Genomic DNA, 61644 nt, shown 5'->3' on the forward strand with positions numbered 1-61644 from the left:
CTGTTGAGCTCCTGGGGTCGCTACCCCTCATTTTGTCACTCAATGTCACAGTGTTGAATGTTTACAGTGGTAATTTCACACACTTTATCAGGATTTAACATGTTTTTTCCCCCCAATTCTTTCCTGTGCTATACAAAAGCAATACTTTATTATGTTAATGGATTGACTAGAAGTAACATACTTGTGCTGAAGAGTTCATAATGAACATGTTGTGTTTTTGATGGTGTGCAAGTAAGTCGTTTTTTTGTCAGTTCAGCTAATGTTTTATTTATTATTATGATGTATTCATATTCAGTTGTGAAGCTCATGGAAATTTCATTTTAGGTACCCTTGATCCCCCCCCCCCCCTCTCATTAGTACTATAAATATGCATAACCAGACAATGATAATTTCAAGGCAACCCCAAAAACAAACAAAAAAATCTGTCTTGGGAGACCAACATATTTTTAGTGGTCTCCAGATATTCCCAAGGACAAATGACATGGCAGCAAAACCGTTTTTATTCTGCTGCTACTATGTTGAAGGAGCGGTTCACTTTGAATGTTTGTGTCCTAGTTTTACATTTTTACACCCATTTGTCATTTAAGAAGACCTGTCCAATACGATGTGAGGATTGTGACAATGATACAGTGCTAGGGTTATTCCGTTTCTGGTTCGGATTGTGCTATTCCGTTGTGACTTTGTTGTATTGTTACAACACTATTCAGTCGTGTTGGTACGTCTCTTCTCTTTGCATGCAGTTAATAAGTCTTGATGTCAGGGTTCTGTATGATCCCAGATGTTCAACCAGCAAGAGGGAGGCATAATAAGACATCTTTTATGAGTGGGTGGTGGTTGCTTTTTAAAACACTTGTATTATACTTAGCATTAACTGTTATTAAATGTCTGATTTAATATAGAGGTTCAGGGGTCTGTACTGTATATAATCATAAAATAAGCTATAATTGCTTTGAAAATCTCCTGCTGAGAATGCCAGTTCAGTAATAAATGGTGCTGTGGTGCTATCTAGTTAGCATGGTTAGCTATTTCATATCATAATCTTTGAATCGAGTTGAGAAAAGCCATGTGTAATGAACGGCTGATTGGTGTAAACTGCTGTATTCAGTAATAATGATACTAATAAAAATAATAAATGGCTGGCATTGCATTATATTTCTCATATTCTGTCTAGAAGCACTTTGCAGCAAACACCCATAATCACTGATTATGTTATGACACCATTGTATTATGAGCAGTCATGCAACAATTTCACAGCAGAGCAGTCATGGAATAATTATCTTTCCAAGAAGTGAATCAAGTGCCGTAGTAAGTCATTTCTACGGTTTGAAATCTAGATGAGGAGGACGTTCTTGTACTGGGAGGCAAAGATTTCAGAAGAGTCACAGTCATCAAGCAGGGAATAGCAAAGGCCCATAAATTGGTCAAGGCATGTGTGAATTTAGGAGGCTGTGTGGTCCCCGGTTCAAATCTGCGTTGCCTTGAGCAAGTCACTTAACCTCCTTGTGCTCCGTCTTTTGGGTGAGACGTTGTTGTAAGTGACTCTGCAACTGATGCATAGTTCACACACCCTAGTCTCTGTAAGTCACCTGGATAAAGGTGTCTGCTAAATAAACAAATAATAATTTTACATGATTGTCAGAATGATTAAATACGGTCCATACTGTTTTGTGACTAAAAGTTTTCAGGGAACATGGGCAAGTGGTCCCCTACAATCCAGGTCTTTGTTCTAGATTGTTTAGTTGAATCATTTGAACCTCCGTACAGATCTTGAAGTGGTTAATTGTTTAATTTTACCAGTTAAATGTTGAGTGTTCTCCAGGAACGTGGGCAGTCAGGCCTGGGCGTGGGGATTGTAGTGGAAAGAACAATAAAAGGCATCAGCAGCAGCAGACTGCCCTCTGAGAGGCAAGTGCATTGCAAGTGTGCCAAAACTACGCTTCTCTCGTAATAATCAAGATAATTATCTAACTAATTTCTTTCTGCTGCAGGCCGCCTCGCTTCGTGAGGCAACAAAGACGTTTTTAATATTCTCTGCATGAATATTCATTAGTTTCCTGGATGAGACTAATGTGGCAATCCGCTTCAGATAAACATCTTTAATGTAATTGGATAATTTGTGTTAATCATGCAAGCAATGGAAATCCCCCAAAAAATGAAAGCCCTCTAAACACAGGTTTGCGGTGAAATGTGAGTGACGCGTTGTCATTGAAAAGCATTTTACTGTCAATTGTCTGTGTGTAGGATGTTTCAATTCCTGATTACTGCAGTCAATACTCTGCAAGATCACTTTTTTGTGATATATATATATATATATATTTATTATTATTATTATTATTATTATTATTATTATTATTATTATTATTATTTATTTCTTAGCAGACGCCCTTATCCAGGGCGACTTACAATCGCAAGCAAATACAAATACATTCAAGTGTTACAATATAAGTCATACAATAAGAACAATATATATATGTGTGTGTGTGTTTTAAACATTAGTGTTTGTGAATATGGAAGAATTAAAGGATGGTTTTTATGTATATTAATTAGATCTTTGTGCTTCCATTGGTGTTATCCCACTGTCCAAACCTGTCAGTAATTGTGACTGATACCACCATTTGACATGGTAATTAAGAAGCCTTTTGAAATTAACTATTAATTGGAAAGTCATCCAGACTCTTCTAAAAGAGATGTCACAACATAGTGCTCATCACTTTGCTGATTCAGCTGATAGTGATATCCTAGGTAGTAATGTATTGCTTGTAGTAGAACTCCTCTGGGGCTCAGTACACTAAATACCACTGAGACACTGCCTTGTGCTTAAATCGTGACCTGCGATCAAAGAGTCTGATTATCATGACTATTACATTCTATATAGTGGCCACTTATTGAACCATGATCCTGCACTGTTCTGGTCTATACTGCTAGTGTTTGAGCTGCTGCGCAGTCTCTGGATTGCACTCATCAGTAGTTATTGACAGGTGACACAGTGTTTGATTTCTAGTTGCAGTCTTGGATGCTGTGGCTAAAATTTGCACCCACTGGACAGCTTATGACAAGCCCTTATATACTGCACAGTTTATCCAGTGCCACCTGCATGAAGCTAAATTCACTGATTATAAAGGGATAAATCAAACTGACGATAGAGCTGTCCCATCTGCAGTAACAGTAAGAGGCAGATACAGACTTCCCAAGGAGGTGTGTTGAGATGGGTATTCCACAACAAACAATGCTTCTGATCATGACCATTGAGAGTGAAACGTAGCGCAATAATGGCTGTAGATGTGCTGGCAGGACCCTGCTGCTTGTATCTGAAACTCGGAGAACCGTTCCCTTATGATTACACTATGTAACACAATTTTTGTTCCTGGGTAGTAAGTGTTATTTCCTAATTGCTTATGCCTCAAAAGTATAGAAAATGGCTATTATTCCCCACAAACTTTGCTTTTGTGACCAGGACAGTGATATTTTGAAATTTACCTATTTCCAATGAGAAAACGGGTGAATTTGTGTCTTTTCGTTCACATAAAGTCAGAAAAAAACAACATATGAATCCAAATTAACATGTATTTATACTAAAGTAATACAAAAATGACTACAAAAGATTTAGAAGTGAGTAGTTTTTCGAGATTTACGATTATACTGTAAATCACTTTCATGAATCAGCCCCCAAATGTAGTCTCCCATCATGTTCTCGTTATATTGTCCTTGGTAGCGGCGTTCAAAGTCCAGTATATCCTGGTGGAAGCGCTCGCCTTGCTCCTCTGAGTACGCTCCCATGTTCTCCTTGAATTTATCAAGATACGCATCAAGGATATGGACTTTGAGGGACATCCTACAGCCCATTGTGCCGTAGTTCTTCACCAGAGTCTCAACCAGCTCCACATAGTTTTCGGCCTTGTGATTGCCCAGGAAGCCCCGAACCACTGCGACAAAGCTGTTCCAAGCCGCTTTCTCCTTACTAGTGAGCTTCTTGGGGAATTCATTGCACTCCAGGATCTTCTTTATCTGTGGTCCGACGAAGACACCGGCTTTGACCTTTGCCTCAGACAGCTTAGGGAAGGTACTTGTTGAAGGTACTTGAAGGCTGCCGACTCCTTATCTAGAGCTCTGACAAATTGTTTCATAAGGCCCAATCTGATGTGCAGTGGTGGCATCAGCACCTTCCGGGGGTCCACCAGTGGCTCCCACTTGACGTTGTTCCTCCCCACAGAGAACTCGGTCCGCTGTGGCCAGTCCCGCCTGTGGTAGTGCGCCTTGGTGTCCCTGCTGTCCCAAAGGCAAAGCTAGCAGGGAAACTTGGTAAAACTGCCTTGGAGACCCATCAGGAATGCCACCATTTTGAAGTCTCCTATGACCTTGATGCCATCTCAGAAAAATGCAGATGTGTATCCACTTAGGCAGCTGGAACTAAACTGAACTGGTCGGCTTAAGGCCCCTGTATTTATACTACTATTTATATTACTGGAAAGTTCTAGAAAGTTCTAGAAGTTACTCCAAGTTTACTCAGCACTGAATCTATCTGGAATGTTCTGGAAAATAGGTAAATTTCAAAATATCTGTCCTGGTCACAAAAGCAAAGTTTGTGGGGAATAATAGACATTTTCTATACTTTTGAGGCATAAGCAATTAGGAAATAACACTTACTACCCAGGAACCAAAAAAAAAAAAAAATTGTTACACGGTGTTATAGTTTGTTATTTGTGTGCATGTCTGTTGTATTATCATTCCATAATGGCACGGTGTCCTCCGCTGTCTAGTGCAACCAGCTGAATGCAGCAGCACATTTTAGAAAAGCTGAATGCCGAATCATCTCAAATGCAATCAAAAGAGCACGTTGTTCTTATTTATGGCAGAACGCTGCAGGGTTGACGAGGCGTGTCAACAAAAGCCCCCCTATTTATTCACTCCACATTGGGCTGCGTTTGTAGATGAAAGTAACAGATTGCACTAAAGAGGTCGAGTGGAACTTAATTAGAAGGAACAAGATAATCTTCCTTTCGGCATCTAAGAAAAGCGGAATGACGTGCCCGCCATATGTGCTAGAACAAGGCTTTTTATGACGTGCGTTTGGGTTATTTTTAGGTATACAGGTGTACACAGTGTCAGGTGTGTGGGCGTGAGCTGAAGTAAATGTACTTCTACTGCACTGTCCTGTTACCATCATGCCTTCTGCATGATACGGTATGTACCAGAAAGAGTTAGATGTGACCCTGTGGAGATATTAAGTTTCACTGTTGTGGCTATGATAACAGTAATATCTTTAAACCACGGGACTGAAAAGATCTATCCTCGAATTTAAATGCTGTATTTCTCCAATCGTTTGTATTACAGACATCGACTGTCATCAAGTCGGGAGCCTTATTCAAAATAATAATTATGCAGTACTCTAGAAAGGCAAAACAGATCAGTGGTGCTCATCATGGCTCAGCAGGTGATGTAAAAAAATCCTGGCCGTATGAGATAAAACGGCACTTGTACACAACTCTCTCTCTCTCTCCTGATAATTAGATCAAATACTGGCGTCTGAAAACGCAGTGCAATTCGCAATAGGGGTTATTATAATTAATGAGACTGCGTGTTGGCCACAGTATGTTGTCGACCGCTACTGTATGAGTAGTTTTCCTCTAAAATTCTGATCAGAGATATGTTTGTCTTGCTTGATTTATGTAGTGTTTGCCGTTCTTAATGATTTGCAATATATGAATTACAGTATATAGACGTTTCTATGGTGAAATTAATCTTACCGAAAATGACTCTCTATGTATGTGTGGTTGTGTACACTTGATTGTAACTCGCATATTTTGTTTATATGTGAAGTGAAGTTTCTTAGCTGGTGAAAGCAGTGTTCCTGCAAGGCGGGAGCTGTTCACCGGCGCTGGTGCTGAAACCTCAGAAATACAGTATTTTCCACAACTCAAAGAAACTTCATTCGAAAGTTGTATCACATCTAACAACACGGTTTATATAGCAGATGTTGCATTTGCGGGTGTACTGTAAAAACAGGCTAAGTAATTTAAAAGTCCATTAACTCCATGTATAGTTGCATTCACGGTTATTTGGCACTTTTTAATCACTTTTGCAAATTATTGAAATGTGTACTAAATGCAACGAGTGCACAAACCAACGAAATCAAGGCTGCTTAACACTAAAGCAGTTTCTTCTAATAAGGAATATAAATTTTCCTTACAGGTAAATATGATAACTAAATATTTAACTTGATCAATAAAAAAGTAACTCTCGGAGGGCAGAACTCCGGAAAGCCACCGCATATAATCGGTTGGCTGATTTTGGTTGGAAGCGTATAGAACATTCAATAGGCCTTAGCCCCTGTCAAAGTCATTCAAATGGAAAAGGAAAACTGCCTCTGATGTTTGACGAGATTCCAGTTGCCAAGATGTATTCTTTGGCAGTGGTTCTTTTTTAATGCACTGCAATGAATGACAGCCAAACAAAGTACAGCAAATGAGAAATGTTGATGTTTTTTTGTTGTCTTTGCCGCAGATAGCATGTGATGTTCACGGGCAGGCAGACGGACAGACACAGCCTAATGGAGGTCTACATTATGCATCTTTGCATAAATACATTTTGTGAAAATTGACACAATAAGGATCGCGGTACTAGATCAAAATATAAATGTTATATATTGAGAGAGTGAGAAATAGTGAGATACAGATTCAAACACACGCAAGGTATTTGTTTGAGAACACGCTGGCTGAGGCACTAATGATAATATTATGTACTACAAATAGACTATCGGAATAAATCACCTATTGATTACTAGTCACATCTAGTTAGTAGTCCTGAGTGATGATACCTTTACAGGTGCCGTCGATTGCATCCAATGCATTTATATGCCTACTTATATGCAAACAATTTCGACTATCAAAATGGTTATCTATCTGGCTGCAGCTGCAGCTCCTGCTGCTCGGTTGTTTTTCATATACCCCTGTAGCTTTAAGAATTACTGCCTTGTAAAAGTTTAATGGATAAATCGCTTGATCAGATCCATCCGCCTAATTGATCTCCACCGTTGCAAGCCTGGGCACACCTCTTCTCTGTTTCAGATCGGATCTCCTTCCGCCACAGTTAGCAGGCCCGCAGTCTCGAGCAGACCCGCAGAAGGGAGAGGAGCCAGCGGAGTAGTCGACAGCAGCAGCAGCAGCAGCAGCTCCCAAACGCGCAGTGTGTGAACTGAACGGGGGCGATTTTATTTAAAAATAAAGCCTGGGACAATAGTTCCCTGGGACCTGAGCTGGATTTTGGATCCCCCTGATGCGAGTGAGTGGCAAAGAGTCCTGGAACAAAAATCAAAGCGATGGGAGCCTTTGGAGTGGTCATAGGGATTTTACACTGCATGGGACTTTACATCCAACTTAGCGCCTCGTCAAAGCAAGCTGGATACCCGGACCTGGAGAATCATATCTCCGGCAATGGTAAGTGCCGTTTAACTGTGCCACAAAACACACAGGACGAAGTCGTAGCAAGAAAAAAAAAAACTCTGTGCCAAAATATGAACTGGATATCGACTGTTAAATACAAGCAAAATAACGCAACGAGGGAAGGTAGATGTGATTTATGACAGATAATCTTTTTCATATAGCTAACTGTGGTATCTCTCTACTATTTAATACAGTAGTAACCATACAGAGAGCGCAAAGGTGAAATGGACACCGACAGTTCTCCAGAATAACCGACAAGAGATACTGTTGCAGGCTACTCCAAAAGAGAGGTTCAGTAACATGCACTCTACTAATAAATAAGGTTGAACATCGCTAATAATAATAATAATAATAATAATAATAATAATAATAATAATAATAATAATAATAATAATAATAATAGAGAATTGTGAATGACAGGATGTAAAAAGAGAATATGTTTGAATGTAAAGATAACCGAAACAAATTTCCTTTAAACATCTGTTCTGTATTTTTATTCTAATTGTATTACTGAATGTTACATATCGTAGCATCATAAGTGTACTAACACCTCAGTCATTTATTTTGTAGCTGGTACTTTAGTTTGGCCTCTGCACATATACTGCTTTTAGTGGGGTTTTATTTTGAATTGTTTTATTAAGAGTACAATGCTATCATTTTATTATATCTACCTGTTACGCTGTCCATATAAAATAGACCAATGACAACTACATTATTTTAATAGCGACCTGTAATGTACGAAGAGATTGCTTCTCCGTTCTGTCTTCCAGTATTTGACGTTAGTTTAGAATGACGCAAACGGAAAGATTTGGGTTCAATGCATAACTGTTTAATTAACGATATAATAGAATATTGTGATTTCAATGCAAAGATCAAATGTGTTTGCTGTCAGTGCAACACCTCAACCCCATACAGGTGCATAGTTAGCATAACCAATAAATAGATGCGAATTAGCTATGAAAATACACGGAAGCAGATAGGGCTGCATACCAGTTTGTCTTTTTAGTTGAAAAAACAAGCCCTGAAGTAAAGTCATTTCTTTTGGTGTGTGTATATCTTACCTATGCATAGATTCTCACTAACTGTAAAAAAAAAAGTTAATAATTTCTTTTAATTATTTGTTTAGGATCTTATTATCAAAGTGGCGAATGATGCATCAAGAGTTTAAAACATGCACAGTATGATAAAACAGCTGGGCATTTTTTTTAAATTTTATTATTTTATTTATTTATTTATTTTTAAACAGCTACCCTTATACTGAGCATTGTGACCGTACTGTAGGGTCGACAGTCTTAGTGCTTTGAGGCATAACTGGGTCTGTCTTTGAGTTAAACCAAAAAAAAAAAAAGAAATGATCACCTGATTTCAAAGGGAGATTATAAAATAATAAATTGTACAGTGTCTAAATAAAACTGTGAGTGTATTATTTTCTATATAAGATAGTTATATAGTTTGTAGCTTGACCCACTCCGAAGTTAGATTTGTGTGGGTTTATCTGTTTCTATCTGTCTGCTGCACAGTATAAATATATACAAGTGCACATCCATATACAGTCCCTGCCCTCTTATACAGCAGCCATAGTTTGTAAGCAGCGACAGTTACCTGCAATCAGTAATTTACCCCCCATCCAGGGAGACTGATCCTTAATCCCAGCTACCTGGTCACTTGGGAAGTACAGTGAAGCGGTACTGTAGTTTGTACTGTTACACAGTAAAGAGGAACCACTCAGAAGCAATAATAGGGACCAGCATCTTTGTCCTTAGTCAATTAAATAATCCATATCAATCCATATTACTGTTTCACTAGACATGTAAATGAATTAATAACACTGGAAATGTACATCTGTAGCATTGCTTAGTACAAGCACTAGCACATCTTGTAGTCTGAGTGTGCATTTCAGTAGCAGTAACAGAATTGCCTGCAAAGTACTTGTAGTAATGGACCGAGGTTACATGCCCACAAGAATTCTGGTTGTTTTTCTGAACGTCTGAAATGAACCAAATAAAAGGGTACATTAGGATTACACAATATGTTGAATCTCAGCTAATTTTCTATCTTCAGTAAACCGCTACAAACACATTGTCAAGCCACAGTTCAAACATCCTCAAACGTGTGATAGCTGGCTTCTGTGCACACTGTCGCACCTCCATGTAAAGCAGCTATCAGGATTTTGACATTACTTGCATAATCAACGTGTCTGTGCGCAGGGTTTTGAACCCCTCTTCCTTGTAGAGTATTAATGCTGTCAGTCATTCCAGCAGCAGAGCATGCAGGTGCTTCGTTGTATTCTTGGCCAGTGTCCTTCAGTCTGTAACCAGCATATCAGGTAGGGAAGTAGGTCAGCCGAGAAGACCTTTGCCGGGTGTCTCTTTTCTCTGTTCTGACACTGATCTAGCTGTGAGGCCTCTACAACACTCCCTATTAGGCTTGCAGATAAGAGCAATGCTGTGGTGACACATGGCTTTTAATGATGCTGCACTGTCCCTGCTAATGAGGCTGCTTAGATTTTGAGCAATCACTCTTTTTCTTTTTTCTTTCTTTTACCCTCTTGTGTTTTATATGCTGTGAATTGTAGGTGCTGTTTGGTACAAGCTGGCATCAGTACCACAAGAGCGCTGGCAGCATGCCTTCTCATCTAATCCTATTTATTCTTTATAACTCAATGGGCAGCTCCATTCCAGACTGCCGTCTCCTAAATTAAAATCCAGGGACAGTGATTCAAGATAGTAACACATGGAAAACCGCATTGCATAGATATATTGTTTTCATCTTTCATAGTCCAGTGATTCATCCAAAACTATAAAGTAGTAGAGTATGTAGTTAAACTAAAGGTTAAACTTTAAGTTTCTTTGGTAGCACCTGAGGACAGGGTGTATGTAACAGTGTAATAACATGGTAATAACTGGGTAACGACCAATAGTGCCTGATTGCACATGGTAACTGGTGGTGCAATATGTGTGTGGTTACATGGGAATGTTCTGTAAGGTGGTATTACCGTGTAATGACATCAGGTAACAAGATGTTTTTAACAGTAGTTACTGTGTAAGAGGTAGTTACCTAGTTATTACAATGTAATTAGACAGACCGTGCCGTGTAATCTAAAGTGCTACAGTTTCTAATTAACTCTACAATATTTCAGTGTATTTTAATGGTCCAGGTACAATGACACTGGCTACAGTCAGACACAGTGTAGACAGGGCTATGTCAGCCTCCCTACAATGTACTGTACACCGACGTACCTCAGCGCAGGCATCTCGAGAGGTGGATGTCTAGTTCATTAACCACTGTGCCATCCTTAGCACCTATTTAAACACTGCATTTCTCATTCCAATGGAAAGCATTGCTGTCCACTCTGTACCAGCTCTGTTGAAGCACGGCACACTGTGCTAGTTCAGTAGCAGTGGTGGGATGCAGCAGTGCCCCGACACAGATGGGTATTTTCTGGGTGAGCTGCTGGCACCGTTTTGATCTGATTTGCTAGGTATTCATGAGGAACAAAGGACACATCTTAAAGGATCATGTCAGCAGTGTGCTTGAGCTTTATTTTCATCAGATGACATATACTAGTTATTAATGAGGTTTCAAACCTCCCCGGGGAATGGCCCAGAGTGTGTGTATAGTGTTAGCAGGTTTGCCTTGGGGACTCTTGGGTGAGAATGACATATTTAACACTGGAGATTGTGCTTCACTGAACAGGAGAATTCAGTTTTACTCTAAAGTCAGCTACTGGCCTTGATACACAAAACAATTTTTTAGGGCACACAGGCTAAAAACTGCAAACCAATCCAAAACACCTGATCACTTGGGATAATCAGTCATATGACCTTAAACTATAATCTCTACAAACAGAGAGCAAGAAAATCTGTCATCTGTGATGAGAAACAGCATCTCAAATATTAATAATCATATCTCACGTGTTGTAGATGTCCCTTACCCTACCGACTGGGGATATCGATTTTCAGATCAAGATAAAACAGATTGATTTAAATAGTATTTTAATTCAAAGCACACTATCAGAACTTGCCAGCACTGCTATAAACCCTTTAGAGCTTTGTAGATCAGGAGCAGGCATTTAAAAATCAATTCTCTGCTTGACTAGAAACCATTGGAAATAGGCCAGAACTTGAGGAATATTAACCAAGGAGCCCAGATCAGAAGCACTTTGGGGAAGCATAGTCTGGTAGAAATTCTTGCTGTTTCTTGATAACCTCAAGTTTCCTTTAGTCAGTGGGGTAGACCTTCTCTTCGTTTGATGTGATTTATTCACCCACACGGTTGTTAGGATTTAATTGCAGATGGTCATTGTGCATGAACAAGTTATGTCTTAATTGACCTTTACCTATATATCATATAGTATCTGTGCCATTTTTCTTCCGCAACCTTCCAGCTCGTGCAGTCCTTGGCTTTCCTCACTGAGCACTCTGAGAACTGATTTTTGTGCTTGAGGGTATGGGATGGGATACCTCGTCATTTTATTGAGGCAGAATCATTTGGATCCTTTACTTGGCAAAGTTTTGAGATCAGTCGGCTACTTGGAACCGGACAAACTTAGATGAGCCGAATGGCCTTCCTCTCATTCGTGCATTTTTCTTTTGTTCTTCTGTTGAATGTATTACTATCTTTGCAGGCCTTTGCTTTTGCGCTTCAACAGTAAATATTCTGGTCATTCTCTCTGTTGTGGGTAACCGTTCACATGAAGAAAAAAGTGGATTTCCTTAAGATCAGGATAAAGTATTTTAGAGGAACTGATAATGTTCATATTGACTTGGCCATGGAGAAGAACTCATTAGGATCTCATCTAAGTGATCAACAGCATTAAATACAAACAGTATAATTGCCAGTTTCTATGCTGCTGGACTCACGGGGGTCAATCGACAGCATGGGTCAAGTCAATCAAAAATTGCTTGAGTGCTTTTAACAATTTGACCTCAGCCCATTTGTATCTGATTGCCTGTTATCAGGCATATTCATTATTGGATTATTAGTCTTGGTCTCTGGAGAGACAGGCAAGCTGCATTGGACCAGAGTAAGTATTCCATTGTTGGTGGAGGTCATTATGTAACCCTTTACTGTGTGTCTCTTTCATTTCCAGCTCTGTTCTGAGACACTGGTCTAGCTGTGAGGCCTCTACAACACTCCGTATTAGGCTTGCAGATAAGAGCAATACTGTGGTGACTCTTATCTTTTAATAATGCTGCACTGTCTATGCTAATGAAGCTTACTAGACTGCGCATATGCTTGGTTTAGCTTTAGTGTCCATGGGGATATTTCTGCAATAGTCTGAGCCCTTTTTTCTTCAGCAATATTTATGTAGGCATAAGCAAGACTAGTCTCCTGGTCTGAAATTTAGAGCAGAATTGTCTGTGCTCAAGTGATAAAAGCCTGCAGTGTTGAAACAGCAAAATAGGATAGTAGTTCCTCTGTGTTTTATTTGTTGACTCTTGAGTTCTAATTACTAAAATCCTCAAATTGAAAATGCTCAAGTCAAAATCCCACTACACTATAGTAGTCACCAATTCATTTTTATTATTTTCTCCCCCAATTTAGTAGTGTCCAATTATTTTGTTTCGCTCAGCTCACCGCTACCACCCCTGCGCTGACTCGGGAGGGGCGAAGATGAACACACGCTGTCCTCCGAAGCGTGTGCCACCAAGACACGTTTTTTGATCGGTATTGAAATTCTGGTTTTATAACAAGATATCATTTATATTACTGTGTGTAAATTCTAGAGATGTGAACATCCAAATGAGTAAGATTTGAAAAAGTTAGGAGTGAGATTTGGAAATACTTCATTAAAAAAAGCATTTTCATTTTCTTTCTGTTAGAAGTGAGACTGCTAAGATTGATGCCTACAATGAGTGAACCTTGCTTGAAATGACACGTGTGAAATTTCCCATTGCAGAATTTTCATAGGTTGTTGGTTCTATGGTCGCAGTGTGTGCAACACTGTGAGTTGAGCTGCCTGTATTTTGTATTAATTTGCTTGCTCTGAGGTCCCTATACTGAGCTCACTTTATTGGATACACTGGCTGCAGGACCCAGGCTTTCCAAATTGGATTAGTTCACTCAGAGGTTCCTCTTCATTGATTTACTGTCTCCCAGGTCCCTCTGCTGATTTCTCTATATTAACTGCTGGGCTTGAGATCATGCTGTGCAGCGGCTAAGTTAAGTTTGCAGGCTCTCTATCGCCACTATTGTCATATCAAATATCTGACCCTCTAAGTATTATTGAGTTTTACCTCATATATGTTTTAACTGAAGAAATAAGTAACCATAGGATTGCATGTTAGTTGTGGTTTTGCTTTTCTTATAGCATCTTTTAACAAATACCAAGCAACCAAAAACTGTGCTAACTGTGTGCAATTAGCATAATGCTGCATAAATGCCACTATAAGGATAGGCACACCATACAGTAAGTTGTACTTTATCTTTAATAAACATCTCTTTTTGATTTATAATATTCAAAAGATGCTGAAAACATTGCATTGGAACTAGTGACTACTGGGCTCTGTTTTATAGTTGTAAGATGTCCATACTGCTGTCCTGAGGTGTTTTTTTATTCTTAATTTTGCTGATACCGAAATCTCAGCATTCATTTGTCCAAAGACAAAACTGAACTGCCTCAGTATTCTTTGCTGTTCTTCTGGTCGGAGACTCTGTTGCCAGTTGAAATCTGACTGGCTTCCTAATCTCTGTCAAGCAAACATGTGCTGTGCAATCCTCTGTGCTTCAGTGGATAACACAATCGCTGTTGAACAGGCAGGACCTGGGTTACAATCCTGCTGGGATAAGAAGACCTCTGTTGTGTCCCCTTATCAGCAGTACTCTGGAATGGCATGAAGTGTGTCATGACTTCAAAGCTGTTCTTCAAACTTTGCCTGCAAGAGTGGCCAAGTGCATCTGTAAACTGGACACAATACCCAATTAATATCATTTATAATGGTTCTAAAATAAACTTAGGGGTTGAATTGATCAACCTATGTGCCACTGGGATAAGTCTCAACTTAGCTGTTAATTAAAGATAACCTGATATAACAATCCTTTTACAGCATTTTACAGCACTGAGGACTCACCCTGGATTGCATCATCTATCTTTTCATTACCCTTAAAAATAAGTGGTTGAAGCAATATAGGTGTTTATCATACCCTGGGAACAATTTAGAAAACAGTGGCTGCTGGATCCATACAATTCAAGAGGGTATGATTTAAATAGCCTAGTTAATATTCTCCCTGATTATGGCATTCCTTGCAACTATTAAAAAAAAAAAAGAAACTAAAACATTTGACAGGGCAAAATATTGTTGTTTGAGCCTTAAAACGAGTGTAGAAATATGAAAGCAGTGCGATATTACAGTGTGCACTGCGGTAGCTCAAAAACCTGTACTGTTGGTAAAATATTCAGACAACATTCTGTAAAACAGAGAAAAAGTTTTAATTGCTGCATATCAGATCAGCTGTCGACATTCGACTGTCTGAAAGTTAATGACTTGGAACAGGCAGGGAAGTCAGAATTAGTCAAAATGTTTATTCATAACTTTTTACATGTGTCAGTGAAACAGACTTAGACAGCTGTTAAACAGCCACAGCTGATAAAAAGCTCCATTTTGTTCCTGAGCTTTGAGACATGAACTAATACTAACCGTTCTTGGACTGATAAGATAAAGCAATGCTGTCAGGAAGGTGAGTGGTGTTGGGAAAATAACCAGTCCAAACAAGTAATAAATTCCAAATGGTCCAGCTTTATTTACTGCCAGTCACCCAATATGTCCACTTTAGACTCCTCGTCCCTGTAGTGCAGAAATAGTGGCGTTGTGGGTCATGGTTGTGTGCAGGGATAAGTGCTCCAGGGGTGTGTGCTGGCTGTGCGGCCTCAGCTCCTGTCAGTCCTCCTCTGCAACACACAACAATAAACATGAGAAAGGTGGTGTGATCAGTTTCAAAGCAAAGAAGAAACAAAAAAAAAAGATGGCTGGAGAGTAATGCCTCTAAATCCTCGGCACTCAATGTCTGCGTGTGCACAGCCAAGGCTGATCTTTCTCTCCGTGATGAGCACAATCTCTCTGGGATTGGGAAGACAATCTGGATGTTATTTTGAGTTTTGTGATCTCACCAGAAGTCCAATTTCAGCCTCTGTCATCTTCGATATTCGTCGGCCCACTCCCAAGCCTCTGTTTTAGCCCCACTGTTAAAATGTTGAGATGAGACAACAAACCCACTTTATAGCAGGCTATTTACATGATTTACTCATACAGCAAAAAAGTAAGGAAAACCAGGTAACTATGACAATGTGGAATGTGTCCTTCATGGGAAACCAACAAGGAAGCCTCACTAAGGAGGGTGGCCGTCCTATAAGTGAATTATTCACATGCTCTTTCAGCATCATATACCTTTTTAACATTTGTTTTCTGTTTCAATGCACAAGTCTGTTTTGGTGCATTAGATAAGGTTTGATATCCTTAAGCTTTTTCTTATAGCAACTCCTTAACTATATGATGATATTTTTCTAGCTTTATATTTAGTTCTCTTGTGAACAGGAGACATTCAGGATAAAATAACACTGTTATACCTTAAACCACAATGTTGCAGCCAGGGTCCTGCGGAGTAGCAATTGTACAAGGTCGGAGGCAATCTAGAGCAGATCTAAAAGCATGTAATACTTGTACAGCCTGGTACAGAATCTGCTGAGAATCCCTGGAACTCTTTAATAGTGTCCTTGACAATAACAGCTGCACATCATCGAATGGGGAATCCCAGACACAGCAATGGACAAACTGAAATGAGGCTTTTAATTCCTTCAGCACTAGTCCTATACATGGCAGGACAGTTTCAAAACTCAAAGAGCATACGAGTAGGTGTTGTTATGCGCACATGACTAATGAGAGACACAGTGATTGGAAAGCAGTTCCTTTGTAATGTGGTTCTTTCATAACCAAATGTGAGTGTTTGTTCTTTACCCCTTGCGCTCAATTCACAGCAAGTTTCTTCATAAAATCCAAAAGCCGGTGCGTTGACTTCACAACAATAAACTACATCTCCCTCACATTGGATGTCCGCACTCAGAAAAGAAGCAAGTTCAAATAATTATTAGTTCATGTTATTCTTATTTTCGAGGTTAAAAACACAAAAAACGAACATGTTTCGACCAAACAATGGCCAATGTTTTGTCTTGTAATTACAATATGATATTACAATACCATAAACCATTTAAGATTATAATCATGCTGTAGGACTGTTTCTGAGTACATAACAGCTACTGTAGCCCCCTTTTCCACTGTCATTCCACTGCAAAGCACTTTGAAATACCTCAGTGGAAAAAAGGGCTGTATAAATATGTCTACAAAGAAAGATCAAAACAAGCACAAGCTCTCCAGAGAAAGACAACAGTGGCTGGGATGCCCTTAGGCTTTTATTGAAACAACAATATTAAACTTCAAAGTGCAATCAAAAGACACAAACGGTAGGATATGATTGTACAAACCTGTCACAGTGTTCACGTCAGGTATTCCAGAGGGACAGGCCACATGGGTCATGGGAAGAATGGGCCTCTATTGGGCTCTATTCACAAAGAATGGGTTTTAATGTCTGTTTAATTGGGTTACCTAAATGGTATACTCTTTAAACATTTACCAGAATCAATTTCCCTACCTCCTTATTATTTAATAACATTATCATTGAACCCGCTTTTATTGCTGCGTATCGCTCTCTCAGCAGTCTAGGAGTTCCAAGGCTTAATCTGGTGGTAACATCTGTGTGTCTTATGATCTATCGAATCAGCCTCATTTGTGTTGTGTTTTTAAGCCTGCAGTTATTTTTATGACGTACGCTCAGCTGCAGATATTCATACTAATCCAATGACAGCTCCAGGGAGTACAAAGGCAGCAGATAAGTAAATCCCTTCATGCTGGGTATCACTTAACTTGAGAACGATTCAGAGGATCTCTTGATTTTCTTCTAGATTATGAGGATGACAGACATTAACAGGGTGATTTTAGTGCAGAATTAGTGCAGAACTCCAGGATCTGCAGAATTACAGGCACGGCTGACATTATAATTTCATTATTTTCTTTTTCTTTCATATCTGCCCTTTGGCTAGTTTCCCATTTTCTCCCTCTATCATCCCTGCCCTACCCCCTTTTTTTAAAATATCATACAGTATCTGCAGCCTGTGTACTACCCATTGTTCGAATAGCCATACCTTTTGTAACTTCTTTCGTAAGCTGGAATCAAAATGGGTTATCTTCAACAAATGTAGACTTTAATGCCAGTGCATACAGCGCAAACACTCATGTATTGCCTTACATTGCAATGGGTTTCACCAATAGAACAAAACAATAAGATGGGCAACTTGGATTCTAGCCTCCTCGTCTGTTCATTCCCGTTTGTGTGAAATAGTTCTGCCTTAGATCTTAGATCCTTATTTTAAACAGGCTTGTTGATGCACCACTTTAGGAAGGATGCAGCCCAGTAAGATAAATACAGCAGATGAACCAGGCTGTGCAAGCTAGACTCTTCCTGGTTAACAATCATGTCTTCGTTCTTCACAGCAGCTGGGTGATTAAATCAGGTGCGCCCCTGGTATCAGCCTGCCTCTCAGCAGCCTTTCACTCCCTTTCATCTGGGTTTCTTTCATTCTGCCTTTTCTTTATGAACTGTCTCTTATATGTCTTCAAAGTGCCAATCGGTTTTTATTTGCCTTGGCAAAACAGCCCGCCAGACTTCACTTAATCAAACGTTACAGTGGGAAAGGTGATCTCTTTCAGTTAGGTTTATACCAGCTTTAGACCCCTCCAGGGTGGGGGTTGAAACGCTTTGCCTTGCTTCCCGAAATATTAAACAGCAGCCACTGCTGGTGCTGAGCCGGCTTGGGCAAGGTTTAGTTTCTGTTGGCTTTGAATATCTGCAGGTTGGCTTTGAATATCCAGCAGATTTTTGCATAACTTTTTTAATAATATGTTTATGTAATAACGTAATAACTAATTCATTCATTAATTAACACACATGTAATTGGGACTAAAATTTGATCTCAATAAAAATCAATAAAACAGGTCACTTTGTGCACCAAGGCACTGCAATCTAACAGTAACAGTGTATGTTTTTAAAACTGCAGGGAGGGCCGTAGTTCAATAAATGGTGGCGGTCTATTTCAAGCATCTAAAGTATTGCACTTCTTAATACTTTGCTCAACCTTTTTCCTTCATACTTGTATTGTATTTAAATGTTGTTAATACAGAGTTTAAGGGTGGCGCTCATTTAGATCATTAAAGTAGTCCCAGATTTTCTGGGGTTGGATGAGTGCACTGATGCAAATGAGCAGGGCTTGTCAGTGCATGGGTTAGGGTTACTCTGCTCCCATTTCTCAGCTAATTTCTATTTAGCTGTTTTGATGGGCATGCACTGTCTTTCACTGCTGGAGGCTTATGAACTGTCTTGAGGCGTGCATTTTTTAATTTTTTTATTTTTTTATTGCTTGGTTGGTGCAGGCATGGTAGTGAGGTTTTTGCAAGATGAGCAGAGCAGCAGCGTAATCAAGATAACTACGGCATGTGATCGGTATGTTATGCCAGTTTGATTACCAGCAGTATTCTGGTATTTATTATTACAGGAATCCTAACATGATTCTCCATGTTATCCATACATCATTCTTAAAGGATTACTGCAGTATTCACATTTTATGCATGGCATTTCTCTAAGATTACTTCAGCATTCCTTGAAGATTAAATTCTAGTATTCCTACAGGGTGTTTACGAACTGAAAGTTACACAGCGGCCGTGTCAGGCAGAACAAGTTTCTGTCTCTAAGGTACAGACTACCCTGGGGCTAGACAGACTAAAATGTGTTCTTACAGTAAACGGAGGTCTATTCCTAGAGCACTTAAGAGAGCTGGCTAGGGGATACAAACAGAGATGCCAAACCTGTCTCCCATTGAGCTTCAGACTGCTTTTCCACAGTAAACAGATTTCCCCTGCATGGTTGAAATACCACAGCAGGCAGCAGGGAGAGAACCAGCAGAGGGGGCTCTGTGCATAAAAACTCCCATATAGATTCTGTTTGGAGATGATTGATTTATCTTTATTACATTTTCTATGAAGCGTAAGCATTTTTCTGCTTTGCAGGTCTTGCTAACCTAACTTTAGAAGCATTTGACCATTAATGAATAAATAAGTTGCTAAAAGCTACTAAATGATTTTAACAAAAACATGTTTGTCAGTTTCAATGACATACCTTATATCATTCTTTAGGGACCTGGCAGTCTATTTAAACAGACAGATCTTAATACCACCATCATCTGGTGCTTGTGTCAGCTTTACCAGGATTTCACTTCGTTTTATTGCACTTTGCTATAGCATACCCATCTTTAACATAGAGTTTGAAATAAATGTCTATGTTCTTCCATTTTACCAAAGCGCCCCTTTGTTTAAATGACAAGTGCTTTTCTCAGTTAAATTTACCTCAAAATGTAATTTATTTAATTATTTTTAGAGCTCATTATGAAATGGATCATCCATGTAAATTTGAAAAGGCTTGAAAGTTAGTTTTAATTTGCAAATCTGTAGACAGGCTCTTTTAAGGTTTGTAATATTCCTGTAATGTGGTTACCATTGTTGCAAGCCTAATAGCATTTTAATAGTCAAAAGGATAATTACAGCTTAAGGGCTCTTTTGCACTCCTGCAGCTTCAGCCCCCAGAGGCCTGAGCCTATGAAGAGAGTGCAGTCAAGGGCAGTCAGAGGGATTGTGCTTCTAGGAGGTGACAAAGAAAATGCTGGTCAACCTCCCAGTGAAGATTATTATTACTATATTACATGCCAAGCTTTTATTTTACCATATACCTCAGTGTTTAACAGTCAAATAATTTCAGTACTGACGTAACACTGTAGTTCATTTAAATGTAAAACAAAGGCGCCCTCAAAGACTTCACTATAATGGCTTCGGTTTTCAGAATCTGATGGAAAAAATCTGCTAGTAGACTTAAAAATTAACATTAAATGTGTATGATATTTCATCAGAGAGAAGTAGGTGGCAATAAAGAAATACGTGGAGTTCTATCAAACCTCCCAAATTCTATACAGTATAAAGCTGTAATTCTATCAAGGGAACCTGGAGCCATGATAAACCACAAGAGCGAAGCCTTTGCATCTTTACGTTGTCTAAAAGAATCTTTCCGTTAATGCTATACGATATTAAATGTATTTTCATTTGTACTTCCTATGACTATACATTTCAACTGTGTGCAATAACACATCGCCCTTTCAATCGTCACGTGAAAAGATTGACATTACCTTTTAGCCGTCATTTCATGTTATTGAATAAATGGCAATACATGGATATTAAAACTGTACATGTTTTATTTATGTCAATTACCAAGCAAGGTAGAATAAACTGTATTCAAATCAATGTAAAAGGCATTGCTCCCAGCTCTGTCTGTACAGTCACTGTTTTGCCAGCTCTAAATGAAAAGTGTCAAAACGAATAATGAATTCAAAACACACAAATGGAACGCTTAACATTCATCTTGAAAGCTTCATTTAAGTGGCAAGAAAATGAAAAGGGCATTGATTTAAAAAAAATGCAATAAGGAGATGTTTTTGCCATAATGCTAGTGCCCAGTGATTACAGCACAGAAATAAAACACAGATATCATCTGAGAATCAGGGCTCTCAAATGCAGCAGATCTGAGCCCTATAGCTTGTTCTCCACACCTGTCTGTCTGTTCATGTGTTACCAGTACATTTTTTCAAATATATACAACTGTGATAAGGTCATTCTTAGCACAGGTCACTGTAGATATTAGGAGGTACCTGTCAATTTCCAGTGGGGGGGGGGGGGGGGGGGTAGGTCCAAGTTGCCAAGCTAAAGCTTTGTGTAAGTCCTCTTAAAAACATACTGAAAGAAAAGACAACATTTAAAAAAATAATTATGTTTTAGATCCCAGAAGGGAAATAAATCCTGCTATTAAAGTCCTCTGTTATAAATATGCCAGTCACATATTTATGAGATTAAATGGAAAAGCGTCTCCCTAATCATGAACTTCTAATAGAGTATTGAGCATTGGTAACTTAATAAACTTTTTAGTCTATATTACAAAATTTGATTCAATGTATTCTCTGTTTAATTGGCACCATTTAGGCTGAATGAGAAATGACTGGTTAGAGGACAGAAGGAGGAATTCTAAATAACTTGATGTTTTATCACTGAAAAGGAAGCAGAACACAAGGGGCTAGCTTCTCAAAGCATTTACCTTAGATCGTCACCGTTTTTATCTGAAAGGAAAAAAAAACACCATTACAATTCTAAAAAGAGAAACAACTCAAGATCACTTTCAAGTTCATAACTTAAAAGTCTGATTTGTTTACACCTGGTTTTTATTTGGGTGGTTTCTCCTTTCTGAAAAACATTTTGCTCATGCCGATTGGGAGTAAATAGCTTTGAGAATTTTGGCCAGTGAGTTTTTTTTGGTTTAGGGCCTTATTCACAATGACTATTTTAAAGAATGTTTTTAAAGGACCGTTTATGAATGTTTTTAAACATTCTTTAAGATTTAATAATCAGCCCTTAGTAAAACGTTCCTTAAAATAGTCCTAAAAGTTTTGTGAATAGGTCCATCCTGTAATACCCTTTTCACCTCTTCTTCTCTTCAACATTGAGTCATTGAAGTTTGTAGCTGTGAGAGACAAGAATATTTCTGTAGGCTACATGTTTAGGTAGCTTTCTTAGTTATTTATTTAAACAGGAAATGTAGCTACATGTCAAGACAGAGTTAACAAAGTGTTGCTGGTCCCTACAGCACAGTAAAACAGATACCAAACAAAAATTCATTCCAGCCATTATCCACGTCCACATATAAAATGCTTGTTTGTTGGGGACTGGTAGATAGCCAGTTTCCATCCTGCCTATGTCTGTTTCATACTGTACACAAAGCTGCAGATAATAGACATGCAAATAACATGATTAATTAGCCCTGGTTGCTTAGGCCTGGACACGGATTGCATTTTAAAGTGCTGTTTAAATAGAGAGGGAGTAGATGCCAAGGACAAATGATCAGCTGTAAGCAGCCAGACAGCAACAAGAAACCCTGGAGCCTGCAAGATAACCTCTTATTAGTGGGACTGGCATAACATTACAGCTGTAGAGCAACATGCTGAATTTCCTTCTACATGAAAGTGAAAACTCATGAGAATGATTGTGTCCCAAGGCCTATATGGAGATGCAACATGTTCTTAGATTTTACAGAAAACCAAAACCTGTTCTCCCTTTAGAAAAAGCTAGATAAAATATCTGACAAAATTGTTAAATTGTGAGGAATGATGCTGGTGACTGCTTGTTAAGACTACTGAATATCATGGCAGTCTGGGCAGAGACTGCTTGTGTCTATTAGAAGTGACAGCAGTCTCTTCAGGGATAGCAAGATATTAAACAAGCAGGTAAGCTGAAATGAAGCAGATACCCCACCCTCAGTCATTATGTATGTATTCCTCTTTCCCCATACTCGAGGTTAGTGTCTGTGGCAATAAGAGGCTGGGGCTTCCCCTCACCAATAAGGGATATTGCTATTCCAGAAGCATTAATTCAAAATGTACTTTGTCTATACCTGGATGAAAGATTCCTGGTACAGTGAATAATTACCGCCTAAGGATAAACATCCTTTTAATAAATGACTTTCTGGGGATAAGTACCTGGTAGTTTAATAATGGTATTGTGTGATAATGAAACAGCACAACAAGTATATTAATGTAGCAGTTAAAGAATTGAAATTCGAGGCTGTTTAGGTCATGAATGAGCTCAAATAAGGACGCTACAAAAGGCTTGCAGTTGCTTTAGGGTTAAAGATTTCTTTCACTCAAATGCAAGGTAACCTCATACGAGGACAGATGATAATAAATCTTTCAGCCAGTATAGCCTGACTTTGCCCATGCATGCCTCTCTTTTTGATGTAATTTGGAGTTTAGTGCAATGACCTTGTATTGGCTCCTCATGTGAGGTAATTATGCAGGAATGGCTGTCCTACATCGTGATCTCATACAAGTAATAAAAATAAGTCTTAAAACACATAATATTTGTTTCCTGTGGTTCATGGAAATTCATACATGACAGGGTTCAAACAGACCCCGTGATGGTATGCCAGACGTTTTATAAATATAATCATTTTCAATAACAAGTTTGTAGTTTTTTTCATGAACACAATGATTGAATTCATGAATCCTAAAGCAGCACAGACATTTGGTTCTGAACCCTGTCCAGTGTCGTGCTTCAGTAGATGAAGAAATCCTTGAGCGGTGTGTTGTTGTTCAGGGAGAGGCTCGCTCTTCGGTGGCTTCCTCAGAAAAGAGGTTAGCAGTAAATTAAAAATCTGTAAAAGGAAGCAGTTTAGAGGATTTCTGCACCATCTGCACCACGTTTGATAGGTATACAGGGGAGCAGCTGCACTGACGCCTTCATTTGCAAAGGCCTTCACAGGTTTTCACAGCGAAGGATTAAAGAACATAATCTTGAAATGAACATGACCAGTAAATGGAGTGCCGTTGCTATTGTCATTGGATCAAATGCATCATTTTATTAGATTATTTCAGGGAAGGCATTGCTTTTTTTAATCAGATGGGGCTCACAGCAGCCCTGAGCATTTAGTAGCATTCAGATTCCTATGCACCTGTGTCTCTCAGCGTCTCCTAAGTATTTTCTTGGCTGTGCCTTCTGATCTATGGCTGCCAGTTTCCTCAAGCTCCCATCTGTTCAGCTAATGTCAGCTGTCACCAATGCATACTCTCGCTTTACGCCAACGCTTTGCAGTTCCCTTTTAAAATGTAATTCCTAAAATCTGAAATCCTGACTAAAGTCTGGACTCAAAGCATACGGTAGGCTGTATAGCTGTTTAGCCTGGTGTTAGAGTTACTGTTTCCTTGCTCAGACTGAGTGTATTGTTTTAATCGGATCTGTTCTGTATAATGCCCTCCTAAATGAAAACGGGTTCTAGGGTTATGTGGTTGGGTTGTGTATTGTGCTCACATACCAGAATGCCTGGAAAGTGTAATAACACAGCGGCACCACCTTTTCTGTAGTATGTGCAAAGCACTCGTATTTGTTTTTTAAACCTGCTGAAAATCACAGCAACTGCTTGTAAGATATATTTTGGCAGTTTTTGTCTCTTGAAGAAGAATTACCAGTTGAATGAAGATCAGGGCTGGTCATGCTGAAATCTCTACCAGGGAAAGGAACTCGGTCTTCAGGTAAAGGTTGGCAGTGCGGAAAAACGGCATCTGTTGTATTCGCGTAAGCCCTTGAGTTAACAATGGTGCGATGAAGATGTGGTGCAGCAGGTTCTCAATTTGCCTCTGTTTAGTTTCAGCCCTGTTCACAGAAGTGCCCCATGACATCACAACGCAGCCGGGTCAGGATGTGGAGATGGCCTGCTCCTTCCGTGGCAGCGGCTCACCCTCCTACTCCCTGGAGATCCAGTGGTGGTACATCAGAAACCACAAAGACTGGATGGACAAACAGGCATGGACCTCCAACCAGGTGAGGTCTACACAGAATGGGATCAGGGGTCATCACGCACTGAGCAGCCACCTTTTTGAAAGAGTAAAACCTGGGCAGCATTCTAGGGATAAAGCTAGCATTACTGACCTAATTATGTTAGCAAACACTGAGCTACTTTATTTTAAAGGTAGCTCACAATTCAAACACTAGCCTTACATTTAATCCACTAGCCTCACACGTTGGGGACTTGTTGGAGTGTCATAAGTTTTATAGTCAACCCTACTCATATAGAGCGTTGAGTTTAATACATTGTGGCTGTGGGCCAATGCACGAAGAACTTTTTTTCTTTTACTGTTTATTAAACCATTTGAATTTGAGTAATATTTTCCCCTACCCTTCTTCTCCTTCTCTTACTTTCATCATGCTTCTATAAGTGGCACCAGTCCCCAGGTGCATAGAAAGCTGTAAAAACACAGTTAAGAGGGTAAGGACGTGGTGGGGGGTAGCGGGCTGCCCACCTCCTGCTGTGGCACTGTAATTAGATGAAGGAAAAAGATGAAAGGAACCGCAGTTCATCAGCACTGTATTTCATTGACTTGAAATGTATTAGGAGCTGTGGCAGTGCCATAGGGGGTTTAAGAACTGGAGCACCATCGCTCAGAACCAGGGACTGTGGTGGGGACAAGTTGTTCTGTTATTTATACAACCGATTCTAAAGGTAAATACACAGCCGTTTAATGAGGTTAAACTACAAACGAACTGCAGCAGTCATGCTTTCATTGGTGAATAGCTCCAGAACAGTTTAAAAACTTTGCAGATGGTGAGTACGTGCTGTCCTGGTTGTCCACAGTGGCTAATGACTTTATTGACAGAGATAAGGAAGAGGTTTCTATATATTTTTTTTTGTCCTATCCACTTGTACTGTACAAAATCAAGTCACTTTAACTATTATATCGTGGGTAGCACAAACAATGTATTCTTTTTCAGGAACTCCTAATCTGTTTCAGCAGCAATAAATTCCCTTGTTGCTAATTTCTTACACAATCACGATTGGTTTGATCCTCCTTTCTAACCCAGTGGTGTGTTTTTTTTCTCTTTGCTATCTCACAGATAATGCCCCAAGAACAGAATTTGAAGGATGCTACCAAAATTAGCGTGAGTTTGTTTATGTGCCTCTAGAATGCCTTGCCTGCTTGGAATAGTGTATAGTGACAGATATGGGTCTGTCTGTTAAAATATCAGATTGGGGATATCATAAAGAGAGACTTGTGTTCTCTCTTACAAAGAAATATCCTTTGAAACAGACAAGGAGGTAGCTGCTCAATTAGAAAGGCTGTGCAAATGGAGTATTGACGTAGATATGCTTAGTACACTTCTATTAAATGCAGTATTGACGTAGGTAAGCTTGGCACAGTTCTATCTTCTTAATGAAGAAACAGCTTAAAAACAAAGGTCCTTATATTGTCAAACTGATTGAGAGCTGCTAGCAAGCTGCCATCAAGGCATTTACATTATTACAACAGCTATTCCCAGTGGTGGTTACACTTGGGTCCAAGTCAATCAAATTGGATCCAATTCTAGAATTTAAAATGCATTGCCAGGGTGTTTAATAGGAAAGAACCACCCAGTCGCAAAGGATTGATTCAGTCAGCGACTCACGGTTTAGTGGAGCTGGGGGTTTGGTTCAGTCTCTGCACTTACTTTACAGGCAAGTTATGCTAACGAAATAGAGAGTATACAAAGCAACAAGCGTACATCAATTTGGCTTAACTGATTATCATTGATAGTAGATAGCATTCAGCTTATAATTAATAATGAAAGTTACCAATAAATCTATTAACACCTTTTATTAATGATATAAACCTACCAGTGGGCAACCCATACCTAATATATTTATGTAAACTAATCACAGAAGATTGCTCATGGTTGTATAATGCATGAATATATATATATATCTATATAGGTTCCCCGTGCTTTAGAGAGATAAGGCTGTTTAGGTGTGGGGGGGAAAAGCAATTTAGCTGTAGAAAGAAGGCATGTTTATCGCTGTGCAAGTTCCACTAATAATAGGTTATCTTGCTCTGCGATATCTTGTTGCTGTCTGGCTGTTTACAGCTGATCATTTGTCCTCGACGCCTAGTCCTTCTGTGTTTTAAAAAGCACTTTTTCCATGCAAAGAGGACCCAGGTCTTTTAGCAGAGAAAACAATGCAGAATGACCCTTGGTAGTGTTCCATTGGTCTGCTGTTGATTTCAGAGAGCCTGGGTAGGCTGCTGCTGAATTAGATTTGCGCTGCCATTGAGTCGATCACAGTAAGATAAGAAAGAGACATTCTGTTACTGGTGCGAAGTGGTACTGTCTGTAAAATTGAGCGTGACATCTTGTCTTTCTTTATTACTTACGATAATACGCAAGATACAATTACAGGCGCTATGCAAACACTGCTCTATGTAATAAATGAAATTGGCATTTTGTTGTATTTGCATTTTTAAGGTCAAATCCATTCTTTTTGTCACTCTGTTTTGCACTAGAATACAGTCATGAAGCCTTACCAGTGGCCCTACAGTGGCACTATATGCAAAATTGTACAATTGTATGAGACTTTAATATTTTAATATACCAATGGTATTAACGTGGTATAAACAAATACCGGTTGCAGTTCCATGTTACCATTGTGGTAGGACCACTTTGCAGTATTTGTTCCAAATTTGTTGCATTGCTGTTGTCTGTTAATGGTTCCTTCGGGGTAATAAGCTGGTATTATATTGTATCCTGAAGGGAATATACTGTATTGATTTTGCAATTTGTAATGACTCTGCTTTACCCACGCTAAATAGTTTTTAGAGCACTGAATTGCCTTACTGATTGCATGGTATTTTGAAATTCATTCCTGCAGTAATCAAGACCTCCTATGTGAACAGCTTCCTATTATAAGAGCAGCAAACCCCTCATATGTCACATGCTAATGCGCTTGTTATGATGAAACAAAACAGCGGTGCATCCTAACTCATCCACAAGGAGGTCGACTCACTGCGTCCTTCACAAAGGACTTCACATCCAAGACTGTGCTATTAAAAACACTAGTGCCCTCTTGTATCCACAGCACTGTATACGCTCCCAGTTTGCCTACTATCTTCTATCAAGATGGACATCAGTTGTGTCCTGGTAGGAACCAATCAGCCCCACCTACAAACTACATGTCCATAGTTAGCTTTTTTAGAGGTAGAGACTTATGATATGTGTAGGCATACAGGTGCGTTGGGCAGACCTTTGCAGTTTCAGTCTAGCTTGGGTCCTGTTTGAACTGAGAAATTCACACCATTTGTTCTGCTGTTTCTCTTGACAGGTCGTGAAAGTTGCTGGGAGTAACATCTCTCACAAGCTGCGCCTGTCTAGCGTGAAGCCCTCAGACGAGGGGACCTATGAGTGTCGGGTGATTGACTTCAGCGACGGCAAGGCCAGACACCACAAGGTTCGGGCTTACCTGCAGGTGGAATCAAACCAGAACTCGGAACCGCAGCACCACGGCACCGGCCACCGCCCACAGGAGACCAAGGCAGGGAGCCTCCAATCCAACCACGGCAAGCACGCACCCACACACAGCCATCACAAAGGAGGCAGGGAGCTGAAGAAACACTCGGCGGAGAATGCTAATGACTGCACTGACAGCTGTGTGCTGTAGAGCCAAGGCAGCCGGGCAGCCAGCCCAGACTGCAGCTACGACGTGAACCGCTTCTTGTAAATTGTATAAAGGAGTGCATGTTAAACATCTTTATAACGAATGTTTGTTGTTTATTAGTGGAAAGTCAAGACAACTGTACATTGGGATTCTGGGACGGTTTTTGAAGACAGCTACAGGAATAGGCATGATGGTTTCTGATTAAATCACTCGATATTCCTCATTATTTACTTCAAAGATCAAACATGTCCAAAGGGTGAAGCCAAAAGGGGAAATATTTGATATTATAAAAATGAAAGGCCTATAATTTCAGGGGCACAATTTCAATTTGTTAACAACAAAAATGATAACAAAGGATTTTTAATATTTGTTTTGCTTTTACAAATGGACGCATGTCTTGTTTGTGGAAGAATTCGTTTTTTACAGAATTTTGGTCTCACCCATAACCGCTTATCACATTAAATAAATCCTACCTGAATTAAAAACCTTAATGCGATCAGATAACATAATGTGGGGCATTGCATCACAAAAAAAAATTGATTATAATTATTTTACAAAACTAAAAATAAAAAATGTTAAAGAAAGCACTAAGTCCCTGATTGGCATGCTGTCTTTGATAAGTGCCAGTGTGTTAACATTCATCACAGTTAGTTTCATCTGGTTTGAGCAAGTTTTTTTTTTTTTTTTTTTTTTTAGAAACTTTTGAGTTTTTCTTTCTTTTTGCAAAACGACACTAAAGAGAGGTGGTAGGAGAGGTCAAACATACATTTATAAAAAATACCTTGAAAAAAAGGATTTCTATTGACAATTGATGGCTTAGATATGGAAAGGTATGCATCCTAGCCCCGAAGACTTGTTAAGCACAGTTGCATCTTCTAAAAACAGCTGTTTGACCGCAGACAAACCATTGTCATACATAAATAAACCAGGGCACTGCATACCTCTGGGACCATAATCACGACTGAACACCCAACCAGGTTGTCAATGAACACCCAGCACTGTACGATAACTATTAACAGAATTACATTGGTTTAGGTTATGCAGGACCACTGTGGACATGGGCACTTACTGAAGATAATTATTAAAGGGATCATCAAAAGACCATCCACCTTTCAAACCAAGGCTGTGTATGGACAATCCCTGTTGGTACAGTAGATGTCCCAGCTATGAAGTTAATAATCAGAGACAACTGCAAAATTTTTAATAAATGAAAAACACCCATCATTCTAAAAGGTTATAGTAACATTTTATGTGTCAGTATGATATAAAAACATTATTTATTCAACTTAAATCACTGATCCCTCACAAGAATAATAATAATAATGATAAAACTAATAAAACTTCCCCCGTTCTATTTCGGGAGACAGGGGTTTTCTTTCTTCAATACTGTTTATTTATGTAAATGTACAGTACAGTATGTAATCTTATGTAATCTTTATCCTAATATTAAAAAGAAAACGTGTCAATCAATTTCTTTACGATAATGGTACAATTATGTATGTATACTGTGATTCATGAACAATTCTATTATAAGATAGGCTTTAGGGTTAACCCCGTTTTAATGGCCTGAGAACCTACAATCCAATTGCAATCCCTCAAAACCCACCTGAGAAAACAGAGACATTCACAAAGCCTGAACTCCTGTTCCACACTACTCCTAGTGTGGTTTATCAAACTTTATTTCACCCAAGGAAAATGCTGCACCTGACAATAACAGCTTAAAGGGGGATGCATCATTACACTTGGTAAAATGTTTGAGGGTTTTATTATTTATCCTTTAACGGAGAGCAAAAACGAAGCCTCTTCCCTTCTGAAAGGTCTTCTGCTGCAGAAGAATGTTCCTGTAGAATCGCTGCTCATCTGTAGGGCCTGCGTGAACAGCTGAATTCAATGCTGTGGATTTACAGGAGGAGGCTGATTGAAAGATATGTAATCAGCAAAGCAAGTAAATTAACTTTGCTTCTGTGTTTTAAGAACGAAAGCAAGAGCAGTCTACCGCTGGAGCTAAGCAGGCTTTCTTACTAGAAACAAATACATGGTATCAGGACGGCTTAACAAGGGTTTATTCATTTTATTATTTATTTTTTTAATTGTGATTATTAAATACCGTAGAACATTACAATTGAGACTCCCACCTACAAATGGTGCCTTGTTTGATAGAAGCTGGATCAAGATGTGATTTTATATCCGTGGGCCAGTGCAGAAAGGGCTCATTTTTGTAGGGGTGCAGAGGCTTCTCAGTTTGTTTGGGGCATCCTGTATGGTTTTGATTGGATGCAGTGAGAAATGAAAGGGGATCATAGCTGCAATAAAATAACCTGTAAAGGGTACAAAACTCCTCTAAAAACAGTTCATACCTGTCATAACAAATATTTGACTTTTTTAATTTATTTAAAAGTCCTTTGTTTACCTGAACTAAAGATATTAAAGATTCTAACATTTCATATGGAATACCAAAATCCATATGAAGTATTGGAGGATGTAATAGCCTAACCCCTCCCAGTACTGCACAATGGAGATTGCTGCTGTTTTGCAGCTCTCTGGATGACTGACGGTAAGAGGGTTTAGTGCCTAATTCCCACTAGTAGGCAAGTGACTCCCCAACAGCATCCATAAACCAATCCCTGGGCCCTGCTTCCTGAGTTCTGATCCCCTGCCTGGCCCCTATTCCCTGTCCTGGGCTGTAGGAGCCCTGCAGATACTTCACTGCATCTCCTGCAGTAGCTTCAGGATGTTCTCGGTGAACTCGTTCCTCTGTTTTCCCATGCCGCTCAGCTGGACCGCATGCAGACTTGAGTGCTTTGGTTCATACGAGTTTGGGCAGTAAAGTTCGTTCAGGGTGAGCCAGACTGAGTCCGGGTCAACCTGGATTAGATGCTGGAAAACACTGTAGAATAAATTGAAAAAATACAGAATTAGGTACCATGATCGGACAAGCCTGTCTAGGAAGTGTAGGTTTCCACATCACTATGAAATCCTAGCTGATGCACAAGGGGTTCACAGTCAGGTTCATCTCAAAGTGTGTTACCTGACACAGGCCTCTTGCAGTTTAGGAGGCTGCCTGCAGCTCAGATAGTGCAGGCAGGCGTCTGAGACGACATCAAATTCAGCATCCGCTGAAAGAGCAGAGAGAACACCACAGTCCAAATCCAGGTTTACAGTTAAAGGGATACTTTATATCATCTACTTTCTTCACATGCATCCTATTATAATGTCGTTCTGTATCTCTCTGTTGGTACTTCTGCTTTGATCATAATTTGCTATGCTTACTATTTCAGTGTAAATTCAGAAATGGAAATAAGACTCCCACTGCATAGCAGTTTCATCCATTCCTGGTTTTACTATGAGTTTAATAAGACACACCTGAGCTTGTTTCATGTACACTGTGGCTAATCCAGCCATAGTAAAACCTGAAATGGGTGAAACTGCTATGCAATAGGGGTCTTATTACCATCCCTGCAATAGTATAAAGACACTAAAAGCCCCTTTGCAGTACAGTAAGTATACACTGATGTAATTGTTTCCATCCCTGTAAATTGTTATGCTTCCCTGTAGGAAGCATAACAAATATTGATAAAAATAAATTAAATGTTAGGAACATGTCGATTTATATTCAATATTATAACTTTAGCTAAGGCTGCCACCTGGTGGCAAGAACCTTAAATAAAAATCTGTTCAGTGAGATTTTCCAATACCATACATAAATAAAGAAAAAATAAAGTTCACAACCACATGGTGTGGTGCGGCAGTCTGATTAATCCCATCTGCGAGTTTATTCTTGGGTTGTTAAAATAGCACATGGTGTGAAGTCTCATTAAATGCTCAGTGCTGACGGGTTTGAACAGGCAATACTGATTCACAATGGGATTCAGTAGAGCACCCCACAGTGCACAGTGCAGTTCAGCCGCTTGCTTACCCAAGTCCAGTCGGCAGCACAGAGCCCCCAGTCCCTGCAGGACTGCCAGCTGCATCTTGTAGGCCAGGGTGTGGGTGTAGACGGGCCCAGCCCTGGCGCTCACCGGAGCCTGCTTTACCAGGGAGCCCGTCAGTCTGGGGAGCACGTCTTTAGACACCCTCCTTCTGAGGAAATCCCCACACATCTCCCCAAGCGTACACATCACCTAGGGCACAAACGCACACAGGTGACAGAATGGAAAATAGACTATCACAATTTAAGCTTTTGTGAAACACCATGGTTGTTATTTTTTTTTAAAAAAGTAACAAGTAAAATGTGTTAGTAAAAGACCCTTTACTATGATTCTGAAGTGTTTACCAGCTGTAAACCCAATGTACCTTGAAAGCTCTGAGCACCGCCAGTGGATCATCGTTAGTCAGTCTCTGCACAAGCGGGGGCCATGCGCGGTGAGCCATAGGGAGCAGTTCATTCTCGTGGCTCTGCAGCACTGTCACACACAGCTCCAGCACGTCCAGAACCTGCAAGACCCACACAGTACTGAAACTGCCACTGTGGTCCTAACCAGCTTATCTAGTGCTCACTGGATAGACCACCATTTAAGCACAGTGGCACGCTGGAAAGCATGAGATCGGATGATATGATGGTGAGAGTGTATGACGTTTCAAATGCACTGATTTTAATAGTTCTTTTTTATGTGTAATTCTGCAGTGTAATTACAACTCCTTATTTAAACATCTCAGTTTGGTAGCAGGTTTGATTCCTTTCTTGTACCGTTTAGTGCTGCTATATTACCTTGAGCCGGAGACGCAGACTCTTGTCTGACAGGAGGTGGATGCACCTCTCCATCACCTCCTTGGCAATGCTGATGTGAGGGGGCAGTTCAGGTTTCACGGCAGGACCTTCCTCACTATCATCAGGCTCCGGAGCCGGGGGTGGCATTTCTACCAAACAAGATCCAATTAGTAGAAGCATGATTAAACGTACAGTATGACAACTTCAACCCTGATTAAGAAGTTTAAAAGGGGTAATAGGCAAGGCTTACTCACTAACAACAGTCTCAGAAATTCAACTGGCCCTTGCACACGCTGTCTAAGACTGTGTGCTGGAACCAGAGTCAGTCCTGCACCTGCTACACAGGAAAGGCATTTACAGTTTGGTGGCAGGATATAGTCTTCACCTTTGTCAAACTGCAAACACAGTCTGGAAAAATGATTTAAGGACTTGTGAGGATGTTCTGAGCTGTCAAAGCTGTTCATTTTTCAAGCCTTGGTTATAATTCCTTATGAAGTTTACTGATGCAGCACCAACCTGTGTCCTCCAGCTCTGCCTCCTCTGCAGCGTTGCCCTCTGCTAGCTGCCTCTGCCTGTGATAGTCCAGGAGAAACCTCATCATCTCCTCTGGCAAGTCCCTCTCTCCATCCGGGTTCCTGCATTCATTCCTGCTGCTCGTCTCAGCTGGGAACCACCGTACTGCTCTCAGAAGACAGGTCCGGAGAAGTCACAGCAGAAAAACAAGCAGGTTTATTTAGTATAGAAGCAACGACTAGAAAGGGCTTTACATTGCACTTTGGCTTAACCTGATGGTTTGGCTTAATAAGATCCTTATCTTATTAAGATATTTTTATCCTTAACAATATGCTTTTTTACTGGAAAAAAAAACACTTACCGAATGCCCCTACAAGTGAATGTAAAACCACACAGAATACGGGTGCCCTCTTGTCATAACAGTGGTCCAAGGCCATCAGCACGTCTTGAATGATATCCACCACCAGCGGAAGCAGGCTGGCATCCGAGTTGCTGATCATCACACCGAGAACCCTGGGAGTGTGGGGGTGCTGGCTCAGCCTCTGCAGGTTCAAGGATATATCATTCACCAGATAGTCCGAGTTCTGGTTGATGAGGTCTTTCAGAGAGTTATAGCCACAGCCTTTGCAGATGTCCCTCATGGCTCCCAGAGCTGCCTGGCTAATCAGCAGGGTTTCATCCCCTGCCTTTTCCAGCACGGGGTACAAGGCTGTGATCAAGAGCAGCCGGAACTGCGGCCCAAGGGCAAGTGCGAAACAGCCGATCCCTTCCAGCTGGATACAAATCTGCCAGATATTGCTATTCATCAGACCGATTGTTGGGTTCAAGCCTGCTGAAGATTTCAGATAATCGGTGTTTGCACTCGTGGTGATTGAGAGCAACCTCGACTGGCTAAAGGCAGTGCTATCTCCCTGCTCTGATTCCACACTAGTGGTGACTAAATGCCAGTTGACCAGGCTTGTGTATTCTTCAGTAACAGACATAACTGCTGCCTTCAAGTTCTCTTGGCTTACTAGATCCTTTTGTCCCACCGACGTCTCCAAATTCATCCCAGCAGCACCTGCAATGAGTTCGTTGAGGACCAACGCAGCCTGTTTTCTATAGACCACTGACTCGCGATAGAGGTCCATGAAGTGGTCCACCAACAGGTAGAGGTCTCCATAGTAGCCAAGCACCCTGCAGAGTTGTCGGAGCAATGCAAATATCCTCTCGTCTGTAAAGTATCGGAAGTACTTTTTCTGAGTCGCCCTTTCTAGAAGTTCAGTATGTTGCTCTCCGGGGGTTTCATTGTGAAAACGACGTTCTTCCACTATCCTGACATCGGTCACGTCCATCTCTAAAACCTGCATCAGTGCTTTAGAGATGCGCTGGAGGTGGGCGGCTGAATTCAAAACAGCTGACACTCTTGGCCCCAGAATCTTCAGATAGCCCAAGAAGAGGTTCAGCGTGGACAGTTTGTCCTGGTCGTCTGCGCTCCTCATCAGTCGCGGCAAGGAGGTGGTTAAGGAGTGCAGATTTTCTGACAAAATATTGATAAATGCCTGGTTTCCACCAATCAGGTTCTGTTCAGCCATGGACTTCAACACCTCATCACATCTAGCCCTGACCTCTGAGCTCTCGTCATTCACCAGACCAACTAAAGCCTCCAGGAGGGGGCTGATAGAGTCCACCAGGGTCCCATGGCACCTGGATAGGAGATGGCTTGAGAGTTCAACCACCTCCATTCTAACTTTCCAATGCTGGTGGCCTGAAGAACAAGCAAGCATCTTCTTTAAAAGAACAGCCAGCTTGCCTCCAGTGTCTTTCACCCATTCCTTGGTCCTCTGTACCATGAGCTCCCCAACTCGACCAAGCTCGACCACAGGCTTCTCCTTGTCCTTTGAAAGCTGCTTTTCATCCATTACCAGGCCTACAGTTTTGAACCAAACTCTCATAGCACTTACTGTCACTGCATGGCCTTGTTTAACATCCCCAGTGACAACCCTAGACAGGCCTTGAGTGATCCCTGGTAAAAAGGAGGCAAAGGTCCTTCCAAGCATCCTTTCCTCCTCCTCGTTCATTGACCTGTGAAGCTGCGAGCAGTCACACTGCAGAAGAAAAACCTGGAGACACTTCAAGGCTGCCGTCTGCAGCTTCCTTGACTTTTCATGCTCGCCTAGTTCTAACAACAAAGAAATGGCAAGTCCTAACGCAGGCATCATGGGGGGCTCATACAAATGGAGAACGATGTCACCATAGGCTGCGTGCAGCAGCGCATCGAGAGCCTGCACGACGGCTGTCTTCAATTCCTCCGACACCGGGGCTGGCTTGCCAGGGTTCGAGGGGGAGCACAGGCAGACACAGAGCTCAGAGAAGAGGTCCCGGAGCAGTTCCCAGCTCTGCACGCAGGTGCTGGTGAGGACGTAGGCAACGCATTCCACCACGGCCAGGACCTGGCTGTCCTTTTTGGGGCCAGGTGTCTTGAGGGCAAAGCGCAGAGGGAAGATGATGTACTCCTGCAGCTGCTGCAGGGCAGAGTCGCTGAGCCCCTGCAGCTGGGTGCGCAGGCGCTCCACATTGTGCACCGTGGGCTCTCGCGTCAGAAGCACGCACACCGGCCGCAGGGAGCCGAAAGCCTTCCTGGGGTCATCAATCACTGCCATGTTCAGCATGCTGCTCCAGGTCAGGATGAGCCTCCTGTAGAGACAGTCAATGGGGCGTCACTTCAACAACAACCACTAACTTATTCATTTTATAACACAGGCTCTAACGATTGACTATGTTTAAAAAGTAATAATAATACTAAAATCAGAATTACCAACACTATAATTATTATGCTTTACTCTACTATACTCTATGGGCACACCGGTAATCGATATAGTCTTATTTTATCAACTTAAAGGTTTCACAACATACAACATATTACAAATATTATAATACATTAATTAATTAAGTAATACAGCCAATACGTTATCAATTAATATAAAGAATCCATTCACACCTCACTGACGTGATAATTACTGGAATGACTTATTTCAGTACAATGTGAATTGTCAATAGACTGACAAACATAGTAAACGAGAAATTAGAGGACACTGTAGGCTAGTTGTATTTTAACTTCGTCTCAGAAGATGAAGCTGCAAACCCAAAGCCTTGCCAGTAATCGAAACTAAAAATACGCTGTATGTTAGGGTTAAAACATCCTAAATATTCAGTATATTCTGCCTTGTCTGTCGTTACATATATTAATGCGACCCGATCAACACAAGCTTGAAAAACCAATTACCTTTATTGGTGGCATGTCTTGATTCTCTCCACACTGCGAGTACAGTTGCCTATAGGAAGATAGACCTCTGCCAGAGAGCCTGTTTACGTCATCTCGAAGCGACAGGTACTACCACTGGCCGAATTCATATCACACACAGCATTCAACTGTTCGGTTTTTTGTTTTGTTTTTTTTTGTTTTTTAAAAAAGCATACATGCAGAATGCAGCGTTTCCTAGTGCAATATATTTGGTTTAACAACTTATAGTTAACTTAGGTACAGTAAATTCCTTCTTAAAAGGTATTTTAATTATTCACTCGTTGAAGTAAATTATATTTGTACTAGCCAGGGATTTGATATTATATGTGTGTGTAAAGTATTCACACAAGTTCAAAATTAATTAAAACGTATATTGTTTTATGGCTATATGTATATTGCTTTAAATAAACAATAAAAAAAAGAATAATGATCATTTAAAATTCTGACTCTTCCCGACCACGTGTGTTCATTTGCTCTTTGAACCCTAGGTAAAAGGTCACTCGGCCATCTTGGCAACAGATGCAGGTGTTTGTTTTCACTACAAAATTATTACAGTAGCAGAAAAGTCGGGGACAAAACGCAAAAACCAAAAGATCTGGGTTGCGGGGTAACAGGATTTTGGTAAACTCGGCGAGGAACGGCATGCTTAGCACATCATATTTGTTGGCGTTTGTTTGAAGAGTTTTGAGTCGACAGTAGTACTGCACTCTGCAGCCTAGGTGTTTGTTGTCTTGTTGTGAGTTTCCTTGGCACACGGAATAAGATCGTAGAATAAGAGATAAGCTTAAATAGGGATGCTTTAAGAAAAAAATTGAGATTCGCAAAATATTTATGATTTCCGTAACTTTTATATATTCATATGTTTACAGTTTGTATCGTGCAAAAGCGGGGTGCTCTTTATTTGTGTCGTCGTTGTAATTATATACAGTGGTGAAACCGTATCTGCGGTTAACAGCTAATAACTCGAATTATTTAGGAATTGTACCCCAGCTAAGGATTTGAGATAGGGCATTGGAGGGGAGTCAGCGCTGGCAGGGCGAGTTGATCACTGATGATAACCACACACTAGTTTATAGTGTGAGATCTTAATCCAATTGATAATATCAGTAAATCGAGAGGCGACAGTCTTCAGTAACGTAAAGGGAGACAAAAATGTCTTCGTTCTCGGAATCGGCCCTGGAAAAGAAGTTATCAGAACTCAGTAACTCGCAGCAGAGCGTGCAGACCCTCTCGCTATGGATTATCCATCACCGCAAGCACTCGTCACCTATCGTCAACGTGTGGCACAGAGAAATGAAGAAAGGTGAGTTGATTAAAAAAAACATGCCCATGTTTTAGTTGCATGAGTGGTGCATACTAGTCCGATTAGTCAGTCACGCTTAGACATGTGTTGTCGATTTTCGTTACAATCGGTATGGATACGCGTCAGTCAGCATTTTTGTTTAGTTGTGTGGCTGGTTTGTTTACTATGCTCTAATGCCCTAGTGTGACAGTACATTCTTTTTTTGTTTTTTTAATCGGTAGTGTGAGTGATTTATTGTCACCAGTTAGCTGGAGGCCACCACAACCACGAGTCTTTAGCAGCTGTCATGGCAGACTTGTAGTTCCAGCTGCTTCCTGCTGATAAAAAGGTTAACGTTTAAGTACAAGTTTTAAAAGTCTTTTTTTAACCTATTTAATGTAAGCTCTTTCTCAGTAAGCAGGTATTGAAAGCTTTATGTGGGCCCTATGTTTAAATAAAAACGTGTATGGTTCTGAGTTGTGCACATTGAGGATACGTCACTTATACCCTACCCCTGCTGCATGTAGTTCCGTAACACGTCTATTTGAGTAACGTCATGTCAAGCAATTTCTTGCTAATACTTGCAGATATTACTTGCTAATCAGGTAGCCTAAGTTACTTCATAATTGTATAACGCTACTCTCGGATTGGTCTGCAGTCATGGTAGTAATTCTTTATTTTGTGGTGGTGTTTTCATTTTAATTTCAGTTATGAGTGTCTTGTCTTAGTTTTCTGTATATGCTGGTTTTAGATTTTAAGCTTCCACAAGCTTTCCCCAGCTACCCCAGCTGTCGAATTCACACATGCCTTGTCAGTTTTATTTGTAGTGCCTGAACTAAACCAGGCTGATGATCCCTTTCCCTATTTCAGCAAAAAGCGGCCGGAAGCTGACCTTCCTCTACCTGGCCAATGACGTGATCCAGAACAGCAAGAGGAAAGGACCCGAGTTCACCCGGGATTTTGAGACGGTCCTTGTGGATGCTTGCTCCCATGTGTCCAGGTACAGGGCTGTACTGGGGTAATAGTTTTACTTCACTTGACAGCCTTGGCCATTTAACAGAAGGGTCTGACCTTCAGAAAATGCACTGAGATACACATTCCTGTAATGGTGTTCTTAACAATTTTCTTAACGGAGTCGGTCCAGCTCAAGGTTGGACCAAATTATGGGAGGTTTTTCCTCTGGTTGTGGTTTATGAAACGCGTTATGGAGATCAGGGCATTAATACCTACTGAGATATAGATTTGACCTCTACGAAGTTGCAAAAAAATTGGTTAATCTAATAAAGATCGTGTGTGTTTTTTCTGTCTTTTTTTAACATGCCAGTTTTTATATTGCGTGTTGGCCATTTGCAACTTGGCCGTTTTTGTTGTAGCAACCCCGTCTTCTTCCAGCTGAGTGTGGGGTGACAGCTGTGGTTTTATTGTGTGCTGCTGCGAGGCTGGTTTGCAGGAATGTGAGACCCTGACCCTGCAGTCCTCTTGTCCCTCAGAGAAGCAGACGGTGGGTGCAAGAAGCACCTGGAGCGGCTGTTGACTATCTGGCAGGAGAGGAGTGTGTATGGGGCTGACTTCATCCAGCAGCTCAAGCTGGCCATTGAGGACTCCAGCAGCCCCAAGCAGAAGCCCAAGGGTAAGCAGCCCGGAGCTCGACGAACCAAACACACCCGGGAAAAGCGCATTGAAGGTTGGTCACACTTTAACCCCTTGGTCCCAGGACTGGTTTGCTTGGTGCAATATGATCAGTAAACATTTGCATGTGTCTAGTGTATATGTGTGTAATGTATTAGATTTTGAAAAGTTATTGTGGTCAGTATTGATCTGGTAGCAAAAAATGGAAATCGCAATTTTTGCACAGAAATCTTCAATTAAAATACAGGGTAATTACTTTATTGTTGAGAACAGTACTGGCAATTGCTGTAGATCCCCCTCCACAAAAAGATAAATCTCATGCACAATATGTTCTTAAATGCTACCCTGTATTTCAATACAATGTGAGACAGTATTAGTTCTGTGTTTGTACAGTGTGTTAATAGTATTGACATGACAAAGTTCCCTGGATTTACACAGAACACCACCATCAGTGTCCTAAACACAGGCTGGGAGATGAGGGGTTAAAGCAACCAGACTTGTGCAGGAACATGAGAAGGATCCACCCAATAAATACAAATTGCATGCTTACTGTGTCTGTATTCATTTTAATTCATTTGAATAAAGACTATAATCTGTTATTGTTGCAGATTTATATGGTTCATAACTACAGGGAAGTCATATTGCCCTATATATTAATTATGAATATGCATATACTCCTGAATTGGAGGAAGTGCTTAGTATTTTCTTAAATCAATACATTAAGTGCCGAAAACAATATTGCCTCATTGGAAAATATTTGTGGACTTTTAGTATTATTTTTGTAATTGGCTGACAGCTGTGTCAAAGCTACCTTTCCACTGATGTTGCTAAAGGGCAAGGCTTAAAAGCATTTTCTTATGGGCTATTAATGAACAAAATGTACAGGTTTCTCCTTGAAGATGTCTGTACTGCTACATTTCTGACATGCCTCCTGGAAGCTTTAAAAGAGAAAACTGCTTTTCTGTCATTCCCATGTTTTTTATGACTGCATGTCATTTAACGCAACGTCTTCAAGAGGAATGCACAGGCGTGCTGGAAGTGTAGCAATGAACCAGTGTCAGAAGCAGTAAAGCGGATAGAGGTTCGATTACATTTAGCTAATGGTTTAATCCGGTGCAGTCTTTTTTTTTTTTCCTGTAAAGCTCTAGTTTATACTGTAATCTAAATTCGATTTTTTTTTAAACAAGGAATCATGTCAGGTAGGCATGTCATCTGGCGAGGGAGCTGCACTCCCACCACACAATAACCTGACTTCTCTGGCGCTAATGTTCACTTTCCCAGCAGTGGAGGAGAAGAAAGCCCTCAAGCGCACCTACCAAAAGATCCAGGAGGTAGAGGAGGAGGAGGAGGAGGAAGACGATGATTACCGGGGTCACTACTCTCCACGGGACAATGACACCACCGCACCCCTTCTGGTATTGCTGCTGCTCTTCACTTTTCTTGGTGGCTTTTTCTTGCTCAGTTACTCAATCACTTGCTTAGAAACAGAAACGCGAGCGTCGTTATATAGTATGCTACGAAGTTACATGCAGTATGGATTGGTTCATGACCTACCTCAGTCAAGTTTGGGTTTATATTAGGATCCATGTAGTAGATACTGTACCATTATCTCATATGAAATAGTAAGAAACTACTCGGAGCAATAATCTACCACCTCCTTCTTGCAAAAAGAACCATAGCACTGGCACAGCATGAATTACAAAACTTATTTTTAATATTTAGACATTGGAAATGGTCTCTTTGTTTGCAATGCAAGATATTTAACTGTTTTGGAAATGTCCCCAATTGTTAGCAGTTAGTGAGACTTGGAAGGTTTTTTTTTTGTTTTTTTTTAAATAAATATGGATTTGCACTGCACTGTAGAATTGTTACCACTAGGTGTCAGCAACCGTTCGTTCAACTCCTGGTCTGTTTACACAGTGCCGGAGAAAGCCGGTAGTCTTGCTATTATTGTTTTTAGTGTATTATCATGGAAAACCGGAGAATGGAAAACATTTGTGAATGCACCAACCAAAACAAATCCACCTTGTGCCAATACATTTGATAATTCATAGGTGGGCTATGTCCGTACAGTGCCATGTACTATATGAGCAGCCTTCCAACCCTGTTCTCTCAATGCCATCGCTTCCCCTCCCTGGTACAGACGGAGGAGCTGATCAAGGCGCTGCAGGACCTGGAGAATGCTGCCTCGGGGGACGCAGCTGTCCGACAGAAGATTGCCTCGCTGCCCCAGGAGGTGCAGGACGTGTCCCTGCTGGAGAAAATCACAGGTGAGCCTGTCCAGCCAGCTGCAGAGCCCCTCACAGGCATCACAGTGTTCGCAGTGTCCAGTGCCCTTCTGCTCCTGGTCTTTGTTCGAACCCTGTTGAACCAATTAAACATCCATCCAGACCCTGAAGTAGTTCATTATCATGTTACCTGTTAAACCTGGAGTGGAATTGCCCTCCCGGACTGGGATAGTGCAATACAGTATTTAACGCGTGTCGTCTTGTGCTCCCCTCTCCAGATAAGGAGGCTGCGGACCAGCTCTCGAAGACGGTGGACGAGGCTTGTCTTCTCCTGGCTGAGTACAACGGACGGCTGGCGGCCGAGCTGGAGGACCGGAGGCAGCTGTCTCGCATGCTGACCGAGTACATCCAGAACGAGAAGGAGGTCCTGGCTGACCGGGAGAAGAAACTGGACGTGAGTTGGGCTCTGACCCTGTGTCCCTCAGCAGGGTTCTAAAGCTAGAGTAACACTGGGGACGGATTCAGCAAAACGAATGAAGAAAAATGATAACCGAGCGCACTCAGTGAGTACAAACGCAGTAGTAAGACAAATATAAAAGAAGCCATTAAACTGATATGGGAAGCTACGTCCTCTATAAAGGTTTCTATAAAGCATTTTACAATACGTAATCACTTCAAACCTCTGATTAGTATGACAGCACATCATAACTGAGACCGAACAGGGTCGACCAGGAATGTCTCAAAGCCAGTAACTAGCAGACATTTGGCTGAACCCAGGATCTGCTTGCTTGAGAGAGAAATGTTCATTACTGCAGTCTTGTTCATCTAGACGTTGTTTTTACAAACGGTCTGAAGTTTCTCAAGCCCTGCTAGAGACAGCCAAGTGCTTTCAAACTGTTTATATTTGCTCTGTTAAATCACTCTGATTCTGATCTGCATGCAGAAAATTGGCTTTATGCAGCAAGATACCAAGAAAGCTCTAGATTTGTTATTATTATTTATTTCTTAGCAGACACCCTTATCCAGGGCGACTTACAATTGTTATCACATTATTTTTACATACAATTACATTATTTTTTACACATTATTTTTACATTCAATTACCCATTTATACAGTTGGGTTTTTACTGGAGCAATCTAGGTAAAGTACCTTGCTCAAGGGTACAGCAGCAGTGTCCCCCCACCTGGGATTGAACCCACGACCCTCCGGTCAAGAGTCCAGAGCCCTAACCACTAGATTTCGAGTATAAGAGCCCTATTTAGCAAATTTAAATGGCATAAAACAAATTCAAATTTCAGATGTTTTTTTCCCTTGAAGAGACAACTGTTTAAATAATGGCGTAATTACAATATTGAAGTAAAAATCCTATTGTAATAAAATAAAAACCTTAACAGTAAGGCCTAAAAGGGAAGGAATTTTTACCCACAATATTATGAGTTGCTTTGCAAATCCCAAACACACAAGCTCTCAGCTGCACGTGAGCACATGCTTTGCCATCAGATTATGTATGCCTGCTTTCATAGTCCTATATGTTGCAAGCACAGAGAAATCAGCCATTTAAGAAGATTCATTTTGTCTGTGTTCTGTGAAATCACAGATTTTTGCCTTATGCCAGTGTCCTATACTATGGGATTGCGATTGCTTCAGCATAACTGTTTGAGCTCTTATGTGTCAGAATACCACCTGACATGAGTACTTTAGTCTTTAGCATTCCGATTTCCCCCGCACAGTACATGCTGTGCTGAGCTAATTCACTGGTGTTTACAGGGTGTTTGTTCTCTTCCAGGAGTACAAGCAGAAGCTAGCCCGGGTAACGCAAGTCCGCAAGGAGCTGAAATCCCACATCCAGAGCCTCCCGGACCTCTCTCTACTGCCCAACGTCACAGGAGGTCTGGCACCTCTGCCCTCCGCAGGAGACCTCTTCAACTGATTGAGAACAGCCCACTTCTCCAACTCTTCTTCCAGCCCTTTCCCCCTCGGAGATCGCCAGGCAGCAGCCCTCGCCGATGGCTTACAGCGGCTCACACATCCAGCTAGAAGGCAAACTGCGAAGATGGCTCACGAAAGACAGTAGCTTGGAGAATGTAATGACTTGTTTCTGAGAGGGAAAGGGTCAATTACCAATTACCCCAACCCACCCCCCCTCCCCCACCAAAAAAAAAAAAACAAAGATTCCTGCATCACCAGCCAGAAAAGTGGAAACAAAAAAAAAAACAAGACCTAACTTGGGGCGGGGGAATAATTATTTTATCTTTTTTTTTTTTATTTTTTTTTTAATGAAATGTCAGCAGGCAGCTGAGCCCATGATATTTGTTCACATAAAGGGTAGTAAAGTTTGTCATCCACTTAAGTATTTTTTTTTCTTTTTCTTGGTTGAGTAATAAAGTATGACAGCTCTCCAGTTCAAATGGAGGGCGAGCTGTCGCTGAACTGATACGCTGTTACTTTTTCTAGAGGTGCCCGGTGCTGGAGAGGGGAGAGCTGCCTGTGCTTCTAACTGGCAGAGGGTTCAAATTGAAATTTCTGTTACCTCCGTTTCTACATGTGTACTAATACAGTTTAAATCACTCTGTGTGTCCCAGTCATGCCCACCCTTCCAGTATGATTCCTTTGTGACGCTTTCAATAGTGCACTTTACACTGAACTTAATCAGAAAGCAGTCGTTCTGTTTATAGCAAAAAAGTAGCTCCAGCTGCAAGCACTAAAGCGTCCTTCTCTCCTTGAAGTCTGTTTTCCACTCTGCATTGAAGAGAGCTGCTTCTGCTACTACCTGCAGCTACTACCTGCATTAGAAATGTGAGCTCTGATGCAACTTGGAAGCGACACAGAAATACACAACTAATGATGAAAGGGGATCTTCGTATTTGTTTTATATTCTCAACAATAGATGACATCCTTCTAATTATATCTATATATATATATATATATATATATATATATATATATATATATATATATATATATATATATATATAAAATATACTGCTTTTAAAACTACACCTTTAAGAGGCTTTTGCTTTAGATAATCCTAAAACATCATTAGCTCACGGTCCAATGGGTGTGCGGTGGGGGCTTGGTCCTGATGCAGGTAAACATAGAAAATAATGGCCCTTGGGGTCTGATCTTGTCCACCCTGTCTGTTTTAAAGATAACCTGAACCTGTCTCGATACTTTTGTCCCCAAGGTATGATCCCAAATCAGATTACACAGTTAATGTGTAAACATTTCAGTCTGGTGCCGTAGCAATACCAGACCTCTTCGAGCAGAGGAAAGACTGCTTAACAAGCTTTGCATCCGGCTATCTGTCAGCATTCTTTAGTGTTGCTTTTATTTGGCTTGATATTTGACTTACCTCTTTAAATTGTGGAACTGTGTGCATCTGTCGACACCAACAGTTCACATGCTCTTCTGACCACACGTGGTCCATGATCTTGGTCATACTTGGTTTATGTTTTGCAATCATGGTTGCTTATGAACATGCTGAGTGCGTAACCAGATTTCTTTAGGGCATGTGGTTTTGTTATCGTTTACCGTGGATCAACATTGAAAGATATTAAAGCCAGGCTGGATATGAGATTGTCAATGTCTATACAATTAGCTCTCTGTGTCTGTGAGCTAAAAGCAGGCAACTGTAGCTTTATCATTTACAGAGTTTAGGAAAGAACAAATGCTTTTAAAGATGGAATGTATTAATACTGCTGTATAGGAGATACACTTCCAAAGTGAACTTCTAGTTTTAAATTTTAGAGAAAAAAAAGACCCAGTTCAAATTGTTTCCTTCTCAGTAGTTTATGACAGTAGTTGAATGCCTACCACTCACATTTGTTTGATTTAATGTAAGATTGCATCAGGTTTTAAACTTGTGTGCCTACAAACAAAACTCTCTTACTCTACTTTGCAAAAATAAATTGATGTGTCAGGTGATTTAAAACTAAAATCTGTTTCTAGTCCCATCCATATTTGAGGGAACTAAATATCTATTTGTATGCTGAACAAAGGCTGTCAAAACAGTAACTTAAAATAAATAAATAAACAACCACATATAAAAACACATTCATTCTGGTATGCAGTGTCAGTGCAGAAACATCACCACTAGAGGATAGGCGACTTTGTCATTTTTTTGGGGGGGGGCGGGGTTTGTATAAGCTTGAGACTGCCCAAAGGTGAAACATCCGAGTGGAATGCGTAATAGAAAAACAAGTCATGTTTTTACATGAAAGGATAGCTCCTGCAAATATTGAGTGTTTTTCACAGTTTTGAGAAAATAAAGGCAGACAGCATATACTTCTTATGCACTATTTAAGTTAGGTACTTTAACTCTGTTGTGTTTTTATTATAAAGTGCTATCCGGGTTTGGGTGTACGTTTTTTCCAGTGGTGGGGTGCACCATTGTTACAAGCAGTTACAGAAATAGTTTCAGACCATCAGTTACGTTCTTTAAAAGCAGGAAGGTTGTGTTTTGTCAGAATCCTCTGGCTTTATTACAGATACATAATTTGAATTTAACATGTACATGCACCCATTGTTTGTTGCATTATGCAAACCCAAATTCTGAAGACAGTTGGTGTTTATGGCATTGACAGTGCAGTTTGATTCCAATGATATTCATCATGTTGTGCTGTCAGCTGCGGACACAGCATTCCACTGTCTGTTGTCCAGCAAGAGAGATGGGTCTGGTCTGGAGGTTTCTGATTTAATGTATTTTTGCATTCCATACCAATGTTTTTCTACAGGCCATGTGATTTTAGAAAATTGCCTAACTTATTCTGTCCTTTTCCTAAATTCATTTGCTTACGCATTTTTTCATTCATTTATTCATTCAGTTTGTACTTGCTTTCCACATCCAGAAAACACTGGCACCAGTTCTCAGGTTACTGGACAAGGAGGTTCTGTTTTAAAAAAAAAAAAAAAAAAAAAAATGGGTTTTTACCTGCAAAGCGTCTCTGGCATGGGGTCTGACTACTAGAGTAAGCAGGTATGACACATGCTGTACAAGCAATCCAGACATGACACAGGCCATGTCTCGCTTCAAACCAGGGACTGCAAGAAAACCCGTACTTTCAGGTAATTTCCCCACAAGCATCTAACTGTTCTCGAATCAGATAAAGACACAATCGTGCTTGTGTTGAACTGAGCAACAGCACAGGAAGACACTAGAATGCATTTGAAGTAGGTTATAACCAAGGCTTAAAAAAAAATCCCTTCCCTGAACAACATTATTTATTTGGTCTTGCAAGAAAAAATAAGACTATACATGACTATTGCACAGGTGTCATGGTGTCTAACACTTTAGATATGGTCTTAATCCAAAAAACATAAGACTTAACTAAATGTGCCAAAAAAATATTATAGTTAATGCTTATTCCTTTTTAACATATGTATTTTCCCTTTAGGATTCAATTGACGTGAATGGTGGCATAAAATAATGCATTTTACTTCTTTTTAAAGACAAAACACACTAAAGAAACTTGCACACATTGTTAAGAGTCCTCTTCTTCAGCAAGGATCTTAAAGGGAAGGTAAAGTCAGAACATTCTTTACTGTGCTTTTAAAAGTACTACTGTTGAAAAATGGTTGGGATATTTGCTCTGATATGTCTGTAACCAGATCTAGTTTTAATGTTGATGATCTATTATGAAAAACAAAAGCTGTATTCTCAAAACACATGTACAAAGTGTTGCAGGTCTTTTTTTTAATTGGGTTACAATGTAGGTCACATCAAGCTTCGAGACATCTGTTTTTGCAATCAACTTGTAACTGGAATGTGAATATATTTGGAGTTTTCTATTCTGTAGGAAAGAACAAAAAATACATATATTTAGTATTTATAGTAAACATGTGTTTGCGTGTTTTGTTTTTGCTTATTTTTCATTGTTCACGTTTGTTCGTTCAAATGCCAGGACATTGTGTCACTGATCAAACAAGTACATGATCAAGACAGGGACAGTAGTGTTCAATATTCATTGTTATTTGGGTCACAGTTAGGTTTGCTTAAAGATGGTCATTTTTACTCATGTCAATGCCATTTTATACTATGGACGTTGTTTCACCTTTACAACTACCATATATATATACTGTATACGAGACAGTAGGAGAGCAGTATGATCTGCAATAGGTACAACTTTGTGAACAGCTGCAGACAAATTGGCTTTGTTTTAAAGCACACCAGTGTTTGATGATTTTGTTCTGTTAGGATGTCAAGTACGAGTGAATTGGGTGCACATGAGAAGAGTATGGCTGGAATAACAACAGGTACTTCAGATTTTGTAAATTCTGCTCCCTGACTGAATGCCTGTAACAGACCAAATGGGCTCATGTAGCTAAGCATGGCACAAAACACATTCATGCAATTCCAGCATTTGAGCTGGGCCCAGCGCCAACTTCTCCATTACAACAAGGGTTTGTCTCTGCTTGCTGTAAGTCAACGTACAGACATGTATACAAGCTATGCTGTAGAAGCAATTAACCGCAGTCTTGGATCCTGCACGGCTTGTAAATAGCTGTATAAAATATAGGTCGCTATTGACACAGTTGGCTGATTCACTTGTATTTCATGTGTCATTTCTAGAGGCCTAGGGTCAACTCAGAACTCAGTTTATTCCTCCAGTGGACATAAGTCTACATCACAAACCCACCACACAATTTGGCACAATTAATAATAATAATAATAATAATAATAATAATAATAATAATAATAATAATAATTATTATTATTATTATTATTATTATTTGGGTCCGCTGAATAATGAAGGTTTAAGGCATAAGGGTGCAATTGATCTGTTTTATTGCTCAACTAATGCCAACACATTGACTGAACTCTAATTTAATAGCTTAGCAAAAAAAAAAAAAAAAAAAAAAAAAAAAACAGTTACAGTATCACCACGCAGGAGGTAACTGAGAAATATGGCGTGTTCTCTTGTTTTAAATACTAAAGACAATTATTGAGTCTATATTCTATGGGATTAAGTCCTTGCAGCCTCTCCAAGGACAGTATCTACAGAAGACAAATGAGCTGCTGCATTGTTATGGTATGTGATCTATACTCAAATGAATAAGCTCTTGAGGCGCTATCAACACCGAGTTTGTACATGCAACTGGGAGTGCCTGGAGAGGAATAAAAGTGTGAAGTTACCTTTCAAAACACTAAACTGCATAGATTTAGTGAGCTTATTGTACATGGTAATGTATTATACAAACGTCATCACTTACATTGATTAGTCACGTCCAGCAGAGGGAGGGCTGGTAACAATTCAGCCAGTGCAAATGTGCGTGGCATAGCACATAACAATCAATGCGCACAGAAAGACATAGGAATGCGCAAAATGGGCAACAGAACATCCTGTGCCGTGCAAGTCTTAATGGACCTGGCATTATGCCAACAATAATTCCATTGGAGGTATTAGAGCTGGGCAGACTCGAATGTATAATTACAATAACACCACTCCAACAGGTATTGTGATCAAATACAGGTGAACAGCAATATATTTTAAAAACTACTCAATATGCATATGTTATTTCATTACGCAATTTCATTACTGCTGTTCTAAAAATCTTAGATATTAATTACAATAAATTACTTCGTGTTTTATCTGTGAAAATCAGTGTTTAACAGACCAAGTAGGCCTACTGTATATTTAAACACATTTTTAAATTTTTATAAAATACCAGACAAAGGCTGAAAAGTTTAATACATTTACATTTCTGGAAAAACTTGAGAGTTAAACATTTTTTTAGGATTAAACGTATCAATCGAATATTGATTGCAGCTGACCCCAGGTTTCCTATCCAATTAAACAGTCGCCGTTTGCACGGAGGAGTGAAGTGTATTGAGGAACCATTTCTCTGATGTTAACTCGTGAAATGATATCTTTACAAAACACGACGGGGTAAAACGATTGATGGATTAGGAATTAATTGATTTTGTGAAGGGACAATTCTGTCATTCAAACGTAAGTACAGCTACCTTATTTGCCCCTAAGTTTGTTTGTACATTACATGCTCAGTTCCTCTCCCCCTGAGCAGCTCAGCGCGGTGCAGAGCAGATTTTATCAGAGATCCGAGAGAGCGGAAAAATCTAGTTCTGAGCCGCTCAGTTACTTAACGCACCCAATGGCTAGCACATTATGCTGGCTATATCGTGATATTCTAGAATGTGCACAATGGACTGTTCTGTCATTCTTGAGCGTCATGTTAATATGCGATTGCAATACATACCCGATAATGACTTTGCAACAGTGAAGATGTTTCCCGTATGATAAACTGGAACACACAGTAGTTCATTTATTGTACATATGCAATTTTACGCCCATGCATGATTGGGCTGTTTATCGTTGTCCCTGCGGTTATAGTTACTCCTTTTAATAGATGTGCACAATAAATTCCTTGAAAGGGGTTGCCTGAATGTCATGGGTGTGCTGTGAATGTTATCTTCTTTAACTACATTGTACATATAGATATATATGTATATGGGGGTGTGACACAGCAGAAAATGCACTAAAATACCATCAATGATTATACAAGTTCTGTGTGGCAGATGTTTGCATTACCATAGTAAGTTACACAATACGTGCAATTACAGCCTTTCTGTCCAGGTCATGCATTTCTAATTCATTTAATGTGTGTGGCCTTTTTTTCAGCTTGAAGTACATTCCATTTCTCTCGCCTTTGTGTTTGCAAACAGAGTGGTTCTGGGTTGTGTTACATGAAATTGTTGTCATTTTTTCTCTAGGCCTGGCTTTGAGCTGCTTTGAGTATGTCTCGATAAAGTATTGACACTGAACAGCCTTCTTCATTTCATTCAAATCACTTGACACTGTGACCTGTTATCCCTGCCAGCCCCACCTCCTCTACATTGTTCATATACTAAGAAACATACTTAGAAATCTTGCTCCCTGTTTGTGAATTTACTAGTGAGACACTAGCATCAGCAGAAGCTTAACTTGATAGTTTTCCATGTGAGTGCACCTCTATATGTACTGGGTTATTCAGAGACTGAAACTTGGTCTACTGTAGTTCAAATGTGTGGAGTTTGGCGGTTGTAGCCGTCAGCAAGTGACTGACAAAAATCAGTTTGCACATAGAAGAGGGTTATCCCGTCGTGAAGCAGTAATATGAATATAAATTGTAGGAGCTTTTACTATAATGATGCATTTAGTGAAAGTTTGTACAGAACCATTTCCATTTACTGTGTTTTCTGGTCATGTCCTGTACTGTTAATCTGCCACATGTGTCTCAAACTGGCACTGGATCACACAATTGCTTATCTGTAATGTTTGAAAAGTTTAAGATTAATGTTTGAATGGTTTTGTAATATTAAACCGTTGACTCTGGTTGCTGAACTCAAGATTGCTCATAAGCATGTCCTTGCAATAATGTGTTTACTGGCATTTTGCACAATTCTAAGGAATTCTATAACTTTAAACACTGAAGACTTGTAAAGAGCTCCTATGAAAAATAACTCCCATTCTTGCATTACATTGCGCTCGGAATCAATCAATCAATGTGAACTTTAGAATGTTTTTGATCTTGTGCAGTGTAATCTCACTTGGATGAATAATAACGAACTAAAGGTTCGGTCACATGAGCAACACAATTCAAAACAGCAGACCAGTTAACTGGGCCTGGTCTTTATTTTTGGATGATTCTATTTCCATTTAAGTCACTCAAACTATTTCTTTTGTTGACCTCCACAAGGTGAAGACTTCATTGCTTGCATGCTGTCTTTTGTGACCCACTGCTCTGTTCTGCTGGATCCTTGCCCAAACTAATTCTCGTTAATTCAGGTATTTAAAATACCTGCCACTGCATATGTTTTCAAGTACATCTGCTGTCCCTCACTTGACTGGTTTGTTATTCAGTGGAAATCATCTGCAGTACATGCAGACTGCGTCTCCCTGCTGCATGTCGGTTTCAAAGAAACTTCAGAGTACTGCAGGGAAATCATTCCAATCTTTATAATAAGTCACCCCATACTGCTCCTCTGCATCTGGAATCTGACATTTGCAATTTTACATAAAGTATCATCTGTTTCTGATAGTAAACATCATTGTCTGTAACTAATTCTTACCTTTGTTCTATTTGAAGCTTAGTGAGGTAGTTGCAGAAACAATGTATAAAATGTGCAGAGGTTAAGGGGTTAATTCCTGTCAAATGTCTCGCTGCATGGTTAGTGCCAGATTATTTGTGCATTGCTTTCATCTGTTTTCTTTACCATATATATATATATATATATATATATATATATATATATATATATATATATATATATATATATATATATATATATATATATATACATACAATTCATCAAAGCTAAATTAAATATTTAGGGCTGCATCTGTGAGCCTTTCACAGCCTGGCAGTGCAATGCAATTGTAGAACGCACCTGTTCCCTCCTATTAATAACTGCCCTTTAAACTGGGTTTTAAAAGCCTTGGTTATCAGTGATTTAACACTTGCATTGTAAACTTACCCTTCTAAAACTTTACCACACAGTTATTGCTGTGAGCAGCACAGTATGAACTGCTGTCTTCTTGCAGGCTGTGTGCTAAAGGGAAGCATGTTTAAAAATCCAAAGTTGTAAATTGCAGCCAGTTTTTGATAACGTTATACTCCTCCATAATATGCAAGTGCTCAGTGACTGGGTTTGTCTTTTTTATGGTGTTTGCAATCATAACTACAATTCATGAATTCAAGTTCCATTGATATTTGTAGCATAGGCTGGACCAGGTCAAATGTTCTTCTAATCCTTCTAAACACCAGCTATTGTGGTTCCATTGTTCATTTGGTTTGCTGGCAACACACAGCTGTGCACTAAATGGTGCTGATTTCATTTTAAACATTCTTTTGTGGCAGCTTTGGGTAACTTTTTTTTCTTTCTGCTGTGAAGACATTTCTCTTAAAGGTGAAAAGGACTTTTAAACCTCCTACTGCTGCAAGTAGTGGTTAGGGCTCTGGACTCTTGACCGGAGGGTTGTGGGTTCAATCCCCAGTGGGGGACACTGCTGTTGTACCCTTGAGCAAGGTACTTTACCTAGATTGCTCCAGTAAAAACCCAACTGTAAAAATGGGTAATTGTATGTAAAATAATGTGATATCTGTATAATGTGAAATAATGTATAATGTGATATCTTGTAACAATTGTAAGTCGCCCTGGATAAGGGCGTCTGCTAAGAAATAAATAATAATAATAATAATAATAATAAGTAAAAGCAGGAGGCTGGCTAGTTGACATAGTGGGGGGAAGCCAATTGTCTCGAACAAAGTTTGCATTAATGCAAAGTAGAGTGCAGTAAGGGCTGAAATACAAAAGGATGCAGCAGAGAGTAAAACACATGTGACAGTAACTCTGAACATGGTTGTGGGGCACTGCAGCTTTAATTCTTTGCAAAGAGCTGTTGCGATACCCAGTTAAATAACACTGTGAGGTCTTGCATGGTTGGCAAGGCATCCAGGTTTCATCCATAAAGGAAAAAGCCTGTTTTGAGTTTCTCAATGCACGCCTTTCAGCATATAAAAGATGCTGGAAAAAGCAGTCTGGCTGAACTGAAAAAGCTTTATAAAATGGACAAACAAATATAGTGTGTGTTCGTTTATTGCAGCTATTTATTTCAGTGTGGCTTTTTTTATGTGCTTAAGGATACAAGGAAGCATTGACCCAATGGTTAACTAGGCATATTACCTAAAAGGACATACCTTGATCCACAAAAAATGATACCTAGATATTACATTTAGAAAAATTGCTCTTTTTAACAACACAGTACTCCAGTACAAGTCAGGGATGGAAATACGACTCCCATTGCATAGCAGTTTGATCCATTCCTGGTTTTACTATGAGTTTAATATAACACACCTGAGTGTTACCTATACGCTGTGGCTAATCAAGCTCTTAATAAAACCTGGAATACTTGACACTGCTATGGAATAGGAGTCTTATTTCCATCCCTGTAAGTCCATGTTTGAACCAGCAACTGGACAAGAGTGTTAGTAACTGGGCTATTGGACTCTGTCGTCCTTCTGCTTATCCTTCATCATGTTTCCTTTAAAAGGTCTTGTTTGTCCCACAGTAGCTTTGCTGCTTGAAGGCCCATTAGTGGGAGCTTTGTGCTGGCCGTGGCAGGGTGGGGATGTTATTGAGCTTGAAGAAACAGGTCACAGTCAGTACGGCTGGAACAAATTACTGCTGCAGGAAGGCTAGGTGTGTCTGCAGTATGTGCGGATTTAGTTTCTCGTAATAATGGAAAGACTTCAGTCTATGTGTGATTTACTATTGTCTTAATTTTAAAGGCCACCAGCTGGTTTTGTGATTCTGAAATACAGTATCCACAGTGAAACGTATCCTGTTTTTTCTATCTGCCCCTTTCTGGCTGTAAAGCAAAGTAATTTGAATAGCTCTGACATGGATGTGACGGCATGGAGAGCGTGCTGTGATTAGGAAATCATTAGGAAGTTTGTGTTTGAAATAGAGAAGTCGCTTTACTGGATACACTTTTGTGTGCATCTCTTCTAACAAATGTGCAAGAAATAAGCCTGCTTTTAACAAATTTCTGAAGCTCCACAGTTGCACTCGCCCATCTTGTGCCGCTTGTCTATATTTCCTTTTAGTACTTAAAGGTATCCCACAATGTTACTCATCACCTACTTTTGTTAATTTATAGCCATGTTTTGATCCCATATATGAATAATGAGTATATCTTTTAGCCGTGGTACCCAGTACTCTACAAGCAGGGACAGGAAATAGTTGCATCACACAGAAGCCTCTGTCATCGGAAGCTCAGAGTCTCCAAGAATCTATGAAACGTGAAAAAAAAATACAAATTAGGCCTCGCCCATTTCATAAACTTTCCTGGAGGACTGGAAGCATCTTCTACTGTAACTGTACTGTATTGCAATTGGGTTGCTACTCTGTATGTGATCGCTGAACACCAGAATGGGGCCCACTCAGTATAATATCTAGGGACTGGGTTGGAGTCCCAAAAACAAGGGCAGAACTAATGTAAGTCTGATTAATTGTCCTGGGGCTAGGCGTGACCATCCTAAACGAGGATAGGGCTTACTCTGAAGATCCCAGAGCTGGTCTTGTTTTCTCAAGTCTTGTTGCTTGACTTGTGAAAGACCCTTGCATTTCTCATGGGTGTCAGGTTTCAGGTGCAGCTTTCCAATAAGCAAATATACAACAGAGTGTCAACACTGTACTGAGTAGCTACTGTAACTCTCTGACTGTTTACCCTTTTAGTACTTTAGTAGTCCACTTAGAGGAGCTGCTCCTTCAGTTCAGTGATACATAAAATTTCATTTTTACAGGTTACATGTTTGTACATATTTTCACCTGCAGTTAACAACCAATAAAAAAAAGAGACATTCCTCATGACTGGGTCAATAGAGACTGTTCCATGTGTATCTTTGTATTGGTTGAGAGTGAAGGGTAGACCTGCTGACTGATCAATGGCACCCTTGATAAAGGGTGTAGGTTAGGGTGGATTCCAGCTCTCTGATGTATTCACAGTCAGTGCTGAACTGTGTTTATCTTGGAGGCTTTGTTCTTGCACAGGAATGTGATGAAAGCAGGCACTGCTTGAAACTAGATGAAAAGAACGGACCTACACGCACGACTGTTAATGTCAGCTTCAACCATGCATGGCATTACTGACCGTATCTAGCACTCCAGTCAGTTATAGTTTCACACACGTGCAATAAAATGTTTTTGTTCATTGGGAGCGTACACGATGGTAAAGCATGTACTGAGGGAGGCACAGTGGAAATGAGTTACCGTTCGCCTCTAGGACCCAGTTGAGTGGCACTGAAATACAAAACTAAGCAATGCTTTTTCTTCTTTTTGTGCATGTATGTTCTGTCTGCTTGTGTGTCTACTGAATGTGTACAATGAGGCAGCGTGAGTGCGGTGCCCAGCAACTGCCCGGCCCAGTGCCTTAACCTCTGTACAAAGGCCCTAGCTAGTACAGTGCTGGCACATCCAGTCTTGCACCCACCCTCACTGCACATGCTTCCCTGGACCACCCTGGAAAGAGTGGGCCAAACATGGGCAAAGCCCATTGGATTAAACTGAGCTGACCTAAAACCTTATCTTGCCCCTCTCACGTAAAAAAACAAACAAAAACATTGCGATTGATGTTTTACAAAAACTCAGCTGATGCTCGTCAGACTGAAAGCTACATCACAGCTAAATTACAGATTTATTTTCTTATACTGAGTGGGGGTGTTCGATCTCCCATTTGTTTTAGTCTTTGTAACACAAGTCATTAGCTGAAATATTTGTGTTTTTTTCATTTTGTTTGCCTGCTCTTTTTAAATTAGTTTTTCCAGATGTTTTCAATCCAAGCTCTGCCACTGGGCGATTTCTCCTTGATTCAACCCTTCACTGCGAGTAAAAACAAACCCCAGCTTGAAATAATATCTGTTGTCCTATTCTGTGGAAATGATATGTAAGAGTTGGATTTACATACACTGCTGTAGAGCTGACAAAGGCTTAAATTCATGCAGGTACCACTACGAAAAGAAACATTATTATATGATTCACGTACTGTAGTACACACAAAAACAAGAAAGCTATTGAAGTCGGCACTCTGGTGTTTTATAAAAGTGGCTACAATTGAAAACCAACCATTTCATCCCTTCTATTTCATTGTCCTGAAATTATCAGCAAAAGTTTCCAATATGCCTCTCCACTGCTCCATATGGAAGGGAGTGCTTGCTGGCTGAGTAGTTAAAGTCCTGGCTCCATATTACTGCACTGAACTATAATGAGAATTGTAGAGCCTATAAAAAGATGACAAAGCAGTGTAACTTCTTGTCTGTATTTTGTGGTTATTTCACATAATAGGAAGACTTCACTGAATTGCACAATGATGCCTTGACTCAAAACCAGATAGGAGGGCACCTACAGCAAAAAACCAATTCTTGTGACGTACTGTAGTGTAAAAGTGTTTGTCATAATTGCGCAAAAGTATTAATATCCCTTTGCCGTAACAATGTGCACCATACGTGTTTCCCCCTCTAGAAAAAGGAACTACAATGCCTGTTTGAAGGCTTTTTTAATGATATGGATTATATACATGGTATTGTGAAATATCCAGAACAGAGCTACAGGAGTAGTCAATAAGTTTACATGCGCTTAGCATTCTTTATACATGGAATATGCCGTTCCTCTACAATTCCCGGTTTAGATTCAACACTGGTAGTATGCTGAATAAAAACCAGATGAATACAACAGTTAACCAACATTCCCCCAGAATAATCTGTAAGACTTCTTTCTAGACCAGCCAGCAGCAATAATAATAATAACGAAATACCAGACATGTCTCATTTCACTTGGGGTCTGACTTGCTGTAATTCCTTGATGGATTTTTATCTGGCACTTTGAAAATTGCCAGTCAGAATGAAGAAGTTTAATAGCAGTTGTCTGGAACAGGCTGGTTGCTTGTCTTGAGGTCAGTAGACACTACTAAGATCGCCAAGGATAGCAGAATACTTCCTTTGTAAATTAGAAACAGATATTGATTATTGGCTAAAGCTGTCAGGGCTATCTGAAATAAAGTTCAAACTCCTATTTATTACAACTTTATCCCACATTTTCCTGTTCAGTTACTTTGGCCAGGGGTGCGCGGATCCAAATCCTGAGGTCAGAGTCGAGCTCCTCTTGCACACGTGCAGTCATGTATTCTGGTAAATGATCTTGTAAGCGCACTGTGCTTTGATTCTGTAATTGCCATCTTTTTCAACAACCAGATAAAGCACATGTGCAAAGCAATGACGTCCGTTTTTTTTAAGAGAAGCCTTTCAAGACGAGAGATGAACCAATCAAAAGTGTGAACTCCTTGGTTCCTCTGTGCAATATCCAATCGCTGTGGGAGAACTGGGAACCAACCCTGGTTACCTGAGGTTGTGGTGGATGGTCAAAGCACGGCAGATTAATAATAATAATAATAATAATAATGATAATTGACTAACGCAGCGTGTTAATAAAACTAGAATAAATTCTAGTTTGCTCAGTTTCTCAAGCTCTAGAGTTATTTTCAAATCCTGGTAACAAACAGTTTTAATCAAGCTCTACAAAGGTGCAAATCATTTTGATTTAAAGAACACTTTTTATTTTGGAAAGGATCCTCTTTGTTCTGGGTTCCTGATGGTTCACTACGTGCTTTTCCTGGTGATTTAGTTGTTTGTTTCTTTATTTTTCTTTTCTCAGAATATTCCTATGGTGTCCACTTGGGATGTGGCTTGGGTAAGTGTCCTTTTTATTGTCTAGATTTCTACAGATGTATTATATGTAATACCTCTGCTATGTGGTTTAAATGTGTTTGTTGAAAGGGTTGCATTGCTCTTATTTGCTGCTGTAGGTGCTCTTTGTTAAATGTTTTGGTGTCGCACATCATTTCTGACTTTTCGTTTTTGCGCACTTCCCTTCAGTTTATATTTTTCCTTGTTGGCTGTTTTTGTTAATGATGCATTGGAGGTCAATTTGAAGCTGATTGGTGAGTTAGTGTTCTTGTAATGCCTGTTTCTAATCTTATGAGAATTGCAAATGGTTTTCTAATATGATTCAATTGAAATTTATAGTTTTTTGGTTCTCCCATGAACAATCACTAACCCATCTTTTAGGGTTGGCACCAGGCATCTGTTTATATTTTCCACCAATGGACCCATAATAAAGACCCATGTTAAGAACCCGTGGACAAAGCAAGGATTATGCTTAAATCTCTGGGCTGAGGCAAGCAGCAAGCATCCATGTTAATGAGTCTTTAAATGTTTGGTCTTGTGGCTTGTGGCAAGTCCATTCTGTGTACTGTTCAACAGTAAACCGCATTCCCAACAAGGAGCCAACAAGAAAACTTGCATGCTGAAATGTGACCTCATTTGAATTTGATGCAAACATAAGCAAAAAGCTTGTGCCCCAAACAAGCAAATAACTTCCAGTACAGTAGTTCATTTAGTTAGGGCACTCGCATTTATTTTTAATGACTATTGCAAAAGGTCTTCTTGTTCATCCATAACTATAAACCACTCAATGGTACAATATGTAGTAACACTAATTGAAACGTTTGACATTTGTCAAAAAACACTGACACCCAACTATCCTGGTATGAATACAATATGCTCCAAACACTTACACAGTTATGTTAAGCTTCAAGTATGTTATTTTAGCTGCACTAAAGTTACTTTATGCAGCTTGTAAAAATGATATATTGTATTAATAAAGCAGTGTCCATGCACACGATTTGAACTCTTTGAACAGTAAGAAATGTCTAATCTTGCATAACTTTCAAACACTTAATCATCATTTCTGAGATCAATCATGACAAAAGATAACGAAGGCAATAGCGTGGGATGAACTTAAACATTTCAGGGCAGCCTTATTAAGATCGGTAGCAGTTGGGTCTTAAAGTGGACCCCTTCTTATCTACTGTACTTGACTTTTCCCACAAACTAATTTAGATGCGTATATATTATTTCAAACACTCCAAGGATCTGTACAAGACACAAGCAGGACAACAGCATGGCACCTCCAACAGCCAGTGTTTGGTTCAAAATGCACAACCCAATGTTTCTGATTTTCGAACAGACAGAAGTTCCTCAACTACCTTGTACAGTGGTGGCATAGGTGAAGCGACATCTCTGTGTTCGAAAGAGTTTATTACCATACGTGCTTTTTTGCATTGGAAACATCTCGAAACTGACCTAAAACCTCTTATTTTTTTTGTGGTCTAGCTTTGACCCAAGTATTCTGTCTGTGAATCAGGAACCTACGATCCTTAGTTCTCCAACCACCAGACCACACTCTTCTTCCCACCAGTTTCACTTCTTTTTTTTTTTTTTTTCCAGCCAACGTCAGCAAGTAACATTGTGCAGTAGATATGTGACCTTTCACCTTTTGACCCTCACTTTGAGGCCACAGCTTCAATTGGTTTGTTGTTGCTATAACAAGGCAGACGAAGTCAACCAAATGAAACAAACTATTCTGGCATTCCCTCAAGGACTTCGTTCCATCCAATTTCAACAAACCATATGTCATGTGGTGGCTCTAATTGTCATAACCATTGCAAGATTAACAACAATGAAATGTTTTATTTGAGGTGGCACAAAATTAAACACTTTAAAGTTTAGATTTCAAATAGCAAACAGACACGGCAACAAAACATGTTTTATGAGCCCTGATCACATGTATTTGTGTGTTTTTAGAAAGGACCAAATATACAGGTTTTTTTTGTTTTGTATGATTAATGAAGGGTTTGAGAGGTTATTTGTTTCTTCCAATTGTGTGGGATTTGGGAGATTCAGTCCACCAATCCAAATTCATTACAGTGTAAGACTTCCACAGAAACATTCTTTACTGATTATGTAGGATCTAAACATGGATACATATGGTAGGTTTTAAGATTAGTTTCATGAAAAACAACTGCAACTTAGAAAAAGTGTCTAATTTACACAAGAACAGGGACATGGTACTATACAGTATGAACTTATCGATCACATTGAGGGCATGTCTTATTTTTGTGTGGGTCTTGTAGAAATAGGACTAATTCTAGCAAATATTTAAATGTATACCACTAGCATGGGATACATTATTATTATTCCACCAAAGTGGAACAACATGTTTACCGGGACTAGTTTCGAATGTGTCTTTGCTTACATTCCAATCCATTGGGGTGCTGCTGAAACCGACAGACTGAGCTCAAGGTTCCATTTAAAAACACACTTGCAAAGAGGCCATCAACAGGGGTAGAAATGAATACACGCAGAACCATACTCCTGCTTAAAAATTAAAGTAAAGATCCGCCAGGTAAAATAATCCCTCTATTCATTAATTTAATATTTTAAAAAGTACACATTTTATTTCTATTTATTTAGAAAAAATGACTTGTGGTATAAAGAGAATATTGCATGATCATGCATGGTATACGTTCTTGCATAAACCGTATACTACGAATATCGTTCAGTGTCTTATATATGTACTGCATGTAACACTTGTCAGCTTGCTTGTGTTTTACTGGATACAGTGGATGTAGTTCTATACGGTATGGGCATCCCAGTTATGCTTTTGATCTTCATGATAACTCTTCCTATGGATACTGTCGTGCATAGTTCAGGAATATGAGAACAGAACCATTTGCGATTTTTTTATCTATCTTTTTAATTCTTCATTTAGAATTTCAAATGACATAAAATATATTGAAGCAACTTCTTGCCTTCCTGGATATTGCACAGCATCAACAGGCACACTCCATGAGAATGTGATCTTTGTTTCTATGTATACACTTGGCTTGTCATTCAGTCTGACAGTGACGCCCAGTAAAACCATTTGACTTTATCATGAATAAGTATAGCAAGCAAGCAGATTACAAATGTATAGACCAGGACCACTCAAACACAACCATCGTTCTCACTGCCATAAAGC

At 39.9% G+C, this 61644-nt stretch overlaps 3 protein-coding genes across 10 annotated transcripts; 2 read left to right on the top strand and 1 right to left on the bottom strand.

Annotated features, from left to right (window-relative positions):
- The first annotated feature begins 7066 nt into the window (after positions 1-7066).
- On the top strand, positions 7067-30059 carry LOC117432529 (V-set and transmembrane domain-containing protein 2-like protein). The gene is made up of 4 exons (XM_058990852.1): positions 7067-7433; positions 24774-24949; positions 26021-26065; positions 28257-30059. Exons 1-4 carry the CDS (start codon positions 7316-7318, stop codon positions 28590-28592), a joined length of 675 nt encoding a protein of 224 aa, XP_058846835.1. The 5' UTR covers positions 7067-7315; the 3' UTR covers positions 28593-30059.
- A 169-nt stretch (positions 30060-30228) lies between these two features.
- On the bottom strand, positions 30229-37190 carry LOC117423330 (TELO2-interacting protein 1 homolog). 2 transcript variants are annotated; one of them, XM_058990851.1, is made up of 8 exons: positions 37076-37190; positions 34172-36486; positions 33814-33975; positions 33298-33446; positions 32883-33023; positions 32506-32710; positions 31618-31705; positions 30229-31476 (listed from the first exon to the last, which is right to left on the bottom strand). In XM_058990851.1, the coding sequence occupies exons 2-8, from the start codon at positions 36459-36461 to the stop codon at positions 31293-31295; spliced, it is 3219 nt and encodes a 1072-aa protein (XP_058846834.1). In that variant the 5' UTR covers positions 36462-36486; positions 37076-37190; the 3' UTR covers positions 30229-31292. The 2 variants fall into 2 exon arrangements, with proteins under 2 accessions (XP_058846834.1, XP_058846833.1); XM_058990850.1 differs by lacking the exon at positions 37076-37190 and adding an exon at positions 36791-37049.
- LOC117424355 (regulation of nuclear pre-mRNA domain-containing protein 1B-like) lies at positions 37173-48068 on the top strand. Of its 7 annotated transcripts, none has more exons than XM_034040613.3 (7): positions 37173-38396; positions 39246-39393; positions 39866-40059; positions 41286-41419; positions 42148-42274; positions 42511-42686; positions 44020-48068. In XM_034040613.3, the coding sequence occupies exons 1-7, from the start codon at positions 38246-38248 to the stop codon at positions 44161-44163; spliced, it is 1074 nt and encodes a 357-aa protein (XP_033896504.2). In that variant the 5' UTR covers positions 37173-38245; the 3' UTR covers positions 44164-48068. The 7 variants fall into 7 exon arrangements, with proteins under 7 accessions (XP_033896504.2, XP_033896512.2, XP_033896529.2 ...); XM_034040621.3 differs by having other exon boundaries at positions 41289-41419; XM_034040638.3 differs by having other exon boundaries at positions 39866-40005.
- The last annotated feature ends 13576 nt before the right edge of the window (positions 48069-61644 follow it).

This window comes from Acipenser ruthenus, chromosome 18 (genome assembly GCF_902713425.1).
Source record: "Acipenser ruthenus chromosome 18, fAciRut3.2 maternal haplotype, whole genome shotgun sequence".
NCBI lineage: Eukaryota > Metazoa > Chordata > Actinopteri > Acipenseriformes > Acipenseridae > Acipenser > Acipenser ruthenus.

Bases quoted from the DNA above. Each gene is read 5' to 3' on its own strand.
- LOC117432529 (XM_058990852.1), top strand. From the start codon at position 7,316: ATGGGAGCCTTTGGAGTGGTCATAGGGATTTTACACTGCATGGGACTT. The intron at 7,434-24,773 runs GTAAGTGCCGTT...GCCTCTGTTTAG, and splicing joins GAATCATATCTCCGGCAATG to TTTCAGCCCTGTTCACAGAA. The intron at 24,950-26,020 runs GTGAGGTCTACA...GCTATCTCACAG, and splicing joins AGGCATGGACCTCCAACCAG to ATAATGCCCCAAGAACAGAA.
- LOC117423330 (XM_058990851.1), bottom strand. From the start codon at position 36,461: ATGCTGAACATGGCAGTGATTGATGACCCCAGGAAGGCTTTCGGCTCC. The intron at 33,976-34,171 runs GTAAGTGTTTTT...TTCTGAGAGCAG, and splicing joins TTCACTTGTAGGGGCATTCG to TACGGTGGTTCCCAGCTGAG. The intron at 32,711-32,882 runs GTACATTGGGTT...TTTGTGCCCTAG, and splicing joins CGGTGCTCAGAGCTTTCAAG to GTGATGTGTACGCTTGGGGA.
- LOC117424355 (XM_034040613.3), top strand. From the start codon at position 38,246: ATGTCTTCGTTCTCGGAATCGGCCCTGGAAAAGAAGTTATCAGAACTC. The intron at 39,394-39,865 runs GTAATAGTTTTA...CTTGTCCCTCAG, and splicing joins AGGTACAGGGCTGTACTGGG to AGAAGCAGACGGTGGGTGCA. The intron at 42,275-42,510 runs GTGAGCCTGTCC...TCCCCTCTCCAG, and splicing joins CCTGCTGGAGAAAATCACAG to ATAAGGAGGCTGCGGACCAG.